Source organism: Euleptes europaea, chromosome 18, assembly GCF_029931775.1.
Source record: "Euleptes europaea isolate rEulEur1 chromosome 18, rEulEur1.hap1, whole genome shotgun sequence".
Classification (NCBI taxonomy): domain Eukaryota; kingdom Metazoa; phylum Chordata; class Lepidosauria; order Squamata; family Sphaerodactylidae; genus Euleptes; species Euleptes europaea.
The window spans coordinates 14,971,355-15,022,071 of NC_079329.1; the positions used below are offsets into that span (position 1 = coordinate 14,971,355).

The 50,717-nt window shown below is 48.0% G+C and overlaps 1 protein-coding gene and 1 non-coding gene across 2 annotated transcripts; one reads left to right on the top strand and one right to left on the bottom strand.

Annotated features, from left to right (window-relative positions):
- The first annotated feature begins 10,837 nt into the window (after window positions 1-10,837).
- On the top strand, window positions 10,838-10,906 carry TRNAT-GGU (transfer RNA threonine (anticodon GGU)). The gene has a single exon. It is a non-coding gene; the product is annotated as a tRNA-Thr (tRNA).
- Window positions 10,907-17,448: 6,542 nt separating this feature from the next.
- Window positions 17,449-28,125, bottom strand: LOC130490456 (zinc finger and SCAN domain-containing protein 2-like). Its single transcript, XM_056864284.1, has 5 exons — window positions 27,977-28,125; window positions 26,980-27,616; window positions 21,170-21,296; window positions 19,544-19,597; window positions 17,449-18,763 (listed from the first exon to the last, which is right to left on the bottom strand). The coding sequence occupies exons 1-5, from the start codon at window positions 28,123-28,125 to the stop codon at window positions 17,457-17,459; spliced, it is 2,274 nt and encodes a 757-aa protein (XP_056720262.1). The 3' UTR covers window positions 17,449-17,456.
- Window positions 28,126-50,717: the final 22,592 nt, after the last annotated feature.

The following is a 50,717-nucleotide window of genomic DNA, read 5'->3' on the forward strand; positions in this document are numbered from 1 at the left end:
GGGCCAAACCATACCTGAAACTGGAGGGGTTCTTTGACTGAGCTCCCAAGACCCCCCCGGGTTGCCAACCTCCAGGTACTATCAGGAGATCTCCTGCTATTACAACTGATCTCCAGGCGACAGAAATCAGTTCCCCTGGAGAAAGTGGCCGCTTTGGCAATTGGACTCTATGTCAGCCCTTGGCCCACAGAACCAGAAATCACCACAAAGTCGTATAGAGTCCAAACAGGTGGATTTTACTGATCAAATAGGCATACAGTGCAAACGAATAAAATGACAGCTATGAAAGGCTCACTAGCTGGGAGATATTATAAGGCAGGAAAGGCGGGAGATTACACGCAGGAATACAGTTTCCCAGGAGCTGAGTTCCCAGGCTTAGGCTTAGGCATGCGACCTTGGGGGGCAGACAATACAGCACAGAGACAGAGGCAATAACGAAACCGAGATAGCAGCCTGACATTCTGCTCCCCTCAAGGCCCCCTCCCAGTTCGCAAGGGGGCTGGCCTGTTCGGGTAAGTAATGTGAAAGGCGTTAATGAGGTCGGGGGCGGAGACATCTCGTGCGCGCACCCATTCGTCATAGGCAGGGGGGAAATGTTTCCAACGAACTAGATACTGGAGAGTACCATGGTGAATACGGGAGTCAAGGATCTTGGAGACTTCGAAGTGTTCTTCCCCCCCCACCATGATGGGTTGCGCAGGCGGTGGGTCCGGATGCCACCGCGGAGAAGCAACATGGGGTTTGAGGAGGCTTATGTGGAAAACAGGATGCACACGCCTCAAAGATTTGGGGAGAGCCAGTTCCACTGTGACAGGGTTTATGACCCGAGTAATGGGGAAAGGGCCAATGAATTTGGCGCTGAGTTTATGGCACGGTTGGGTGGACCGGAGGTTTTTGGTGGAAAGGTAAACCAAAGCACCCACTTGCAGATCACCCCCGGGGGAGCGATGTTTGTCAGCTTGCGCTTTGTATTTACGTTTGGCCCGGTCGAGGTTGCTAACGAGCCAGGGCCAAGTGGTACGGAGGGCGTGTGCCCAGGAGGCAATGTCGGGGTTCCCCTCCCCCTCCACATCATCTGTAGGAACGATGGGACTGAAATCTTGTCCATACACAGCAAAAAACGGGCTAAAACCTGTGGATTGATGCATGGCATTATTGTAGGCATATTCTGCTAAAGGTAGCAGTTCCACCCAGTTATCCTGGTGGTAGTTAACATAACAACGCAAATAGCATTCGAGTACAGCATTGACACGTTCAGTTTGACCATCAGTTTGAGGATGGTATGCACTAGACAATCCCTGTTCCACCCCCACCAACTTGAGGAAAGCTTTCCAAAACTTAGAAACGAAACCACTTCCGCGGTCACAAATTATTTTACGCGGAAACGAATGTAAGCGAAATATATGCGTCACGAAGAGGCGGGCTAGTTTCTGAGCAGAGGGGATCCCTGCACATGGAATCAAATGTATTTGCTTAGAAAACAAATCAGTAACAACCCACAACACAGTTTTACCCCCACTGAGAGGGAGATCAGTCATGAAGTCCATAGCGATCACTTCCCAAGGTTTGCTGGGCGTTTCAAGAGGTTGTAGCAGACCCGGGGGTTTGCCCTGCGATCGTTTCGCAGCGGCACAAACGGGACAGCTGCGGATGAAGGAGTCAATGTCGGAACGCATTCCCCCCCACCAGAACTGTCTGCGCAATAAGTGAAGGGTCTTCAGAAACCCAAAGTGCCCAGCTGTTTTGGCTCCATGAGCTAAATGTAAAACGTCCTTCCGGAGAGCTTTGGGAACATACAATTTTGAGTCTTTGTACCAGGACCCCCCTTGTTCCAAAACACCAGGAGGTAGGGTATGAGCGGAACGTTCTAAAAGGCACTGGTCCCGAAGGACAGTTAAAAAGGATTCGGAGATGGGGAGTTTGGAGGGAGCCCCCCCGTCGGTTTTGGAGATCTGAGAAATAGTTATAGGGCTAGTGCTTACGTGTGGCGGCGCGCAGACTGCAGGCGGCTGAGCGGTCGGAGGGGTAGGAGGGGCGGGAACTCCGGTCTGTTGCGGTGGCGGCTGGGCAGCCGGTTGGGCTGGCGGAGCTTGCGAGGTGTGTTGATGCTGGGATCGGGTTTGCACAGCCAGCATAGGTAGGGCCCCACGTTGCATAGGGGTGAACAGAGAGTTGGTGGGTCTTTCGAGTTTTACCGGATATTGTGGTAAACGGGAGAGGGCATCCGCGAGAACGTTCTGCTTCCCAGGGACGTGCTTCAGGGTGAAACGGAACTGAGCAAAGAACTCCGCCCACCGTTGTTGTTTCGCCGATAGCTTATGGGACCCCGTGAGGGCAGCTAGATTTTTGTGATCGGTCCAAACTTCAAAGGGTATTTTAGACCCTTCCAAGAATTGCCGCCATAAAGTCAGTGCATGATGAACTGCAGAGGCCTCTTTCTCCCAGATGGGCCAGTTTAATTGAGCGTGCGCAAATTTTTTTGAAAAGTAAGCGCAAGGGTGAAGAAGACCGTCCGGTCCTTGCTGGAGGAGAGCCCCTCCCATGGCTACATCGGAAGCATCGACTTGCACAATGAACATTTGATTTGGGTCTGGGTGCCGTAGCACCGGCTCCGAAGTGAAGAGGCGTTTGAGGGCCAGAAAGGCGGCTTGGCATTGCTCAGTCCATAGGATCTTTGCGGAGGGCAAGGCAGCCGAGCTTACTTTTCCTTTAGTTTTCAGCAGGTCCGTAATGGGTAGAGCCACTTGGGCGAAGTTAGGGATGAATCCCCGATAGAAGTTTGCAAATCCCAGAAATTGCTGTACTTGCTTACGGTTGGTGGGGGGAGTCCAATCGAGGACGGCTTGGACTTTGGCGGGGTCCATGCGAAGACCTTGGTGGGAGATGATGTATCCCAAAAACGTGAGTTTGCTTTGGTGAAATTCACACTTAGCTAGTTTAGCGAACAGTTGATGGTTACGCAGGCGTTGTAGAACTTCTCTGACCAGAGTCACATGCTCGTCCATAGTTTTCGAATAAATGAGAATGTCATCTAAGTAGACCACCACCCCACGATATAGAAGGTCATGTAGGATTTCATTGATGAGTTGCATGAAGACCCCCGGGGCCCCTTTTAATCCGAACGGCATTACAAGGAATTCATACATTCCGAAACAGCTAGAGAAGGCAGTGAGGTGTTCATCTCCTTCGCGGATACGGACCCGGTAGTAGGCTTCCACCAAGTCTAATTTAGAGAACACACGGCCTTCCTGTAATTGTCCCAAAATATCCGATATTAATGGGATAGGATAGGCGTTGGTCTGGGTAACCGCATTGAGCTTTCTGAAGTCAATGCACAGGCGAAGGTCGCCCTCTTTTTTCCGGACGAAAAACGCGGGGGCCGAGTTTGGGGCATTCGAAGGGCGAATGAACCCTCTGGCGAGGTTTTTGTCCAAAAAGTCCCGGAGGACAGTGCGCTCGGAAGCGCTCATAGGGTAAATCTTACTTTTGGTTAATGTGCAGTCCTTTACTACTTCAATCGCACAGTCTGAGGCCCGGTGGGGGGGTAAGGCATCACATTCCTTAAGGTCGAAGACATCTTCAAAGTCCCGGTATACAGCGGGTAGAACCGGTGGTACTGGGGCAGTAGAGGTTAACGCTGGAACGGGCGGAAATGGCAGAGCAAAGTTTTGCCGATGCTGGTCGCAGGTGGGACTAGCGAAAGAAATAGTGTCTGTTTCCCAATCAATACTGGGACTATGTCCTTTAATCCAGTTAATTCCCAAGACCACTTCAAATCGGATAGGGGCTATAGTGAAGTCTATTTGTTCCCAGTGGGAACCAATTCCCATTGCCACCCCTATGGTGCGATGATCAACTGGACCCCCCTGGAATTGGCTCCCGTCCATTTGAGCAAATTGGACGGGGGCGGGTAAAGCCTCTGAGTCGGCTCTGAGGGCAGCAAACGTGGCTTCGCTTATGAGAGTGCGACAGCAACCGGAGTCAATTAGTGCTTTGACGGGGATTTGTGGACCTCCGTTAAGTTGTTGTAAAACTGCATCTACGTAGACGGTGGAGTCCACTTCTTTGATTTTGGTAGGAGCATTCGGTTTGATAGGAAGATCCTGAGAGGTCTGTGGAGATGCTCCATTCACCACAGACCGGAGCCGTTTTTTGACAAGTCGAGGGGAGATTCCAGGTTTAAGGCTGGAGAAATCCAAGGGTTTTCCTCATCCGAAGAGGGAAAGCTGTCCCCCAATGGGGCACTTGTAATCCGAGACCCGGCGGGGTCGTTGGAAGCAGGCAGGGAGGCTGGGTCCCCGGCATGGAGTGCAGAGGGTGTGGGCCTTCCCGGAGCTGCGCTGCGGGTGGCCGCGGTGCCTCTGCGTGGTGGACGACCTCGGGCGCGGGTTGTCGTGCTGGGACGAAATAATTCCTGGCGGCGTGGGCAAACGGCTGCAAAGTGGCCCATTTCTCCGCATGTAAGACAGGCACCCCTCTGAAATCGGACTTCACGTTCCTGGAGCGGACGTGAGGGATTTCGTGGGACGAGCAGTGGTGCCTTGGGTTGAGGCTTTTGGGTGCCTTTCTCCTTGTGCTTTTGACGGACGAGAGAAATAAAGCGGCGGCGGCTTTCCACTTCCTCGGCTAATAGGATCCAGCCTTCGAGGGTATCGGGATCGCCCCGCATGTAAGACCAGTTCAAAATGTCAGGATGCAAGGCTTCCCTGAAATGATGGATTAGGGTGGTCTCGGGCCAACCTACAATTTTACTTGCCAGTCGCTGAAATTCATCGGCAAATTCCCGAACTGTAGCAGAGCCTTGTTTTAATTGTAAAAGTTCCGTTTTGGCTCTTTCTCCCAGGAAGGGGTCCTCAAACCTCCTTCTCAGGGCAGTCATGAAGTTGTTGAGGGAACGAATCGCACGAGAGCGGGTGTCAAACTGGAGGACCATCCAGTCAGCCGCTTTGCCTGTCAGGAGGGAAGCTACGTACCGCACCCGGCTATCTTCCGTGGGGAAAAGTTGACCTTGTTCTCGCATATAACTGTCCACTTGATGCAAGAAACAAGGCAAAGTCTCAAGAGATCCGTCATACGTAGTCCTCAATTTGAGTTGCTTCCAAGGGCCGGGCGCGGGCTGACCCGGTTGCACGGGTGGTCCGGGCGGAGGAGCAACAGGAGCTCCAGGAGGCAAGGGTGGAGCAGGCACATTAGCAGGTGGTTGCACGGGTGGTCGGAGCGGAGGAGCAACAGGAGCTCCAGGAGGTAAGGGTGGAGCAGGCACATTAGCGGGTGGTTGTACGGGTACCGCCTGACCCGGTATCGGAACGGGCTGTCTCTGAGCTATCAGGGTTTGTTGTAATTGCCTGTTCTCGTGAAGCATAAGTTCCATTACTTCTTGGAGTTGATCCACACGGTCGGAGAGCTCCCGATTCTGGGCTCGTAAAAGATGAACCTCCTCACTTGGGCCCCCAGTAAGATGAGGCTTACTGGTTCGGAAGCTCGTGGCCCATTGAGAGCTATCCCCATATAAATCCTCGTCTTCAGACTCATCTGAGTCTCGACGTCGGTCAGCCAAACGGCGTGCGCGTTGGGTCGTACGCGACGGGACAAACGCCGGGGAAAAGGTGAGACCTGATAGTCCCAGTACATAGTCCTTGGGGCGCGTGTCCACGTTCGCCTGATTCCTTGCTGCAGCCGCCCTGGCTGCTTCCGCCGCCTCTCTCTCTCTTGCGACCCTAGCCGCTTCGGCGGCTTGCTGATCCGCAAGAACTTTGGCGTTCTCAAGTCTTAGGGCAGCCTCTGCCGTAATGCGTGGCAAAAGTTCTGTCTCGAGGAGCAAGAGTATGGGGTCAGGTTCCCCGCCCAGCAGAGGTTGTACTCGAACCGCCAGTGCGGATGCCTCGGCTCCAAACGTCGGGGTCAAAACTTGAGCCAAGGTGGCTACCGGGGTGTCTTTTGTACATTCCACAAGGAGAAGAGCGGTGCTAATAGCGACTCGCTTGGCCTCAGCCTGGCAGCTGGCCGCATCCGGGATCAGGGAAAAACCCTCCGGTGGGGCTCCCGCCATGGTAGAAAGAGTTTGTCGAGAAATAAGATTATCCAGAAGTCCAGTTAATATTTGTAAATCCTCAGTCGCCAATCGGGCATCGTCCCAGCTAGTGAGCCTTTGATAGCTGTCATAATGTCAGCCCTTGGCCCACAGAACCAGAAATCACCACAAAGTCGTATAGAGTCCAAACAGGTGGATTTTACTGATCAAATAGGCATACAGTGCAAACGAATAAAATGACAGCTATGAAAGGCTCACTAGCTGGGAGATATTATAAGGCAGGAAAGGCGGGAGATTACACGCAGGAATACAGTTTCCCAGGAGCTGAGTTCCCAGGCTTAGGCTTAGGCATGCGACCTTGGGGGGCAGACAATACAGCACAGAGACAGAGGCAATAACGAAACCGAGATAGCAGCCTGACATTCTATGGCATTGAAGCCCCTCCCCAAATCCTGCCCTCCTAAGGCTCCGCCCCCAAAATCTCCCACCAATGGTGAAGAGGGACCTGGCAACCCTCCCCCACCTTTTAAAAGCCAGGAACACAAGCCCCTGATTCAGACTGAGATCATGGTATGGGGAGACAGGTGTGTGTGTGTGGTTCCTGAGACTTCCTACCTGTGCCATTTCCCCAAAATGGCAAGCTCTCTAGGCAGGGTTGCCAGGTCCCCCCGGCCACCAGTGGGGAATTGGGGGATAGGGTTACCAGATCCCAGATGAGAAACTCCTAGAGATTTGGGGATAGAGCCTGGGGAAGCAGGGACCTCAGTTGGGTACAATGCCATAGAATCCACCCTCCAAAGAATCCCTAGGGGAAATGATCTCTGTAGTCTGGAGATGAGCTGCAAATCCGGAGATTCCCAGGTCCCACCTGGAGGCTGGCATCCCTAAGAACCAGGTGTTGGTCCTTGGCTTCCCACCAACCACAAACATGGTCATACCAAGAACCCCAGGTGACTGGAAAGAGAAACAAGAGGTGATGTTGATTGGTCTCCCAGTAATCCTGCCCCCAAGCCTGTAATTTGAAAGAAGCAAAACAGTGACTGGGTAGGTAAGCAGGGTACATTAGCGGTCCCCTTCCTCACCATGAGTTACTCAGCCCCGCGTTGGGTTGCCTGGGATCTCCAGGAATTACAACTGATCTCCAGACTACAGAGATGAATTCCCCTGGGGGTAAATGGCTACTTTGGAGGGTGAACTCTATGGCATTATACCCTGCTTAGGTCCCTCCCATCCCCCAAACATCGCTTTGCCCAAGCCCCACCACCAAATCTCCAGGAATTTCCCAACCCACAGTTGGCAACCCTTGCCCCACATGCTTGCATAATCCTGTAGATTCCAGTTTTGTGTGATCTCACTGTGGTAATGAAATAAGCCTCTGTACTCACGAGAGCTGCGGAACGTTACACAACTTCTTTATTGCAACCAAATTCAGACTAACACAGAAAGGGAACGCAAGAAAAGAGAAAAGTCCAGAGGGTGGAGTTTTCTTCCAACCCATAATCAGGCTCCAGTTAACCGTTCACTATCCACTTTACTACAGCGCTCCTGCCACATATCTACAGATTGCGCTCAGAGGTCCCGGCCCTCCCGCTGCAAACCAAACATGTCCTGTTTTCCAGCTGCAGGCCCCTCCACTTGACTTTCCCAACAAGGAAATCTTCCAAAAACTAGTCCCGGTTTCCTGGCTCTGGCACCTCCTGTTTCATGCGGAGGAAATGAAAATAGAAGACCCCATTGTCCTTAGTATTCCTGGCCCCACACTAGATTTGCCAAAATAGATCAGAAAGAAAAGAGAAGCCAGGCATTCATATTCAAGTAGTTTCCTTTCCTGCTGAAAAATGCAGCCCGATACCACAGAAGCAACACGAAATCCCCACCAAATCAGTTTCCCAAAGAGCTGCAAAACTATAGCTCAAGTCTAGTTCCAGCCGGTCTTGCTACTTCTCCTGAGATCAGTGCTTAGTCATTTCTTGCCATGGTTTCATTTACTGTCGTTCTTATTAGGTTGCTAGTTTTAATTTGCTGTTTTTCATTTGATCAGAAATCAGAAGGAGATTGAGACTGGGCAGGGCAGCCACAAAGGAGCTAGAAAAGATTCTGAAGTGTACGGATGTGTCCCTGGCCACCAAGATCAAGTTAATCCATGCCATCGTATTCCCTATTCCTATGTATGGGTGTGAGAGCTGGACAATGAAAAAAGCTGACAATGAGGAAATTGAAATTGTTCAAGACTTTCTATTCCTTGGCTCCACCATCAACCAAAAGGGAGACTGCAGCCAAGAAATTAGAAGGAGATTGAGACTGGGAAGGGCAGCCATGAAGGAGCTAGAAAAGATTTTGAAGTGTAAGGATGTGACTCTGGCCACCAAGACTAGATTAATTCATGCCATCATATTCCCTATTACTATGTATGGGTGTGAAAGCTGGACAGTGAAGAAAGCTGATAGGAAGAAAATAGATTCCTTTGAAATGTGGTGTTGGAGAAGAGTGTTACGGATTCCGTGGACTGCCAAAAAAACAAATCAGTGGGTTATAGATCAAATCAAGCCTGAACTGACCCTAGAAGCTAAAATGACTAAACTGAAGCTGTCGTATTTTGGTCACGTCATGAGACGACAAGAGTCACTGGAAAAGACAGTCATGCTAGGAAAAGTTGAGGGCAGCAGGAAAAGAGGAAGACCCAACAAGAGATGGACGGACTCAATCAAGGAAGCCACAGCCTTCAATTTGCAAGATCTGAGCAAGGCTGTCAAAGAGAGGACATTTTGGAGGACTTTGATTCATAGGGTCGCCATGAGTCGGAAGCGTCTTGACGGCACTTAACACACAGAGAGAGTTTAATTTGCTGGTTTTCATTTGATACTACTTTTTGGTAGTTCACTGTGTTGCTGATCCATGACTGAAAAGTGGGACATTTCAGTAAAGAACATGACATGCCGTCTTGCTAGAGGCATCTCGCAGAACGGCATCAGCAGCACCCTCGATCAAGGATAATGTTCTGTGTAGGACCCCAGTGCGCAAAGATTTCACAGCATATAGTATGCTTGGTGCGTGCACGTACATTACGCTATGAATGCGGCCTTCGCCCCCAGCTATAAGACCCCTTCGTTCACATACTATGCTAATGATTGTATACATGCAATCAGCAAAAATGGTTTGGCTGGAATGGTTCCAGCGTGGCGTAGTGGTTAAGAGCGGTAGTTTGGAGCAGTGGACTGTGATCTGGAGAACCGGGTTCGATTCCCCACTCCTCCACATGAGCGGCGGAGGCTAATCTGGTGAACTGGGTTGCTTTCCCCGCTCCTCCACATGAAGCCAGCTGGGTGACCTTGGGCAAGTCACAGCTCTGTTAGAGCTTTCTCAGCCCCACCTCACAGGGTGTCTGTTGTGGGGAGGGGAAGGCGATTGTAAGCCGGTTTGAGTCTCCCTTAAGTGGTAGAGAATGTCGGCATATAAAAACCAACTCTTCTTCTCCGCCCCCCTACCCCGCATTTTACATCCTCCTAATCTGTCTTTGAACCAAGACAGCAAAAGCCTGGCTGCGCTTGTAAACTTGGAAAGAGGGTGTTCTTGATCTGGCTTTTAGAGTATGTAATTTTAACAGATAGCAATGCAAACGCTCAATTCCATACTATTTGGCCAGAGTTCCTAGTGATAGCAGAAGCACTGGCATTTTAGTAAATATTATTTGGCTGAGGCAAAGTAATTAATGCTTTATTGGCATATTATCATATATATTATGTAGGAGAAGGAAGAGCTAGTGGCTGTTAAATTGGTCTGTGTTAGAAAAGGGCCTCATCTCTGTATAGCAGAAAGGAATACACCAAATTATTTAGGGTGGTTAAAACAAAATCGGACTGTGAAGAGCTCCAAAAGGATCTCTAGAAACTGGAAAAACAGATTGCTGGACTTGATGGGCCTTGGTCTGATCCAGCATGGTTTTTCTTCTGTTCTTGATAAGCAAGATGAGACAGACAGAGGGGCCCATTTGGGAAGAAAAAGTGTTTGTACCAGTCACAGAGTAATGTAACCCAAGTGGAATGTGCCAGAGAGGCAGATAAGGGTTGAGAGATTGCAGGTGCTTGAGAACAGGTATTAAAACGGAAACTGGTGCCAATTACGGATTAAGAGGTATGTTATGTAATTTGTTACATGTTGTATTGTCAAACGAAATGGCAAATTAATCAAGGTAGAAAACATAATGCACATCTATTGTCTCCTTGTGCAAGTTTTGGAGATGACTCCCTTGCGTCAGTCTGTCCGCAGCCACAAATAAATTGTATTTTGCTTCCCCTAAGTGTGTGCTGTAACTGGTCTCAAAACAGCACTAGGCAAACGAACCTGAACCCCAATTTGGGTATCACTAGAACTGGGCAAAATCTAATGAGCGATTCTACAATAACCACTTCATCTCTCTCCCACCCCATTCTTTTCTAACTAGTGTGTAAGTTTGTTTGTTTGTGACTATCCCACAACTATCCCCCCTCTTCAAACCCCGCCCTCCCCAAGCTCTACCCCCAGCTCTCCAGGAATTTCCCAATGCGGAGTTGACAATCCTAGGCATGTCAGAGAAGGTCAGGGTGGCAAAAGGGTGGTGGCAGAGGTTGCCGCCTGCCCCCAAACCCACGGTATGAAAAACTGTTTTACCCCACCTCACTATAGAGCCGGCCCTGCCCAAGAGTCCAGGAATAAAGATTCTCATCTTCCCATGAGCTAAAACCTACAAGGGTAAGAGGTAGGGATTTCTCACTTGTAGCACCACACAGTTGTAGAACTTGCACCCAACAGAAGTTGGGGAGGGGAGGGGCCGTGGCTCAGTGGTAGAGCATCTGCTTGGTATGCAGAAGGTCCCGGGTTCAATCCCCGGCATCTCCAGCTAAAGGGACCAGGCAAGTAGGTGATGTGAAAGACCTCCGCCTGAGACCCTGGAGAGCCGCTGCCGGTCTGAGTAGACAATACTGACTTTGATGGACCTAGGGTCTCATTTCAGTATAAGGCAGTTTCGTATGTTCATGTTCATATGTTCAAGTTGTGCCAGTTTAAACTTCCAGATACTCCAGAGGAAATATATAGTGGTGTATGTGTGTGTTGTTTTAACCCACGCTTTTTGGCTGTGGGTCAAGGATTTGGTTTGTTCTTTTCAGGAATTCCCAATATAGTTTTGCAGCAGCAAGAATTACAATAGCAAAAAATTGGAAACAAGTAAATAAACCTTCAGTTAAGGACTGGAGAGAGAAATTGTGGTTGTATATGCGGATGGCCAAACTTACAGAGTCTTTACATGGTAAAGATATGGAAGGGTTCAAAAAAACTTGGTTAAAGGCCATCACATTTTGGGATGAACTGGCAAAAATGAATTTTACAAGTATAGTTAATGAATTACAGATAAATGGTAATGCAGTTTATATAATGATAGTTTAAGGTAATTTTAAATACTGTCAGAATACTTCTCCGGAAGTCTAGTGGTGGTGGGACACTCATTTAAGGTGGGTGGTGGGTATTTGGGCACTGTTTATTCTATAATATTATAATAGAAGATGTAAAATTGTAGTATAAGTGCCCTTTTTGTATTTTTTGTATTTTTGTTTTGCTTTTTTGTTATTTGTTTATGTGATTTATAATTTGCTATGACAACTAATAAAAATTTATTTTAAAAAAAGGATTTGGTTTGTGACACTCTATATTGTGTTTTGGTTTGACATGTGGTCTGCTTCATAGTAAGCTTTTGATAATTTCTGTCAGTGTCTGACTATATTTTTACGGCTGTTCTGAAAGCTGCCCCTGCTCTCCTTCCCAAAGAAGGGCAAGGAATGAAGTTGGAAAAAAAAGAGACCCAGTAACTTCCTGACCCGGGTAAATATTTAAAGTATGTGGCAAAGTGACCTCCTTGTAGGTTCTTTTGAGCCTTGGGCTCCTCCTAGCGGTACGAGGTTTTGAAATAATGAGAATAACGGAGCAACCTGCTAGAACAAATTTTGCGAGATAAATTCCCTGACTTAAATAATCGGACCGACAAGGTTAAAGAAACCGATCCTTTAATGAAGTTGATGTACTATAATAATGATAAAAATACGGAAGAATTGGATGCTCGCTGGAATTCAGCAATTTCAAGGGTGGAAAAAGCATTCCAATGTGTAAATTGTAGAGAGGTAGTGATATAATAATCATGTGGATTTTAGATAAATAGAGTATTATTTGATCACATGCTATGGGTATTTTAGTTATATTAGTGGCACTGTTTTAGTATTTTTTAAATAATTTGCATCATTAGTATTTGATTTTTTTTCGTAATGTTATATCTATGGCTTTTTCCCTTTTCCTTTTATTGTAAGATTATATGTTTATAATAATAATAATTTAAAAAAAGAGAATAACGGAGCAACCGTAGGTCTATTTTGACAAGCTAAAAAAGCAGGGGTCCCCAGCCTCTTTGAGCCTGAGGGCACCCTTGCAATTCTGACGCAGGGAGGCGGGCTCAACCACAAAATGGGTCGCTCATTTTCTTTCAGCCTAATCTGCTTCACGGGGTTATTGTGAGGATAAAATAAAAGGAGGAGTAAACTTGGTGGTCTCCCAACCAAGTACTAACAAGGGATGACCTGGCTTAGCACCCAAGATCTGACGGAATTGGGCTAGCCAGGACCATTCAGGTCAAAGCTGGGCTAAGATACAATAGTTAAATAATATCCGTATCAAATATTAGTAAAGGATGCTACCATGTAAAAGAATAAGATCCTTCATTTCAAAAGTAATAAATGGCTCCCATTTATTTTATAGTGTTATTAGTAATGGTTAATTCTGACGGCTACATTAATGATTTATGATATCATTTGTTATAATAATGTTAATAATTACAGCTTAATAACCATCACTATTCAAAATAAGTGCCCTGAAATAAATGAGGGTTCTCTTCTAATATGAATATAGGAAAGGCGTTTGAGATGCGAATACTGTAAATATGGAAGGAGAGTTGGTTTTTATACCCCGCTTTTCCCTACACCTTTAAGGAGTCTCAAAGCGGCTTACAATCCCCTTCCCTTTGTCTCCTCACAACAGACACCTTGTGAGGTAGGTGGGGCTGAGTTAATTAAGAACTGTGACTAGCCCAAGGTCACCCAGCTGGCTTCGTGTGTAGAAGTGGGGAAACCAACCCAGTTCACCAGATTATCGTCCGCCACTCATGTGGAGGAGTGGGGAATCGAACCCGGTTCTCCCGATTGGAGTCTGCCGCTCTTCACCACCACACCACGATGGGCGCATCAAGCGGAGAATGATTTCTACATTAATATCTACTTGCCCGACGCAAGTTATAACATTTCCCCTGAACATTTCATCTAGGGGAAAGGCTCCATCCTGCCACTTGAAGCATCTTTAACTGCTGATCAACTGCATTCTTGCCACCGGTGCCACTAATCTGCAGGACCCGGCAGCTTGGGAGGGCGAAGTGTTTTGGCCTAACCTCACCCCACCTCCGTTACTGATTTCTCTCCACAAAACACTGGAAACTACGCCGGCTGGTCCTGAGACGTATTTTCAAACCCCCAGCCAAATGAAGCTTGGCTGCATCTTGATGGTGCTTGTCCTATCAACGTGTGGGTTGTCAAGGCGCAACCGACTTATTGCATTCGACGCAAATGAGAAACAGAGGTGGCTTGCCATTGCTTTCCTCTGCAGAGCCTTCCTTGGGGGTTGCCCTTCTAAGCATTGACCCTGCGTCACTTCTGAGAGCTGACGAGATCGGGCTATACCATGCCACTTCAGCCCAGTCAATGTTACCCAGTAGAAACTCTTCCTCGGGCCCAACTGTATTTCTATCATTTGTTGATCTCCGTTCAGATGTCTCCATAGGGGGTCCTCTGTTCCAGACAGCCCCGTTATTATAAGTAATGAATGTCTTGGAAGCCATCGGCTGAATAAAATTGTATCACATATGCAACAGTTCCAGAAGAGCTGTTGTAGTAGTCAGGCAGAGAGGCAGCATGTAGAGAGGCAGCATGTACATTTTCTAGAAAAACCCAAAAGGGAGTATTGTGTCACCTTAAAGAATCACTTGATCTCTTGTGGCATAGACCATGCAAGATCTAGTTCTGATCCACTCTTACCTTTTCGGCTCTCTTTGTTTCCATCTTCTATGTTGAGCCACAAGATGGATTACCTGCTTTTTCCTGGCAGGGCTCCTACATCTTTATCAGCTCTGAATTCAAGTTATTTGAAGTGCCTGAATAGCTGACAGTTTTAATCACGCGGCTCCTTAGAGAAAGGATCAGATCTGAATGTAATAAATGAGCGATATAAATGAACATTAAAAGACACAAAATGCTAAGACAAAAGAAGAACCGCACTGTATTACAAATTCAAAATACAGAGGAATCTTTTTTTATTATTCATTTGTTTGTTTTTGCATTTAGTGTCTGATTGGACCATCAGTGGTGCTGAGAAACAGAGAAGAGAAACGTAGCCAAGTAGGCTTTAGAAGAAGAGCTGGTTTTTATATGCCAACTTTCTCTACCACTTAAGGCAGAATCAAACCGGCTTACAATCACCTTCCCTTCCCCTCCCCACAACAGACACCCTGTGAGGTAGGTGGGGTTGAGAGAGCTCTAAGAGAGCTGTGACAAGCCCAAGGTCACCCAGCTGGCTTTGTGTGTAGGAGTGGGGAAACAAATCCAGTTCACCAGATGAGCCTCCGCCGCTCATGTGGAGGAGTGGGGAATCAAACCCGGTTCTCTAGATCAGAGTCCGCCGCCCCAAACCACCGCTCATAACCACTACACCATGCCAGCTCTTATGGAGAACTGTAGCAATTCCTCCCAAATGCATGAACTTCTGCCGGGTGGAACATTCAGCATCCTAAACCTCTCAGTTGTCATATTAGTTTTTTAAAAAAAACATTTCGAGAATTTTTAAACTGCAGAGGAATTAAAGATTTTGGTGCCACACCTGCCTTAGAACTATCACCTGATTCAAAACGAAGCAGCGCAAGAACATAAGAAGATCCCTGCCAGATCATAACAGTGGTCCATCCAGATCAGTGGTTCCCACACCTTTCGGGCCACAGCCCCTGTGGTTCCACAAACTCAACCTCCACACCCCCACCCTATAAAAAGCATTATTAAAAATAGGGGTTTGCATGACGCGCTGGAGAACACCAACAAAATTTCAAAACAGTTAACAATGAATTCCACCATCTATTCAAAATCAAATTAAAACTTTTTAGTTGAAATTTATTCAACAAAACTGATGAACTTGATCCGGTGGTACCAGCTCTTCAAAGCCTGGGGAAAAAATTCTGACCGTTTCCACCCAATTTGCCAGCACGGTGCCCTAGCTTGATCCATTGTAAATTAGTGAACACACTTGAAGGGGCCCACCTCTAGCACCCCCCGCTGCCCCCTTGCCTTAGTGCCCCCCTAGGTAATCCCCCCCAGGGGGTGGTACTGCCCACTTTGGGAACCACCGATCTAGATCAACATCCTGTTTTAGACAGTGGCCAACCAGTTGCTCTGGACCATAGAAGCCGAGGCCTTCCCAGCACTGGCGTTCAGAGGTTTACTGCTTATGAATGTGGAGGTTCCATTTAATCAACTTGGCTAGTAGTGACGGATGGACCTATCGGCCATGACTTTGTCCTCTTTGAAAGCTATCTATTCACATGACAGTGAATTCCATAATTAAATTACAGGTCGAGTAAAGACAGTTTTCCTTTTGCCCGACTTGAAACTTTTCTCCAGCCCCATTGGCAACCCTAATCTGTAAACCATTCATAAGTTTATAACCATATGCAATCCTTTTTCCTACCTCCCTGCCCAATTTTCTTTCCTAAATTTGGGATCTAATTCCACAAGGGTCCAGCACCTGATCCTTTTCGATCCTCCACAAGGCAGCAAATCACACACAGGGAACAGTTTATAGAAAGCTTTTTATTTGAAGCTGATTCCAAAAAAATGAGTCCATTCTTGTTTTTTTTAAGGAGGTCCCCAATGCCTCAAGTGTTAATCCAAAGGAGGGGGGGGAGATAAATGTCCTTTGATAATTTTTTTTACCCTTTTCTTCCCCTATAACTGAGAGTCACTGAAGAGACAGAGAGAGAAAAAAACAGAGACACAAAACAGGGTGGGGGGCTCAATGTTGCTGTGCCCCCAGCATCCCAAAACTATGGGATTGTTTATAAAACTGAATCCAGTTCAGAGTTGGACCATCTTTTCTCATCTTAAATTCTGCAGCGGGCTTGTCCGAGTTTGCCCTCTTTCCCGCTCATTTCCCCAGACCAATCGATTATCTACTTGTTAAATTACCCTTTCAGGAAATCCTACCGTTGAAGGTGACATTTTATTCCCATCCTACAGCAGCTCGTCTTTCTATTCAGGGAGGGGGGCCTCAGATTCTCTCTTACAACCCTCCAGCCCGGATATAAACAGCCCACCCACCCCCTAAATGAAAGTGAAGGAAACCCTGTGCAGTTCCATCCTCCTTCCCCTTTGTCTTCCAAGACAGTTATTCGAGGGGTTGGGGGAGCAAAGTGAAAGAAAATGTTCTGGAAGGTGAAAACACCACTGGCAAAAAAAAGGGGGGGGGGAAGAGGATGATACTCCTGCTTCGTGCTCATTTAGAAATTAGGTTTATTAACTGGATTTCTTGTGTAGGAGTGAAGGAAGGAGGGAATTTGTTACTGAGGAAACAGCTTACCGTGTTTCATTTAGAACTGCGCGTTCGTGCTTGGAAAAAGGGTACCCTCTGCCACCATGCAGCGCAGGACGGGAGAAGCACCTCTTGTCCCAATTCTCCTTCCCATATGAGGATTTCAAACCACCAGTGCCCGGCACCACGTGGAACCCAGCAATCCTGCAGCCCAACAGAGTGGGAAGCCCCAAATGCCGGGAAGTCAACCCTCCACAGACCTCTTGGGCCACGGATCCACCACCCAAGACGCTCTGCGACACAGCACAGAACAGGAGAACAGGGACCAGCTTAAGGGAGGCGGGAAGTACAGCTTCCCACCCACCCACTCATCACTTGTTTCAGGAAACAGTGTACTAGCTGCTGAGGAGAGGGGTAGGGGAAGGGACCCTCTCCGCAGATCGTGAAACTCTTCCCTCTCTCTGTAAAGGCTACATGGGAAGTCGGCGGGGCTAACCGGGGCAGCTTTTTCAAGGTGGATGCCAATGAAGCAGCACGTAAATCAAGAGGTGTGTAGGTCCCCCATCCCAGGATCCCTTTCAGAGGGGACACAATCCAAGCCTTTGAATCGCCAGTGTCCACCGCGCCACAAAGGATTCCGGGGCGTTCCACGGCACAGCCACTTAGGATGGAAGTAAAATCTCAGGCCAACTCTGTAGGGCAAAGGGGCACAGGAGGAGCCGCGCTGGATTTGATGACAATCCGCTTTTCACCTACCCACCCCACCCAATGTCCCCATTGTCAAGTTTCAGATGGTTACATGGATGGGGCTCTGGAGATGGTCAGGAAGGTCTGGCAAGTCTGGTCCGATGGAGGACTCTCTCAAATGGATCTTCTGGTGGTAGATCATACTGTGCCTCCGCCTGAACCGTACCCCGCACTCCCCGCACTGATACGGCCTCTCTCCGGTGTGGATTCTCAGGTGCCGAGTTAGATGAGACTGACGGCCAAACCTTTTCCCACACTCGATACAAGGATACGGTCTCTCCCCGGTGTGGGTTATCCGGTGCCGAGTCAGGTGAGACTGCCGGCTAAACGTTTTCCCGCACTCAGCACAGGGATACACCTTGCTTCCCAAGTGGGTTTTCTGATGCCTCGTAAGCGCGTAGAGGTCGTGGAATATTTTCCCGCATTCCATGCAGTGATACGATTGCTTTTCAGTGTGGGTTCGCTGGTGTGCGGCAAGCTCCGAGGGCCATATGAAGCCTTTCCCGCACTCTGTGCAGAAATAACGCTTTTCACCCGTGTGGATTCTCTGGTGTGTGGCGAGCTCCGACGGCCACCGGAAGGCTTTGCCACACTCGCCACAAACGTGGCGTTTCTCGGCGGAGTTGGCTCCCAGGTACGCAGTGAGATGTGGCGGCTGACCGTTGCTATTCCTGCAATCTGCAACGAGAGGAAAGTTGTCTCCGGTGTGGGTTCTCTGGTGCGCAGCCAGCTCTGACGGCCACTGGAATCCTTTCCCACACTCCGCACAGAGGTAGTGTTTGTTTTTGTTATGGGTTTTCTGGTGCGCGGCGAGCTCAGATGGCCATCGGAATCCTTTCCCACACTCCGGGCAGAGGTGGGGCTTCTTGACCGTGTGGGTTTTTACAACCTCGACAGCGGGAGGGGTTTTCTCGCCCATGAACATACTCTGGTGGCCCGAGAGTTCTGACGGCCACTGGAACAACGTCTCAGGATCCAAGGCATAATGTGGCTGCTCGCCCGTGTGGATCAGCTGGTGGATCGCCAGTTCCGTCGGCCACCGGAACCTCTTGCCACATTCAGTACAAAGGTGGCATTCTTCACCCATGTGAGTTTTCTGGTGCCGAGTGAGGTGAGAAGATCGGCCAAACTGCTTCCCGCACTCATCACAGTGATAGGATTTCGGCCTAGTGTGGACTTTTTGGTGTAGTGCAAGCTCTGACTGGCACCGGAACCGTTTTCCGCATTCGATACAGGGGTGGCGTTTCTCTCTCACGCGGATCCTCTTAGGGACTAAGTGCTGCATTGTTCCATTGAGCCGTTCTCCAAATTCAAACCGGGGGTCTGCTCGGCTGGGGGTCCTGGCACCTGTTTTGGAGATGGGGTGGGAGAGAAATTCACGTGTTTCACACATACAAATTCACGAAAAGGAGCCATTCACATCACTTGCAAACAGGATTGAATCTAACCCAGCTCCTGTTTGACAGAACAACTTTGGTTCCAAGAAACGGCAGTGTGTCCCTTTGTGTTTCTGTGGGGCAGTCTCATCATACTATGGGGTTTAGATTTTTACACTGCTGTAAAGAGTCACGGTAGACAATGATTCATGGTTTTGGCAACTCTACACTCCACAAAGATCTCATCTTCATTCACCTGAGACAGGCTGATTCACCCTGCCAGCTGACCTGGTGGTGTCCCCCTACTTGCCTTAGAGGATAGCTTTGCTTTCACAACCCTGATCCTGGACCAGTCGCCCTTCATCGGCCTTGCCTACCTCCCAGGTTGTTGTGAAGGTGAAGTGGGGGTGGTGTGGAGGGAGATGCCCTCTGGGCTTCGTCGAAAGGGAGAGTCAGATATAAGCGCTCTAGAACAAAGCAGCGGTGGCTGCTGTTACCACGTTTGCCCTGATGTGTGCTCAGGGGAGGGGCTGTGGTTCAGTGGTAGAGCCTTTGCTTGGCATGCAGAAGGCCCCAGGTTCAATCCCCGGCATCTCCAGTTAAAGGGACTAGGCAAGTAGGTGATGCGAAAGACCTCTGCCTGAGACCCTGGAGAGCCGCTGCCGGTCTGAGAAGACAATACTGACTTTGATGGACCAAGGGTCTGATTCAGTATAAAGCAGCTTCATGTGTGTTCATGTGTTCAACCCACCTGAGCCTCCTTCATCTGCTGAAGAATCCCACGTTGCCTCGGTGTCAGAAGAACCTGCACGGGGAGAGGAAGAACCAGGCCTGATTGTAACTCAAGGAACAGTTAAGGACATGCCAAGAAGGGTAAAACGCATGGATCCCTCCTCCCTGAGTCACCCTCATCAAAAAAAATGACAATAGCCTTGTGCAGGCCCGTTGCAAGCAGTCATAGGAAACTGAGTTTCCTCACGGTTCTTGGGTGCAGATGTGGCCATTACAGACTATGAAAAGGAAGTATTTTTAAAATTCTCAGGGAAGGGGCATTTTTTGAGGTAGAGTCACCAAATTTGCAGCGTGGCTGCAAGGGACTCTCCTTGCATGCATCACAAAGTTAGGTAAAGTTTGGGCCAGGGGGTCTAATTTGATGGGGTCCCAAAGGGGTTGACCCCCTCCTCCATAGAAAAGCATTGTAAACTTTAGCATGCTTTTCTATGGAGGAGGGGGCGACCCCTTTGGGGGCCCATAAAATTGGACCCCCTGTCCCAAACTTTACCAAACTTTGGGATTCATGCAAGGAGAGTCCCTTGCAGCTACCCTGAAAATTTGGTGACTCTACCTTGAAAAACAGCCCCCGGGGCTCCTTAAAAAATGCCGTCTATACTATAATAGACCCGAATAATTCGGGAAACCTGGAAATAAAGCCGAATACCTATTTACCGGTACAAATATTCGGCTTATTTTGAGTTTACTGGAAACATTTGGGCCCAATAAACCCAAACCCGAAATTTACTGAATTATTGGGTGTGTTTTTTTGCATAGCCCTAGTTTGAATAAAATGGGGAAATAAAACGGGAAACACTGCAATACATCAGTGTGGGTAGGGAATGATGTCATCTAGATTCTTTGTAATGACTGAGTGATTCAGTGCAAACCTAATCAGACTTAAGTTTACTTAAGTCAATGGGCTGAGAAGAGTATCACTCTGCTCAGGATGGCACTTAGCCTGTTTAGGATTTGATACCTGGATTGTTTTCTACTCTGCCAAGACCCTCAAATAATAGGACGGGAGTAATAAACTAATGTGAGCCCCGTGGTGCAGAGTGGTAAGCTGCAGTACTGCAGTCCAAGCTCTGCTCACGACCTGAGTTCAATCCAGACGGAACTCGGTTTCAGGTAGCCGGCTCAAGGTCGACTCAGCCTTCCATCCTTCCGAGGACTGTCAAATGAGGACCCAGCATGCTGGGGGTAAAGGGAAGATGACTGGGGAAGGCACTGTCAAACCACCCCGCAAACAAAGTCTGCCTAGTAAACGTCGGGATGTGACATCACCCCATGGGTCAGGAATGACCCGACCCGGTGCTTGCACAGGGGACCTTTACCTTTACCTAATAAACTAATAAATAAATGAACTACTAAATTTTTTAAAAGGCCCTTTGAGCACCAAAAGGAAAGCAGCTCCTGGTGGATGGGCTCAGGAATTAACCATGACTAAGAACATCAATAAAGGAAGCCACAGCCTTCAATTTGCAAGATCTGAGCAAGGCTGTCAAAGATAGGACATTTCGGAGGACTTTCATTCATAGGGTCGCCATGAGTCAGAAGCGACTTGACGGCACTTAACACACACACAAGAACATTAGATGCTCACCCAGCAAGCAAATGTCTATGTCGTCCCTCTGCTCCGCCTCCAGGCAGGTCTCTCCCTGCTCGGCATCCGAGAGGGGCTGGTCCTCTTCAGGAAAATTCACCACCACTTCCTCGAAGAGGTCTGAATCCTGCGGGGACAAGCAAAAAGCCGCAGCCATTAACGGAACGTCGCTCAAAAGTCATCTTGTCTCCCGGGTCTCCCCTATTCTCCCAGGTTGGATGCTGGAAAGGAGTTGGCTCTTGCAGCCTTTACAAACAACACAACATGGGGCAGGAACTACAAACAGTTTAGAACAGTGGTTCCCAAACTTTTCGGGCCACCGCCCCCTTGGTTGCACAAACTCAACCCCAGCACCCCCTACCCTACCCTATAAAAAGCATTATTCAAAACAGGGGTTTGCGTAACACACTAAAGAAGAACAATAAAATTGCAAAACAGTTAACAATGAATTTAACATCTATTCAAAATCAAATTAAAACTTTTTAGTTGAAATTTATTCAACAAAACCGATGAACTTGATCCAGTGGTCCCAGCTCTTCAAAGTCTGGAAAAAAATTCTGATAGTTTCCACCAAATTTGCCAGCATGGTGCCGTAGCTTGATCTGTTGTAAATTAGTGAACGACACAGTTGAAGGGGCCCACGTGTAGTGCCCCCCTGCTGCCCTCTTGCCTTAGTGCCCCCTTAGGTAATCCGACCGCCCCCCAGGAGGTGGTACTGCCCACTTTGGGAACCACTGGTTTAGAGGATGGCTCTACTCACTGTTGCCGAATGTGTAATTTGTATATGAAGTGTTGTAGATTTAAAAACAAAATAAGTCAGAGCCGTCAGGGCACTGTAGCAAGGAAGGTGCAGAGTGAAGGATGCAGAACTAACCATGTTTCACACTGCGGCCTCTGTTGATTCGATTGGATTTTCTGCTAATCCTTCCCTACCCAACTACCAGCAGTTGGGAATAGTCTCCATCTACCCTGCATGGATAGGAGCCCCGTGGCGCAGAGTGATAAGCTGCAGTACTACAATCCAAGCTCTGCTCACGACCATAGTTCGATCCCGACAGAAGTCGGTTTCAGGTAGCCGGCTCAAGGTTGACTCAGCCTTCCATCCTTCCGAAGTTGGTCAAATGAGGACCCAGCTTACTGGGGGTAAAGGGAAGACGACTGGGGAAGGCCCTGGCAAACCACCCCGTAAACACAGTCTGCCTAGGAAACATCGGGATGTGACGACGCTCCATGGGTCAGGAATGACCCAGTGCTTGCACAGGGGACCTTTACCTTTTTACCCTGCACGGACTGATTTTCTCTTTGGTGGTCTACTGTACCATTTCCCAACCTGTGGGGTGGGACCCAAGAGTGGGTCACAAAGCCCCTGCCCTTTCCATTGCTCTCTTCTGTACCTTGGAAACCGAGACCTGGCAGTATCTTCCATGTCATCCATAAATTGGTCTTTTTCCCCCTACTGCATATACATGTCGATCAAGTAAAACATGTTCCGATGGTCACTAGAGTGAGTGAGAATCTTAGGGGGGGATTAGAGGGAATAATGGAGAAGGAGAGGGCGGTCAAAGGCTGGAATGTAACCTCCGTATGCAAAGGCTAGGTATGTCAGAATGTCACTTGCTTGGGGTTCAAGAGCCAGCGTGGTGTAGTGGTTAAAAGCACTGGTTTGGAGCGGTGGAGTTTGATCTGGAGAATTTGATTCCCCACTCCTCCGCATGAGCTGCGGAGGCTAATCTGGTGAACTGGATTTGTCTCCCCACTCCTACACACGAAGCCAGCTGGGTGACCTTGGGTCACAGCTCTCACCTACCTCACAGGGTGTCTGTTGTGGGGAGGAGAGGGGAAGGTGATTGTAAGCTGGTTTGAGTCTCCCTTAAGTGGTAGAGAAAGTCGGCATATAAAAACCAACTCTTCTTCTTCTCCACGATGGGGGCAGCGGCACCCTTTGTACGAACATCCTTGGTTAGCTACTGTACAAAATGGAATGTTGAATTAGGTCATAGTTTGCCTAGGGCCCCAAAAAACCTTGGGCCGGCCCTGGATGGGTCACATACCAAGTAAGTTTGGACTTGGGGGAGTCAACACACCAAAAAGGCTGGATTCTGCTGCGCTATTGTTTCAAAGTGGCCTCTGTTTACAACATCCCTGCCGTTCTGTTGCTTGTAAGTATAAATTGGCTGTGGATGAACCTTTCACGCATCTGATGAAGGGAGCTCTGACACATTAGCAAGCTTACGACAGAATACATTTTGATTAGCCTATAAGGTGCCACTGGACCTTAATGTGATTCAAATGTAAAGGGGCCATTCTCTAGCCCAGGAGTGTCAAACTCATTTGTTACGAGAGCCGGATATGACCTAAATGTCACTTGGTCGGCCGAGCTATGCCTCGCCAGCCCAGATCGAGAGTGGGGGGTGGGGGGTAGGGGATGGCTGCCTCAGCTGGCTGGATAAGAGCTCTCAAGGGGCCAGATCCGGCCCCCGGGGACGTATGCGTGACACCCCTCCTCTACCCTAAATTGTTGGGGAGTAGGAATTAGGGAAAAGACTGCAATCCAGCCAGGTACGGAACTTGTGACCTTCTGCATGCTAAGCAGCTGTGTTACCACTGGGCCCCGCTCAAGGTGACTGGGGACCGCAGTATAAATGAAGTAAAATAAATAATAATAAATAAAATGCCCTGGCCTGAATGGGTGCGGCAGGCAAAACAAAACAAAACCTTCTACTCTACTGAAAAGTTACAAAATAACTCCCCCCTATATAGGGGAAAGATGTTGGAAAACATCTTTGAAGAATGTAGAAGCCCTAACTATTGACAGCTCTAAGTTGAGGACTAGCCACTTGATTCTTCCTTGGATCTTTAAGCTCATCTCCACCTAAACATTAGGAAGAACTTTCTGACAGTGAGGGCTGTTCGACGGTGGAATGCGCTGCCTCAGAGGGTGGTGGAGTCCCCGTCTTTGAAGGTCTTTAAGCAGAGGCTAGATGGCCATCGCAGAGTGGTAAGCTGCAGTACTGCAGTCCAAGCTCTGCTCACGACCTGCGTTCAATCCCGACGGAAGTTGGTTTCAGGTAGCCGGCTCAAGGTTGACTCAGCCTTCCATTCTTCCGAGGTCGGTCAAATGAGGACCCAGCTTGCTGGGGGTAAAGGAAAGATGACTGGGGAAGGCACTGGCAAACCACCCTGTAAACAAAATCTGCCTAGAAAACGTCGGGATGTGACGTCACTCCATGGGTCAGGAATGACCCGGTGCTTGCAAAGGGGACCTTTACCTTTACCTAGATGGCCATCTGTCGGGAGTGCTTTGATTGTGGGATCCTGCATGGAGGGGGGAAGGGTTGGGGTCACTGGGGATGTGGGGGGAGGCAGTTGTTAGTTTCCTGCATTGTGCAGGGGGTTGGACTAGATGACCCTAGTGGTCCTTTCCAATTCTATGATTCTATGATTCATCCAGGCCTACTGACTGCCCCTAAGCCTCTCCCCCCTCCCACCCACCCCCACAGCAGTAGCTAGCAAGCTCCGGCTGTGCCGTCCAATGGTCAGGGAAAGGATGCAGATGAAAGGACTGCCAGGGGGGAAACATATAGAAGAAGCAACAGCTGCCTCAGTTCCCAAAGCTGCAGCGAGTGTGAAAGCACAGAAGGAATTTCCAGGTGTCCAGCCAGAAACGAGACACCTCTCCATTTTTAGAATGCTTATGCACTTAGTGCAACCAAACACCTGTCCGCTTGCTTTTAAGTGTAGGGGCGGGGGGGGGGGGATTCCTCTCCCACAAAAAAGAAAAAAGAAAAAAAGAATAGGCTGAGAGCGGAGGTAATTTTGACAGAGCTAAAATCCAAATCGATGAGTACTACAGAACTCTGGAAGGATTAGGACAGGGGTGTCGAACTCAATTGTTACGAGGGCCAGATAGGACATAAAACGTCACTTGGTCGGGCTGGGCCAGATTGAGATGGGGGGGTGGCTGCCTCGGCTGCCTCGTGGGCCGGATAAGAGCTCTCAAGGGGCCGGATCCGGCCCCCGGGCCTTATGTTTGACACCCCTTGATTGGAATCTCTTGGCTTCACAATTTGGAAGTCAGAAGCGGATAGTCATCCACAAACCCTCTTTCCCATCTCTTTCCTCTAAGACCCCCCCTAAATAAAATCAAGCCAGTGGCACCGTTCCGGATAACATTCTGATTTCTGCACAATTTCTGATTTCAACTTGGCTTTCTGCGGGAAATCTGAGGAGCTTTCATGCAAGCCGAGTGCTACACCGGATCGCTTCTGCCTCAAGCTGGGAGTGGACATTTTGTCCACAGCGCTGGCTTGAGGAGAATGCCAGATGGACAGCCGGCTTGGAGGAAAGGGGGGAAAAAAACCTTTGTTTCCAGGCGTGCAAGACTACAACTCCCAGAAACCATTCTGTCATCTTTTCACAGATCAATTGCAAGCTGCCGTATCTCACCCTTTCGGATGCTGATTTGTCCCAGAGTTCACCCCACATTAGACTTGGCTGTTCCTATGAGCGCTCGCATCCACTTTGGATGGATGGATTACTCGGATCTTGTTTTACACTGGCTTCTGCTTGTAACACACAGCCCACACGCACACCGCATACAAAATCAGGCCCAAAGATATCCTCGCGTGTTCTGACTTGCCTAAGCTGACGCTGACATAAATTTAAGATGCAACTTGACACCTGCGAAATTTAGTTCTTCCCCTAGTTCCGAACCCGTTCCCAGTTCTGAGATGAAGGGGCCAGAACTGTACACAGCATTCCAAATACAGCTACACCAGTGGTTCCCAAACTTTTCGGGCCACCGCCCCCTTGGTTCCACAAACTCAACCCCAGCGCCCCCTACCCTATCCAACCACACAGTTGAAGGGGCCCACCTCTAGCACCCCCTGCTGCCCCCTTGCTTTTTAGTGCCCCCCTGGGTAATCTCACCGCCCCCAGGGGGTGGTACTGCCTACTGGGAACCACTGAGCTACACCATAAAGTCATATAAAGCATTATGGTGCCAGGGCTGATTTATTCTCAAATCCCAGTAATTTTTGTCTTTTCCCACTGCTCTTGCCTCACCAAGTTGAAGTTTTCATTTCGCTGTCCACCACAACCCCAAGATCTATTACCTGTTTGATCCAGTTCGGACTCTATCTGCATATGTATGATGGGGAGGGCAATTTCCACATCCTCTCCACATCAAAGGCACAATCCTTACCTTGTCTCAGGCTACAGCCTCCTCCCTCATATCAATTCTCCCTCCTTCCCCAACTAACCATGGTTAATGTTGCAGATGCACTTATCATTACTCTAAGTCATCCCAATAATTTCAAAAGCAAAACTTCCTGAGTGCAATGGACACCCAAAGAACATCTCTGCTAACTTTCGGAAGTGTAACCAAAACACTGTCTCAAACCCAGCAGGGCTCAGGGAGGGGCCGTGGCTCAGTGGTAGAGCATTTGCTTGGCTTGCAAAAGGTCCCAGATTCAGTCCCCGGCATCTCCAGTTAAAGGGACCAGGAAAGTAGGTGATGTGAAAGACCCCTGCCTGAGACCCTGGAGAGCAGCTGCCCGTCTGAGTAGACAATACTGACTTTGATGGACCAAGGTCTGATTCAGTATAAGGCCGCTTCATGAGGCTTGTGTCGGGAAGAGCGGGGTATAAATCGAATAAAATAAAATATGCCAGTAGCCCAGAGTGACAGGTGTCGTAGCAAACTGCACCTACCACTCCCTCCCCTTGCTAGGGCCCCATCCCTTTCATTCCCTACTCCCCTTCAGTCTTGGGGCTATCACGGGACGTGAAGGTCTGGAAAGCCCTCTTACCTGCTCTTCTGATCTCTCCGCTTCTGGCGGCTTTGCCAAGAACTCCTCGGCCAGGGCAACTGCTCGCGCGCAAGTCTCCGGGCTGCATTCCCACACCTGGCTCCGAATCGAAGGAGGGAGAACGGCTAGGAACTGCTCCAGGATCAACACGTCCAGAATCTGCTCCTTGGTGCGGTTCTTGGGCTTCAGCCAATGGTTGCAAAGCTCCCACAGCTGCCCGCAAGCTTTTCGGGGGCCCTCGGTTTCCTTGTAGCAGAACTGCCGGAACCGTCGGCGAGCCGTCTCCAGGACAAAGCCACCTGCTCCTGACACCGATGACCGTGCCCTCCCACCATTCCCTCTGTCCGGGCCGGCAGGGCTGAGGTGGATTTCTCGTTGGCGCTCTTCAATGAAGGTCTCCCTCCACTGGGAGGTGTTCCTCACGGGTTCCAGTGTGGTAGAGAAGGCCTCAGATTCTACTTCAATTGGTTCTGCCTCAGGAATCGTGGGGTCTGGTGGCGGTGGTGGCGCCACCTCTGCAGGTGGAGGCTGTAGCGACTCTGATACCTCTTCCCAATGCACTTCCCATCGCTGGGGCTCTAGGGAGTCAGGTTGTTCCGACTCAGCTGAGGCTGCAGATGCCAGAAGTTCCTCAACACTACCAGCGCATACTACAAGCACAGAATTGTCTCCTTCCTCAGATAGAACTACTGCTTGATGAGGCCCTGATAGACTCTCCTCTTCTTCGTCTTCTACTTCCACCTCTACTTCTTCCACCTCCTCCCCTTCTTCTTCTTCATCTTCTTCTTCATCAATGTCATCATCATCTTCTTCTTCTTCCTCCTCCTCCTCCTCTCCCACAACCACCTCCTCTTCCTCTTCTTGCGCCACCTCCCCGTCTTCTTCAACTTCTACTTCCACTTCCCCTCCCTCCCCCTCCTCCTCTTCTTCCACCTCTTCTTCCTCCTCCTCCTCTTCCTCCTCCTCCTCCTCCTCCTCAATTGTGATTTCTGGATACATCCCCTGCTCGAGCAGCACCTTGAAATGGAGGTCCAAGTCCCCTGATCCCTGCTCAGGTTCTATTTTATCTTCCAAGAGGTAGACGGCCTTGTCCCAGTTGTAGACAGAGGTCTGGCCACCGAGGCCCCAAGTCTCACAGGCAAACATGGTGGGAAATTATCTTCTGCCTCACAGTTTGTGCTCCAGACTAGGTCAGGACATCCAGTGTTTTGGTAGAGCTCCGTCAGTGAGCTGGCTGTATCTTGAGGTCCCTGCATACACCAGGCAACTGCCGCCACCGAGAAGTGTTTATGACGGTGTTTTCTCCCTGAGGGGGAAAAAAAAAGTAGGGCTGTCACCTGATTAAAGAAACCTCAGATTATTAGTCATTTTTGATGAGTTAAATAAACCTGCTTATAATTAAGAACAATTCTTCCAAAGGGAAAGGCATAGTTTCTTAGTTTTTCAATAATGGGCGCATGTTATCATGTGTCTGTGAGAGAAGGGAGAACACCACTTAGAATCACAGAATCATGGAGTTGGAAGGGACCACCAGGGTCATCTAGTCCAACCTGCTGCACAATGCAGGAAATTCACAACTACCTCCCCCACACATACCAAGTGACCCCCTACTCCATGCCCAGAAGATGGCCAAGATGCCCTCCCTCTCATCATCTGCCTAGGGTCATAGAATCAGCATTGCTGATAGATGGCCATCTAGCCTCTTCTTAAAAACCTCCAGGGAAGGAGAGCCCGCCACTTCCCGAGGAAGCCTGTTCCACTGAGGAATCCGCTCTGTTAGAAAATTCTCCCTAATGTCTAGACGGAAAGCACTTCTAAGATTATTCTTACGTTTTTGTGTTACATTAAAAATAGTTAATTAAAAGGTCCTTTCTTAAACTGACGAAAAGGGGTTCAAGTGATTCGCGCTTCAAATACTGCAGTCTTTTAGCGGATGGGGGAAGGATACAGGGGGAGAAAAGTCAAGATCCAACCAGCTTTTCTGCTGGTGGAAAAGGGAGGAGGGATGTTCCCATTGACCACTCCCCAGAAACGCTATGTGAGAATCATCAGATCTGCATGGGGAAAAGCCATGCGGGATGGAGGTGCAGTAAACAGGAGAACTGGGTAAGATTAATGAGAAAGCTGGCTTGATCCAATCCCTTGTCCAGTCACATTTCCCCCAATGATCCCGCTGCAAAAGACCACAGGATTAAACATGGGGTGACTACCATGGGGATCTATGTCCCAGCTTGCTGCTACAAGAAAAAGCGATCACACAGCCAGTGTCATATGAACACATGAAGCTGCCTTACACTGAATCAGACCTTTGGTCCATCAAAGTCAGTATTGTCTACTCAGACCGGCAGCTGCTCTCCAGGGTCTCAGGCAGGCGTCTTTGACATCACCTACTTGCCTAGTCCCTTTAACTGGAGATGCCAGGGATTGAACCTGGGACCTTCTGCACGCCAAGCAGATGCTCTGCCACTGAGGCATGGCCCATCCCCCACTGCTTCACTTGTGTCCCCCCCCCTCTCTCTCTGGGCCAAAGTACGCAACTCTGAATAACCACGTGGTACAGCCCTTCCAAGGATGGTATCAATTCAGAATTTGGATGAGGAGTCATCGGACTAAACCATACCCCAGGATCAGAAATGTCCTAACACCAGCAAAACTAGCCTATCCTTCTCCCAGATATATGACTATTCTGTGAGCAGGGACTTTCTGACCATAGGACACATTCAAACAAGGAACCCCTAACCTCTGTTCTGAAATGGTTCAGAACTAGGAGGACTACACTGTATTATTATTATTATTTTCTGAATCCATAGCCGAGCACAGAGGTCTACATCGCCTGGCAGGATTAACCAAGTGAGCAAATTTTCCCTCCTACCAATGGCCAAGGTGTGGTTGTGCCCATGGCAATGAATTGTGCAGAGAACAGTATAGTTATAATTAATGTATCCTGCTCACCAGTGGTTATATCAAATTCTTGAAGGTGTACCAAAAATAGGGATGTCTTGCAAACTGCACACTGAAAACACCAGTTCAACCCACAATACGACCCAAAGTTAGTTTGCATCTCATACAGAATGGGCAAAATACCTTTTTTTTTTTTTTACTCATTTTGAATCGGTGGCTGCTTTAAAATTGAATAAATAGGATAACACAGAAACGGTTTGACGAAGATCGCCTCGAAACAGAATTTGGCTGGCAATGCATTGTTTGTCCCATGTGTTCACGCCTTTTCATGGATGATATATTTACACATTTATACAGTCTATGTTTCTGTGTATTTAAACACTTGTTATCAGTACACTGATACTGTTTACGATTGTATGCTTGTCACATTTTTTTCATATTGTAGGTTCAGGCGGTGTTTCCAATTTGTAGTTTTTGTAGTTTACAATACACCCCTGTTTTTGATACGCATTCTTGTCCTTGTTTTCGCATCCCTTGAGGGTGTTCGTTTTTGTTTTTTCTATATTGTATCTAACCATTCTCCCACCCCCAGGCTAGGAAGAGGCACATTTTCCATATTTGCAGTTTGCAGACAGATAACAACGGGGGAAACCTGAATGTTTCGCATAGCTCTTCATTCTGAAAAATACAGTTCTGCCTGCCTATACCGATGTTTTGACAATTCCTCGCCCCTCAAGAGCCTTCTTTCCAGCTAAATTAAACGCTAACCCTTCTACGGTTATGCGAGGTAGATTTTTGAACCTGCCAAAACTCGGAAAGGACTTGTTCGTGCTCTTCCGGCTCTATCGACTCGCTAGCTCGTGCGCTCTTGGAATGTTGTTTCTATGAGGATCTTAGATTACGATATATTTCTCCCCTTTTAGTAGACAAATCTAATGTCTCTGTGTCTGATATGATGCCTTTCCTATTAAGTGATAGGGATCCCAAGGCTGCAGTGGCAAAATTTATTTCAGTCCGTATATCCCCCAAATAATAGATTTAAAACTATGCTGCTCAAGATCAATGGATCAAAGAGCTTCTAAGGGATACAGGAAAGGAAAAAATACAGCTCTTCCTTCTTTACCACCAGATTTTGAAAAAAAAAAAAGGCTACTCTTCAAGGCAGATTGGCCTGGTAAAATGGTCTCATGGCAGCTATGCCCTGGCAGGACCGCATGAGCTATTGAATTGGAACCTGGCCGGCAACCGTTACAAGCCGTGGTGTTGGCCGATGATGAATGGTCCATTTGGCGCCTTCCAGCGTTCTCCAGCCCACCGTTGACCTGGTCTGAGCTAGCACCGGTCCTGCTATGGGCCTGGTTTGGCTTGGTCTTGTCTGTCAATGGGCCTCCCGGGAAGTGGCCACCGAGAATTCCCCCAGTGAATCGAAGGGCCAATCTGCCCCAAGGATTTTCATCAAGCTTCCCAGTGACAACTGAGTCCCCAAAAATAGTGGAAAGGGGGGAAATGGACAGCCTTCTAAGTTCATCCGCTTTTTAAAAACCAAAACTCATATTCAAAGATTTTTAAAAACACCTTTTGTTTTCCCCCCAAAACTGAAGGTACTCGTGCATCAAAAAAAACTTGATTTTTTTGAGAAATCCCAGATAGAAGTATAACCTACTGTCACTAACCACTGTAAAAAACAAACAAACCCAAAAGCCCCAGAAAGGGCACATTTTCAAATGTATATTCAGACACAAGAAAGAAAAATGTAAACAGCAATTATATCTGAATGGTTTCCCTTTTGACCCTACACATCTTTCTAGCAGATACCAGCTGCTGCTTCACATCCTCCAGTTCCTATTAGGGTCTTTACATATCAAAGGGTTGGGACCTCTGGAAAAAAGCAAAGTACTTCAAGCAGCCCGCAATCCCAAACAAGAGTCCAAGCCTTCTAAGTGTGGATTCAGAAGGGCATGACTCCGCTTAGGATCTTCTCTTTCTAAGTTAAACATGGGACTGGAGGCCCAGCACGCAAAAGGTAAACCTGAGAGGTTCCCCGATTTCCTTGCAAGTCGATTCCAAAAGGCATCCAAGAAATCCCCTGGGGTGACCCACATATTCATGAGTGGGGGAGACCCTCAAGATTGCCCCCGAAACCACAAAGGGGCATATTTGCCAACTGTTCAGAAAAACAATACATAAACAATAGATGTCCTCAATATTGTCGAAGGCAATAGATGTCCTAATTGCCTTCCTAATATTAACCTACCAGCATCCCAGCCAGGAATTCTATTTGTTTACCACTGGGTTTAAGGAAGGGATTGATCTGCTAATTAATCAACACAATAACAAGCAGATTAATAATTGGGGATGACGGGGGGGGGGGGTTGAACCTGCATGCATTTTCCCCTAGTTTCCCCAAAGTCAACAGAAGTCCCCTTTCCAGAGTAGGGTTGGACCTCTAACCCTAGTATATAGCAAGAGCAGTTTGTCTGCAACACATCTCCCTCTTCCCTCCCTCCTAGCTGAAAATACAGCCCCCCCACCCCAATTTTTGGATTGCAAACTCAGCTTCCTGCCCTCCCCCACTACAGATCTCCCAACTTTCTGCCCCCCCTTATCTCTGAGCTTTTCTCTCCCCCTCCCCAAAGAAAATTTTTTATTCCCACCTCCTTTTCCAAATCCCAGCCCACCCTCCACCAGCAAAAAAAAGTCACCACCCGAATTACACCCCCCCCCCCAGTTATATCTGGCAGGAAACCCAGCTGCCTGCTTTTCTCAGCACCCCCCTTTCCAAAAACGTCCCTGTGCATTTCCCAGCGCCCCCCTCCCCATGCCAAACCCTCCTTCATAAGCAAAGCTCGCTGACCTGCCCCCCCCCCAGGCAAGGACAGAGACCCTTGTTCATCCCCCCCCCCCATTTAACACCCAGACAAGGGAATTCAGCCATTTTGCCTCTTTGATGTGGCTGGGGGTGGGAGGGGCAAAGAAATGGCCAATCTCTCTTTCTCTCCCCCCCTCCCTCCATCTTTGACATTTTCCCACCTCCGATCTGGGGGGGCTCAAGGAGAGGACCCCCCCACCCCCAGAAAACCCATTGCACCTCCGCCTGCCGCCCTCCCTGGCTTGCACGTGGCTTTGCAAAAAAAAAAGAGAGAGAGGAGGGGGCGGCCCCTTTGCAACTTACCCTTTGCAGGGAGAGCCGGTCTTCCCTCCCGCCCCCTTGCACCAGATGCGGCTGCTGGGGGGTGTTGCAACCCCTAACGTCCCCCCCTCCCCCGTCCGAGCGGAGCAGGAAGGCGCCTCCTCCTCTTCCTCTCCCTCCCCACGTGGGCTTCGCGACCTTAACCCTTCCCAGTGCAGAGCCTCGCTGAGTGCTCCTTCGCCCCCCCCCCCACATCAGATCCCCCTAATTCTGCATTCCCCTCCGGAGCAGGGCAGTTTTTTTATTTCTATCTGCATTGCCATGTAATTCCCCACTGGAGTAAATGGCTTTCGAGGCTGGAAAACGTCCACTCTTTATGCATGGGAGGTTTTGCCTTGGGTTTGCTGCTCTGGAGATGCACATTTTTCCCATCCAGATTCTCAAAACTACCAATGGGTCATTTTAAAGGATACTCTTTGATTTAATCCCTCACATGTATTTGGTATAGTGGAAATATTTGGATGATTACAGGTGTGTTAATTAGATAAAATAAGATGCTTATAAAGTAACTGAGCAGGGGGATTATACTGTTAGCAAAAGTATATACAAGTTAATGATGGACAGAAGAGAGTGAAGGGGAAGTCAATTATGTTTTGTTATTTTTTAGATTAGAAATCTTTATAGATTCCATTATATATTGTTAAGTATTAATTCTAGCTGCATTGCCATGTAATTCCCCACTGGAGTAAATGGCTTTCGAGGCTGGAAAACGTCCACTATTTATGCATGGGAGGTTTTGCCTTGGGTTTGCTGCTCTGTAGATGCACATTTTCCCCATCCAGATTATCAAAACTCTATCAATGGGTCATTTTAAAGGATACTCTTTGATTTAATCCCTCACATGTATTTGGTATAGTGGAAATATTTGGATGATTACAGGTGTATTAATTAGATAAAATAAGATACTTATAAAGCACTGGTTCCCAACCCGGGTTCCACAGACCCCCAGGGGTCCGCGAGAACTAAATTAAGGTCCGCGAAACAAAGTTATAAACCCATAATAAATTAATATTTTCAATTAAAAGTTCTCTATTATAAAAATATATATTCAAATATTATTCTAAGTTTAATGTTTAACTAACAGTTATGATTAAAGTTTATTTTCAAATTCTCTGAATTTTTATTTTGAACCTTGGGGTCCTTGCACCGAACAAAAAAATCCTGGTGGTCCCTGGTCAAAAAAAGGTTGGGAACCACTGTTTGAGCAGGGGGATTATACTGTTAGCAAAAGTATATACAAGTTAATGATGGACAGAAGAGAGTGAAGGGGAAGTCAATTATGTTTGTTATTTTTTAGATTAGAAATCTTTATAGATTCAATTATATATTGTTAAGTATTAATGGAAAATGATTTATGATGTATAAAATGAGAAAACAAAAACTTTATTATAAAAAAACCAGATTCTCAAAACTCTGCATGGGGGCTTATTGTTGAGTTTTGAGCACTTGGGTGGCGACAATGTGCCTCTAGAGAGTGGCAAACCCAAGGCAAAACCTCCCCTGCATCAATGGCCACAGTGCAAATTGGCCCCATTAGAAAAAGGGAGCCTTCCACTAGAGCTGGACTTGGGGGAAATGCGCATTTTCTCCAGCCAAATTCTCAAAACTCAAAAATAAGCCCCCATGCAGAGTTTTGAGAATTCAGATGGGGGGAAATGTGCATCTAGAGCAGTGGTTCCCAACCTTTTTTTGACCAGGGACCACTAGGACTTTTTTGTTCGGTACAGGGACCCAAAGGCTCAAAATAAAAATTCAGAGAATTTGAAAAAAACTTTAATCATAACTGTTAGTTAAACATTAAACTTAGAATATTTGAATATATATTTTTATAGTAGAGAACTTTTAATTGAAAATATTAATTTATTATGGGTTTATAACTTTGTTTCGCGGACCTTAATTTAGTTCTCGCGGACCCCTGGGGGTCCACGGACCCCCGGTTGGGAACCAGTGATCTAGAGAGTGGCAAATCCAAGGCAAAACCTCCCATGCGTTTTCGCCCTTAACATTCCCAGTGTTTAGGCGCCAGAGCGATTCCCCAAAAAACCAGAACTAGTATTTTTTTAAAATTAAATTTTATTCATTTTTTTGATAAGGGGAATAGAAAAAATAACGGAAAGAGACAAATGGGAAAAATTAACATTTCATTTTGTCGGTGCCCAGGGTAACCTGTCAACTTAATCTTCCTCCAGAATAAAATCTCTTATAACAATATGACATTTGACTATTATTCAAAACTCATTGATACTTCATTTCTATTGTGTGCTTCTTCAATCTTTACTAAAAGACTATTACCGACTTAAACCTCTGCTAATAACTGTATTTATATATCCATTGTAGAAATCTAAACCCAAGTCTGTATTTCCGTTATAAACAGCTAAATCCGTTATTAAAAATGCAATAATCAAATCTATTATAAACATAGTTTTATCATGCACATCTATCAAAAAATGATCGCCATCTCTGCTTGTAATCATCAATTGGATTTCTTCGGAGCAGATTTGTTAGTCTCGACATAGTTGCGAACGTGTTTTGTAGTATTCTTTTTTAAAATTTGAAAACACTATGGTGAGTTTCGTGCTGTTCCTACTTTTCCTTGTGAGACTGGGTTTTGTTCAAGGGCGGGCAGTTTCTCCCAGTCTCATCCTCTGCCCCTCCAAAAACAGCTCTAAGGAACAAACCATATAAAGGAAATGCCACCTGCCCCTAGCAACAATTGATCCCAGGACTCAAATGACACACAATATGAACGATTCGAAAGCAACACTCAAAACAAAACAGCCAGGCTGGCACTTCCTTCAAACAATACTTTTTAAACGGTGGAAAAGGAAACATTCGAAAAAGGGCAGCAGGCCGCTCCGCAAATGTCTAGCAAAATCTTCTTTTCCAAGAAAACCCATTATTTTCTTGCCCGGTAATTGTGATTCCTCACTGCCCTTTGCCTCCAGCCAATACCTGGAGGATGTGTTTTTTACCAGACTGTCTGTTAAAACGGGCTTTTGTCAGGTACTGAAATGTTCTCCTGGTGACCCGCCGCATTACGTAGGGCTTCCAGAATTCACTTTGGCTTCGACCCTGAGCCGCTCCCTTAAAATGGGACGTATTCAACGCTGGCTGTGCTTCTTAGCAGCCCTGTTTCTTACAACCTGCCCCTGATGTTCAGGTTTCGTTCTGGCCTGGTCTGAGCCTGCTAGGGTTGCCAACCCCCAGGTAATAGCTGGGGAGACCTCCTGCTATTACAACTGAGCTCCGGCTCAGCTGGGGAGGGGCTGTGGCTCAGTGGTAGAGCATCTGCTTGGCATGCAGAAGGTCCCAGGTTCAATCCCCGGCATCTCCCGTTAAAGGGACTAGACAGGTAGGTGATGTGAAAGACCTCAGCCTGAGACCCTGGAGAGCCGCTGCCTGTCAGAGTAGACAATACTGACTTTGATGGACCAAGGGTCTGATTCAGTAGAAGGCAGCTTCATGTGATAGTGATCAGTTCACCTGAAGAAAATGGCTGCTTTGGCAATTTGACTCAATGGCATTGAAGTCCCTCCCCAAACCCCACCCTCCTCAGGCTCTGCCCCCAAAACCTCCCGCTGGTGGCAAAAAGGGACCTGGCAACCCTAGAGCCTGCCCAGTCTGTGGGCTAGGGTTGCCAGGACCCTCTTTGTCACCGTTGGGAGGTTTTGGGGGCGGAGCCTGAGGAGGGCAGGGTTTGGGGAGGGGAGGGACTTCAGTGCCATAGAGTCCAATTGCCAAAGTAGCCATTTTTTCTCCAGGTGAGCTGATCTCTATTGGCTGGAGATCAGTTGTAATAGCAGGAGATCTCCAGCCAATACCTGGAGGTTGGGAACCCTACTGTGGGCAGGTTGAAAACCAGTTTCGGACCAGTTGAACTTTCGTGGTCTCTCTCAGCCAAATGAAGCAGCTCGGGTTGCCAAACGCTTCACAGAACTAAAGTTCCCAGGATTCAGAGGCAGAAGCTCTGACAGTTATACCCACGACTCTGATCTCATGGGTGTGCCTCATGTGCTATCACTATTTGGAGGACATTGATTCATAGGGTCGCCATGAGTCGGAAGCAACTTGCCAGCACTTAACACGCAAACACACATTTGCTGCTTCTCTTCCATTTGAAGCCAGAGCTGCACGTGTGTGTTGTTAAACACACATTGGCCTGGTTGAAATCCTCCTCTGATCCTCTCACCCCTTCGACGGTGGTGAGGAAATTTCCTTGAACATGCCATTAGCGCAGGGTTGCCAACCTCCAGGTACTAGCTGGAGAACTCCTGCTATTACAACTGATCTCCAGCCGACAGAGAGCAGTTCCCCTGGAGAAAATGGCCACTTTGGCCATTGGACTCTATGGCATTGAAGTCCCTCCCCTCCTCAAACCCTGCCCTCCTCAGGCTCCGCCCCCAAAATATCCCGCCGGTGGCGAAGAGGGACCTGGCAACCCTACAGTAGCGCATTGAACATACTTAACGCCATATTGAAAGCGCTTTCCCCTCAGCTTCTTCTGGAAGCTCTCCTTCCATGGAGGTTTTTAAGAAGAGGTTAGATGGCCATCTGTCAGCAATGTCAGAACATTTTCTCGCTGTCTTGTAACGTAAGAACTCAGGGGCACCCAATGAAGTTGATGGCAATAGATTCATGGCAGGCAAAAGGAAGTCCTTCTTGACTTAATGAGCAATTAAATTGTGGCATTCACTGTCACAGGATGTCCCCATGGTCTCCAGTTTTAGCTTGAAAAGGGGAAGAGGGGGTAAATTTATGGAGAAGTCTACCAAACATGATGGCTCAGTGGAACCCCCAGGAGGCTGGACCAGAACCAACGGGTTGAAATTAAATCAAAAGAGTTTCCGTCTTGACATTAGGAAGACTTTTCTAACAGTTAGAGCAGTTCCTCAGTGGAACAGGCTTCCTTGGGAGGTTTTTAAGAAGAGGTTAGATGGCCATTTGTCAGCAATGCTGATTCTGTGACCTTAGGCAGATGATGAGAGGGAGGGCATCTTGGCCATCTTCTGGTCACTGGGTGTGTGTGTGGGGGGGAGGTAGTTGTGAATGTCCTGCATTGTGCAGGGGGTTGGACTAGATGACCCTGGTGGTCCCTTCCAACTCTATGATTCTAAGAGGCAGTGTACCTCTGAATGTTAATTTCTGGGGTACAACAGCAGAGGGTGGCTATTCCTTCCTTGCCCTACTTGTGGGCTGGCTAAATCCGTTTCATGGCTAGGCTTATTATGCAACTTGTTAATAATGGAAATAGAAATGAATTGCCTCCAGGAAGGAAATGGAAGCCATGATGAAATTAATCCACAGTTGGTCTGAGATGGCAAACTATCTAGGAGGCAATTAGCTTCCCAGGGGTAATTAGAGCATCCTGTAACTCAGCATCTAATAGGAGGTGCACAACCAATAAGGAGGGAAATGGAAATCTTTCCAATGCAATTAATTACCTCTTGTAGATACAGGTACGCTCACTGAATTACAAGGCTTTGCAGATTCTGCACTAGGACAAGTATGTCAGAGTGGATCTCCAGGGAGTGTGTGACTGGCTCAAGGTCACTCAGCAAGCAACCCATGACAGAATGGCGATTCGAACCCAGGTCTCTCAGATCCTAGTCCAACAATGGGGACTATAGTTGCCAAAACACAGCGATCCTTGCCTCAACCCGATCAAGTCTGGTGCCCGTTTTACTGTGGGACTGGTGATTGTGCTAAGTTAACTAGAACCATTACTGAAGAGCCACCATGCTATTATGGACAAGTTGCGTGTCACAAATCCCTTACCACCGACACCATTTTGAACAGGCTGTTAACTTATTTTCTGCCTCTTTTTTTTTTCTTTGAAGGTTGTGCATACTGATGGCTATGAGGGAAAGGGGTATATCTTTTTATCCCACCCTTCCCTCCCTGAAAAAATATTGTGAGGTAAGTACGGTAGGTAGCAATTGTCCTAAGATCAGGTTGTGTGTATGTGTGTTTAAAGTGCCGTCAAGTCACAGCCAACTTATGGCGATCCCATGGGGTTTTCAAGACAAAAGACTACCGGAGGTGGTTTGCCATTGCCTTCCTCTGCATAGCAATTCCTTGGTGGTCTTCCATCCGGGTACTGACCAGGGACAACCCTGCTTAGCTTCTGAGATCTGACAAGATCAGGCTCACCCAGGCCATCTAGGTCAGGGCACCGTGTCAAGTTAAGCAGTGGCAATCATTTTGTGGCTGCCATTTTGCCACTGTGCCCACCGTGCCATGTCAGAATTCCAGATGTGCCCACAGGCTCAAAAAGGTTGGGGACCCCTGTTTTATGCCATGTAATCTGCCTTGATTCTCAGTGAGAAAGGTGGGTCATACATAGGGATGCCAGGTCCCTCTTCACCACCAGAGGGAGGTTTGGGGGGCGGAGCCTAAGGAGGGCGGGGTTTGAGGAGGGACTTCAATGCCATAGAGTCCAATTGCCAAAGCAGCCATTTTCTCCAGGTGAACTGCTCTCTTTTGGCTGGAGGTCAGTTGTAATAGCGGGAGATCTCCAGCTAGTACCTGGGGTTGGGGACCCTAGCTATAAATAAAGTAAATCTTGTCATACAACTGGCTAGTATCACAGGCTTTAACAACTGCATCATTTTGGGAGTCCGTCCCTGGACATCTACCTCATAGTTAATGTTTGGTTCAGACAATCTGGACTGTCCCCAATCTTCCATTCTTGGGCAAGGTACTAGAGTGGATCGTTGCTTCTCAGCACCAGAGTTCTCCGAAGAGACTGATTTTGGGGACCCATTTCAGTCTGACTTCAGGCCAGGATTTGGAACAGACACTGCTTTGGTCACCTTGGTTGATGACCTCTGTCAATGACTAGATGGCGGAATGTGACTCTGCTAGTTTGGCTAGATCTCTCAGTGGCCTTTGATACTATCAGCCATAGTTTGGGTTGCCAGACTCCAGGTGGTGGGAGAAAAAATAGACACCACTTTACAAGTATCTGGAGATTTGGAAATCAGTACAGGAGCGAAAGCAATTTAAACAAAGTGCAAAAATATTTATAAGCTACTACATGAATATAAAGACAACACAAGACAAAATGTACACAAAAGACTTACAAAAGCCATCCATAAATGTTCATATGTACAATGAGAGTAATTTTTCAAGGTTGTCTCAGATATGAGTACAAATTCTTCTTTTGAAGGCAAATATCATGATATTTGCCTTCAAAAGAAGAATTTGTACTCATATCTGAGACAACCTTGAAAAATTACTCTCATTGTACATATGAACATTTATGGATGGCTTTTGTAGGTCTTTTGTGTACATTTTGTCTTGTGTTGTCTTTATATTCGTGTAGTAGCTTATAAATATTTTTGCACTTTGTTTAAATTGTTTTCGCTCCTGTACTGATTTCCAAGACTCCAGGTGGTGGCTGGAGATCTCCCACTATTACAACTGATCTCCAGGCAACAGGAATCAGTTCCGCAGGAGAAAACGACCGCTTTGGCAATTGGACTCTATGGCATTGAAGCCCCTCCCCTCTCTAAACCCCACCCTCCTCAGGCTCCACCCCAAAATCTCCAGGTATTTCCCAACCCAGAACTGGCAACCCTAGCCATAGTATCTTACTGAGATGTCTCTCAGTGCTGGGAAGGGGCACAATGTTATGGTGGTTCAGGTCCTATCTGGGGGTAGGGTTGCCAACCTCCAGGTACTAGCTGGAGATCGCCTGCTTTACAACTGATCTCCAGCTGCTAGACATCAGTTCACCTGGAGAAAATGGCAGCTTTGGCAATTGGACTCTATGGCATTGAAGTCCCTTCCCTCCCCAAACCCCTCCCTCCTCAGGTTCCGCCCAAAAAAACCACCCGCTGGTGGCGAAGAGGGACCTGGCAACCCTATGTGGGGGGTCAGTCTCAAAAGGTAGTGTTGGGGGATTTCTCCTCTGCCCTCTGGTCCATAGCCATTGTCCTGTGGGGTTCTGCAGAGTTTGACCTTGCTCTTCCAGTACTCTAACCACCCTTAAATATTGTGAGCACAGTGAGATGCGGGCTTGGTGAGTCGGGCAAACAGATGTGGAGCCTCTAATAAATTAAATAGCCATCAAGCCAAATATTTCAGTCACTCCAGAATTGGGTCTCGTGAAAGAATTGTGCTAAGAATCTTTTTCTTTCTTTCTTTCTTTCTTTCTTTCTTTCTTTCTTTCTTTCTTTCTTTCTCTCTCTCTCTCTCTCTCTCTTTCTCCCTTCCTTCCTTCCTCCCTTCCTTCCTCCCTTTCTTTTTCTTTCTTTCTTTCTTTCTTTCTTTCTTTCTTTCTTTCTTTCTTTCTTTCTTTCTTTCTCCCTTCCTTCCTTCCTTTTTCTTTCTTTCTTTCTTTCTTTCTTTCTTTCTTTCTTTCTTTCTTTCTTTCTCTCTCTCTCTCTCTTTCTCCCTTCCTTCCTTCCTCCCTTCCTTCCTCCCTTTCTTTTTCTTTCTTTCTTTCTTTCTTTCTTTCTTTCTTTCTTTCTTTCTTTCTTTCTTTCTTTCTTTCTTTCTCCCTTCCTTCCTTTTTCTTTCTTTCTTTCTTTCTTTCTTTCTTTCTTTCTTTCTTTCTTTCTTTCTTTCTTTCTTTCTTTCTTTCTCCCTTCCTTCCTTCCTTCCTTCCTTCCTTCCTTCCTTCCTTCCTTCCTTCCTTCCTTCCATTGTTTAGAGAGAGGCCATTCAAATTACTGGAACCCTTTCCAGGCTTCGACCAGCTGCGGCGTAAGCAGGCTGGCTTGGGGTTTCACCTTCCCCTGGCTTTGCAAGGTGCGAGATGCTCCAAGGGTTAATACGACAGAGCCGTGGGGAAGGAGCGAGCCAGGTGGTGCAGACAGCCGTGCAGAGAGCAGTCCTTCCTGCTCCGCCTCCTCGATGATGGGGGTGTGTTGCAGCAAGAGAATCCGCCACTTGTGCCCGAGACAATCCACAGGGTGAGTTGACAAGAGGGGGGAGGGAGCAAAGCATCATGGGAAGAAACCTTAGCTGGAGGAGAGAGAAACAGGGACCCAAATCCATCCAGACCAGGTGGTGCCTGTCAGCTCTCTTTCCCATGGTTAATTTCCCAAAGCACATCTAGTTTGATAAAAAGAGCATTGCTGGTTTTCCTCCTCCGTCCTTGTCTTGGCCTCCCTGTTTTGCAACTAACAGATTGGGAGGTGCAAACAGTCACTTTCTCTCTCTTGCAAGAGCTGTGCCAATTAGGCACAAATGAGGGCAGAACATTTTACCTTTAGGGGCAACTAGGTAATAAAGAGATGCCCCACCGTAAAACCTTTGCAGCAGAAAGGGGGGAATCATGGACCTCATTCCCCCCTCTTGGTTAGGGGAGGGGCTGTGGCTCAGTGGTGGAGCCTCTGCTTGGCATGCGGAAGGTCCCAGGTTCAATCCCCGGCATCTCCAGTTAAAGGGACCAGGCAAGTAGGTGATGGGAAAGACCTCTGCCTGAGACCCTGGAGAGCCATGAAGAGGGGCCATGGCTTAGTGGTAGAGCATCTGCTTGGCATGCTGAAGGTCCCAGGTTCAATCGCCGGCATCTCCAGTTCAAGGGACCAGGCAAGTAGGTGATGGGAAAGACCTCTGCCTGAGACCCTGGAGAGCTGCTGCTGGTCTGAGTAGATAATACTGACTTTGGTGGACCAAGGGCTTGTTTCAGTATGAGGCAGCTTCATGTGTTCGTGTATGTGTTCATTAGGTAGTAATCCTGGAGGCGGAGACACCCCGTCTTCTCCAAGCCATTTCCAGATACACAAAGGGGAGTCTTTTAAACCAGTTAGAAACTAGTTTAGATGCTTTGAGTTTCCTCAAACGATTCTGGAAAGAACTATGAGGGTGCAGAGACTTCGAGACCCTTAGCCCTGTCAAAGAACGCTCCGTTGTTCTTTGGTTAGGGAATGATGAACTGTGCAGGTTTGAAATTGGTTTCAGTGTGCCATGTGGACATACGTAATAAGATGGTTGGCGCCTTTGGGAGCTAGAATTGATGCCCATCCGTAGCCTTATGCCAAAAGTTTCCTTTCAGCTCTCATCACCTCAGGAAGAATTGGTTCCCGTCAGAGAGAAGCGATGGCAATTCTGAGGTAAATGCCCCAATATTTTCTAATGAGGAATGTCACTCAATTAAACACATCTTATTCAATAATCCTTATTCATGGGTTAGATCTGTTTCTGACTAAAATGCACGTATGAATTAAGCAGAAATTCTGAAGAAAAACAGTATTTGCTCTTTGTTTTTAGATAATGCTCATTGACGTTGCATTTTCAAAAAGCCATTCCCTTCTGCATTTGAGAAAAGGAATACCTTTTCCAAGATGGTGCTGGTTGCCCTTAGTCCCCCCCCCCCTTATTAATTTAATAAAGTAAAAGATTTGTAATGAAACATTAATAAATTTATTAACCATTGCAAACCTGACCCCTATACATTTCCCTCAAATAGTCTTTTGTGCTCACTGGATTATATGTCCCAACTGGAGAGCCAGAGTGGTGTAGTGGTTAAGAGCAGTAGTTTGGAGCAGTGGACTTTAATCTGGAGAACCGGGTTTGCTTCCTCACTCCTCCACATGAGCGGTGGATGCTAATCTGGTGAACCGGGTTGGTTTCCCCACTCCTATACATGAAGCCAGCTGGGTGACCTTGGGCTAGTCACAGTTCTCTTAGAGCTCTTTCAGCCCCACCTACCTCACAGGGTGTCTGTTGTGGGGAGAGGAAGGGAAGGGGATTGTAAACAGGTTTGATTCTCCTTTAAGTGGTAGAGAAAGTTGGCATATAAAAACCAGCTCTTCTTCTTCTTTCCTTCTGTTTGCTAGTGAAGATCGGCAGCATAGAGTACCAGAGGGTACCACTGAAGTGCCATGAGAGAGAAGATGGCCCCGGAGGAGGGGGCTGAGGCTGATCTGGAGGTGCCTCTGGGGCAGCAAGGAATCAAGATGGAAGAGCACATGCTAGCAGGTCTCAAAAGGAGGGCGACCCCACAGAAAGCAGGACACGCTTCCCGCGCCCTTCACGCCGAGGAGGTGTTGAACTGGCAAGCGTCTCCATTGGTGAAGGAGGAGCCAGAGATATTGAGGGTCCAGGGCTGGGAAATCCAAAGCCAAGAAATGGAGCAGCCCCTTTACTCTGGATGGGGGAAGGCGCGGCTGTCGGCACTCGAACCCTGGGGTGACATGCCCGCTCTTCTGGCCTCCTTTGAGCATGTGGCTTCTGCCTGTCAGTGGCCCCGGGGAGAACTGGTGGCCCGACTCTTGCCAGCCCTGAATGGAGATGCCCGAGGGGCCTACCTCAGCTTGGGCGCTGGCGACAGACAAGATTATGAGAAAGTCAAGGCTGCCATCTTGAAGAGGGAGCCCTTTGTGACGGAGAAGCGGAGGCAGCACTTCCGACAGTTTCGGTACCAGGAGGCGAGGGGGCCGCGGGATGCGCACAGGCGGCTTGGGGAGCTTTGCCGTCGCTGGTTGAATCCGGAGAGCCGGACCAAAGAGCAGATCCTGGAGCTGCTGATCCTGGAGCAGTTCCTCACCATTTTGCCACAGGAAATCCAGAGCCAAGCGTGGGAGCAAATCCCTCAAAACTGTGCCCAGGCCGTGGCCCTGGCTGAGAATCTTCTGGCCAGTCAGCAGGAGGCTGAGAGACAAGAGCTTCAGGTGAGGATCCCCCTCTTCCGTGTTAATCTTGAGGGTCAAATTACACATGCCATTGCCACGACAGGAACTCCAGATATGTAATTTGACCCCCAAAAGTCGCTGGGGAGGGCAGAGAGATGAGGTAGATCAAAGGGAGATAGTTGTGAAATTCCTGCATTGTGCAGGGGTTGGACTAGATGACCCTGGTGGTCCCTTCCAACTGTATGATTCTAAGGCCACAGAATGTGTGGGTGGGTAATTCTTCCCATCTGCACTGCCCCTCTCAGGCTGCTTTTAGCCCCACCAGGAAAGAAAAAGATCAGGTCCAATACAACGATTCATCTATTTTACTTCAGTTGTACCCCACCTTTTTTTCCAGTGGGGACCCAATGTGGCTCACGCCATTCTCCTCTATTTAATGCTCACAACAACCCTGTGAGGTAAGTTAGGCTGAGAATGTGTGACTGGCCCAAGGTCACCCCACAAGCTTCCGTGGCAGAGTGGAGATCTGATTCTGGGTCTAGTCTGATACTCTAACCAGTATACCACACTGGTTAAGAGTAAGGATGCACTGAGAGCCAGCATGCTCCTCTGCTCTGAACAGGACCCTCCTTTTAATTTTAGGTCTCAGAGCCAGTGAAGGACATCACCGTGAATCCACCCAAGGCCGAGCTGGTTCCAGCAGACAGTGGACAGAGGATCCTCTGCAGGGAGATCAAGCGGACAAGCGGCGGGGATGGCAGCTCGTTGGGTAAGTGTGCCAGGCTCTTCTGTTTTTGCGGGAGTCTTCAGGCTGGGGGGTGTTTCTTTCCCCAGTGTCTGTGATTCAAGGCAGAAGACGAGTTGTTTTTTATATGCCAACTTTGTCTACCACTTAAGGAAGAATCAAACCTGTTTACAATCTCATTCCCTTCCCTTCCCCACAACAGACACCTTGTGAGGTAGGTGGGGCTGAGAGAGTTCGGAAAGAACTGCGACTGGCCCAAGGTCACCCAGCTGGCTTCATGTGGAGGAGTGGGGAATCAAAACTGGTTCTCCAGATTAGAGTCCACTACTCTTAACTATTGCACCACGCTGGCTGGTGATACATAAGAAAGGCCCTGCTGGATCAGACCAAGACTCATCAAGTCCAGCAGTCTGTTCACACAGTGGCCAACCAGGTGCCTCTAGGAAGCCCCCAAACAAGACGAGTGCAGCACCATCCTGCCTGTGTTCCACCGCACCTAAGATAATAGGCACGCTCCTCTGATACTAGAGAGAATAGGTATGCAGCATGACTAGTATCCATTTTAACTAATAGCCATGAAATTCTTATGTTCTTATGTACTTTAACTTACTCTTTAATGTACTCTTTAACTTACTCTCACCTGCTTTCAACATTACATGCCTTCTGGGGTATCCTCAGTCCTCACCAGGGTGCGCTTTAAAATTTGTAATGCAGAATGCCTGCCTTATTGTGGGCAATTCATTTGGGAACTGGGTGGGAACTAGGAGCTGACAAACTTCAATCTGAAGATCAAAAATAAGGGCAGGACTTGGCCCAATCCACAGACAGTTCTGATCTGTCAACCAGGCAGTCAAAGTATTTCTATTACAAGCACACCTCAGAGATATTGTGGGTTCGATTCCAAACCACCTCAATAAATAGGGTTGCCAACTGCCAGGTAGTAACAGGAGATCTCCTGCTAATTCAACTGATCTCCAGCCGACAGAGATCAGATCACCTGGAGAAAAATGGGTGCTTTGGCAATTAGACTCTATGGCATTGAAATCCCTCCCCTCCTCAAACCCCGCCCTCTTCAGGCTCGGCCCCCAAATCTCCCGCCGGTTGCGAAGAGGGACCTGGCAACCCTATCAATAAAGCAAGTCACGATTTTCTTTTTGTGTCCCAGTACATATAAAAGTGATGTTTACACTATTCCGTAGTCTATTAAGCGAGAAATAGCATTATCTACCCCAAATAGCATTGTGTACTGTAATAATGTACAATGTACTGTAATAATAATGAAAAAGTTTGAAACGTTGCGAGAATTACCAAAATGGGACACAGAGACATGAAGTGAGCACATGCTATTGGAAAAATGATGCCGATAAACTTGCTCAAAAAACACAAGATCTGCAAAGCGCAATAAAGTGAAGCACTCTAAACCGAGGTATGCTTGTATAATAATAATGAAATGCTGTCAGGTCGCAGCTGGATTACGGTGACCCCTCATGGGGTTTGCAAGGCAAGAAATGGGCAGAGGTAATTTACCATTGCCTGCCTCTGCATAGCAACCCTGGACTTCCTTGGGGGTCTCCCATCCAAGTACTAACCAGGGCTGACCCTGCTTAGCTTCTCTGACATAAACCAATGAATCTGAAATAAACCAATTCAGATTCATCACAGGTTGATGTATATGCATCTGGAAGCATTGTTTGTTTTGCATCAGATAAAAATATTTCATAAGGTTTATTTCTGGATGCATTTTTAATAATTTGATGTATTTATGACCACTGAGGAAGGCCTACTCGGGCCAAAATGCGTCAGGTCAAGCATTGGTCATTTACATTGTTATATCAGCTGCGCATAAGAAATTTATAACTGATTTTTATACGCAGCCTGTATTCCAGGCCCTGTGTTTTTAACAATTTCACTGTGTGCACCTCGCAATAAATGTAATTATTTGGCTGTTTATACTAGCCAATCCTAAGCGTAATCAACAGAACAACTGCTGTTTTACCCTTACTGGCAGAATCCACGCACCCTTCCAATTTAATTTCTTGTTTTCTGCAGCCATGTTGGGTTTGATCCACACTGAGCTTCTTTTCTGATACAGGGTCATCAGACACAGAGACGACGTGGGACTCCTCTGAGGAGGAAAGAGGCTCTGGTGGGTCTGGGAAGCGAGGCCCATCCATGAGGGCAGGTAAGGAGACGGCGAAAACACCTCTAATCGAACCCCATGGGAATCTGGATGCTTATAAGTTAAGCCCAGCTCTTCCAGAGCACGGGACCTATTTAGAGCAGAATAGAGTTGGCAACCTCCAGGTACTAGCTGGAGATCTCCTGCTATTACAACTGATCTCCAGCCGATAGAGATCAGTTCACCTGGAGGAAATGGCCGCTTTGGCAATTGGACTCGGTGGCGTTGAAGTCCATTCCCTCCCCAAACCCCACCCTCCTCAGGCTCCACCCGAAAAACCTCCCGCCGGTGGCGAAGAGGGACCCAGCAACCCTAGAAGTATCCTAGTTCTTTTCACATGGCAGGGATTCAACCTTAGGCCATCTGCCTACAAAAGACAGGCTCGAATGCTGAGCCGCAGCCCCTCCTAGAGGTAGCTTTGTTGCGTAGGACTTATCGCCATTTTTCTTTTAAATGAAGTAAAAGTATATGTTAACACTTTGGCGAAGTTTAATTTTAAAAAATAGATGAGAATCTAATCCTCCCGATATACCACTGGAATTTTCGCGTGTGCATGTACACATGAACACATGAAGCTGCCTTATACTGAATCAGAGCCTTGGTCCATCAAAGTCCGTATTGTCTACTCAGACCGGCAGCAGCTCCCCAGGGTCACCAGGTAGAGGTCTTTCACATCACCTACTTGCCTAGTCCCTTTAACTAGGGATGCCAAGGATTGAATCTGGGACCTTCTGTATGACAAGCAGATGCTGTACCACTGAGCCACAGCCCCTCCCCAAGTGCTGTCAAGCTGCGGCCAATTTAGGGCAAGCCCGAAGGGTTTTCAAGGCAAGAGATGAACAGGGGTGCTTTGCCAGCGCCGGCCTCTACGTAGCACCCTGGACAAGTACTAACCAGGGCCATCCCTACTTCCGAGATGTGACGAGATGGGGCTAGCCTGGAACATCCAGGCGATGGTAGAATTTTTATGTAACCCTTAAATAATACACGGTGATGGATCTAGCCAGCTTTTCCACCCAGTCTCAGCCAACGGGGTGGGAACCAGCCAGTTTTTTTGCTCTGGCCATATATGCATGGCTGTTTCCTCGTGGTCACCCCACCAACTACTTCTGGGCTTTGCCTTGATTATACAGGGGAAGGGCCATAGCTCAGAGGTAGAGCATCTGCTTGGCATGAAGAAGGTCCCAGGTTCAATCCCCGGCAACTCCAGTTAAAGAGACTAGACAAGTAGGTGATGGAAAAGATCCCTGCCTGAGACCCTGGAGAGCTGCTGCCAGTCTGAGTAGACAATACTGACTTTGATGGGCCAAGGGTCTGATTCAGTATAAGGCAGCTTCGTGTGTTCATACATACATTTTCCGACTGTTCGCGGTCACCTCGCTCTCCCCACCCGTTTCTGCGCATTTTAGCCGGGTTTTCTGGATTTGTGTTCAGCCATCATCCAGAAAACCCAGGCCAAACGTGCAGAAACGCGCAGGGAGGGCGAGGCGACCTCTGACTGTCGGAAATGCATGCATGATCAAGGCTAAGCCCCGAAGTAGTTGCCTTATAGCTAGTAAGACCACTGGTCCAATTTGTCCTTCTTTTTAATCCTCGGGGAACTGATCACTGAGGAGTAACATTTGTATTCTCTGCCTTAGCAGTGCACGAAGCAACCCCATGCCGAACGGAAGAGCCCTTTCCACAAGAAGAGAATGGGGGGGAAGCGGAGGGTCTCCAGGCCCACCGAGGTCTTGCCAGCAAGGACAGCGCCTACCAGTGCACCCAGTGTGGGAAAGGATTCCGATGGCCGTCGGCGCTGGCCGTGCACCAGAGGACCCACACGGGCGAGAAGAGACACCGCTGCATGGAGTGCGGGAAGCGCTTTGGCCAGCGCGGACACTTGACGGTGCACCGGAGGATCCACTCGGGGGAGAAGCCCTATGCCTGCCCTCAGTGCGGGAAACAGTTCGTGGACTCTTCCCATCTCACCAAGCACCGGAGGACCCACTTGGGGGACCGGCCCCACCAGTGTGCAGAGTGCGGCCGCAGGTGTGCGAATAAGCGGTCGCTGGTGCAACACCAGCGGATTCACAGCAAGGAAAAGCTTTAGGCTTGCGGGTGCTTCCTGGCCCCTCGTAGAACACTTTGGGGTGGACACAGTGACCTGAGAGGAAAAGAGCCACGCTTTCTTGCCAGGCTTTTAAGAAACCCCTCTGATAAAGATAGGCTTTTGCCTAAGGGAGTCCTGGCAATATGACTATAACTTTTTTCTATTTTTGTATCAATTGCCTCTTCCTGCACTACTGCTGGTTGGCGGTCATGTGGACAGTGGCAATGGGTGAGTCTCACTCGTTATTGGGGAGCCAATGTGGTGTAGTGGTTAAGAGCAGTGGTTTGGAGATGTGGAGTCTGATCTGGAGAACTGGGTTTGATTTCCCACTCTTCCACATGAGCGGCGAAGGCTAATCTGGTGAACTGGGTTGGTGTCCCCATTCCTATTCATGAAGCGAGCTGGGTGACCTTGGGCTAGTCACACTCTCTCAGTCCCACCCACCTCACAGGATGTCTGTTGTGGGGAGGGGAAGGTGATTGTAAGCCGGTTTGATTCCCCCTTAAGTGGTAGAGAAAGTATAAAAACCAACTCTTCTTCTTGGAGCTGCTGGCTAGGTCTGAGCCAAGTGGAGTGACGGTGTTGGTAGATATCGTGCTCAAAGATACCTTTGTTCACTGAGGGAGCAAACTAAAAAATTAAGTTAGCCCGGCTGGAGCAGACCGATGGTCCATCTAGTCCAGCAGCTTGTTTCCCACCAAGACCAACCAGAAATCTCCCCCCCCCCAAAAAAAACCCAGGGCATGATGGGAAACGACAATACCTGATCACAGCATGGCCATGACTCGGTGGTAGAGCACCTGCTTTGCATGCAGAAGGTCCCAGGTTTAATCTTGGGCATCTCCAGTTGGAAGGATTAAGTAGTAGGTGACGTGAAAGACCTGTCCATGAGACCCTGGAGAACTGCTACCAGTCAGAGTAGACAATACTAACGTTGGCAGATGGTCTGACTCCGTATGAGGCAGCTTCATGAGAAGATTCCCTTTAGACACAGAGACTTACCATTTATTGCTCGTTCTCTTCTGTGGATGGAGGGTACCCTACCT

Bases quoted from the DNA above. Each gene is read 5' to 3' on its own strand.
- LOC130490456 (XM_056864284.1), bottom strand. From the start codon at position 28,125: ATGTTTGCCTGTGAGACTTGGGGCCTCGGTGGCCAGACCTCTGTCTAC. The intron at 21,297-26,979 runs GTAAGAGGGCTT...TTGTCCCCGCAG, and splicing joins CGGAGAGATCAGAAGAGCAG to GATTCAGACCTCTTCGAGGA. The intron at 19,598-21,169 runs GTGAGCATCTAA...CTCCCCGTGCAG, and splicing joins CATAGACATTTGCTTGCTGG to GTTCTTCTGACACCGAGGCA.